This window comes from Argiope bruennichi, chromosome 1, assembly GCF_947563725.1.
Source record: "Argiope bruennichi chromosome 1, qqArgBrue1.1, whole genome shotgun sequence".
Lineage (NCBI taxonomy): Eukaryota > Metazoa > Arthropoda > Arachnida > Araneae > Araneidae > Argiope > Argiope bruennichi.
The window spans coordinates 98,350,967-98,423,055 of NC_079151.1; positions in this window are offsets into that span (position 1 = coordinate 98,350,967).

The window sequence follows — 72,089 nt, forward strand, 5'->3', positions numbered from 1 at the left end:
TTTACATCTAAAAACATTACCATTTTCATTATATAAAGACTGTTTGTAATTGTAATTCTAAATTAAGAGCTGTAAAGCTTGTAAAATATTCCTTATGGTATTTTTAAATTTATTGAACTAGAGAAAAAAAAGTTTACGGAAGTAAAATTATTATCAATGAAAAGTTTATTTATTTATTTATTTATATATATATATATTTTAATTTTAGAAAGGCGAAAAAAAATTTTTGAACAATAATATACTTCGGAGTTTTTGGAAAAGATAATTAAAATTTTGAAAAACTCTTTCTTTGGGAGCACCTTTTTTTTTTTTTTTTCTTTTCCAAAAAGTAATTATATCAAATTTTCACCTCATTGCCCTAAATTGCTCAATTGTTATTTTTGACGATCTACCCTAAAGATATATTTGCATGATTTTCACAGCTTAGGATTTAAAAATAGCGTCCATTTATTTTCATGTTGAAAAAATTGATCACAAACAATAAAATCTTTCTTACATATTTATTAAAAAAGCTTGTGAGACATGTGAGAAAAAGTTATTTGATTCACAAAATTAATTAAAAAAATACAAAATTTATATAAATACAACAATTATAAATACAAAATTTATATAAATACAATTACTTTATGAAATTTTTAAATTCTTTATAAAATTAGTCTTTGAAAGCAAGAAAGTGCCTGAATATTTGCCTAGTTATACATATTCAGATGTTTATATATCAATAAAAAAGCATAATGTAAAGAGCAAATCAAAGATCAAATTCAAAAGACATCAATGAAACTTATTGATTTATAACTAATCAGTAGATCGGTAAAATTATCGATTTTTTTTAAATCTCTAAATTGAAAAACATTGTTTTTTGAGCAATAACAAAAAATAATTTCATTGATAATGGGACTATATGTGCATATAATATAAATTGCAACTTTTTTAAATAAAAAAATATCTATTTTAATCCATATATTTTATACTTCACACGAATACTGAACCATTTTGGATGGGGGGAAAATGTTGACTATTTTCTATCGGAGCATATTTTTTATTTAGACGAAATATAAAATTATAAATGCATGATACATATATGTTTAAAAATTACTTCATGTTATTTTTTTATCAAAAATAATATAACAAATTATGTTAAAATAAATAGATCGTGTTAATAATTGATCTACATTGCGTAGATTTCATGCTTTCAGCACCATAATAGGAAATAAAGAAACCAATACATGTGGGAGACAATATGTTTGTACTATCTTAGATTAAATCTCCACAAACATAAAAATCTTACAACCTATTTCCCAATACATCTTTTCCAATCTAATGTAAATTCACGACTTCATAATCACATACTTTCAAAGAATTTAATTTAAACGAATAAAAAATGGTATTTCATGAGAAAAAAATTTTTTTTTCTTCCAAAAACACCAAACCGATCAAACTCCATCAACTTATATGGAAGATACCGCTCTAAAACCAATACGAAACAACATTGATAAATGACCGCCAATCAAATCGTGACCACATCAGCTCACAAAGGTAGACACTAACGTTCTCTCTTTTGGCCGAATAACAAGGTGCTTACCTGCTTTACATAACTCATAAGCAAATAATGGCTCTTGCCTTAGAATTTAGCAATAACTTTATTATTTTATGACCCGCTATGCTCTCGACAAGTGCATGCACACGAAAAAAAAAGGACGATTTATGCTAACTTCTGGAAGTACAGATTCTTTATGATTAAGGGATATTTACCGATGGCATTCAGAGGCAAATATAATCGCTCTTGTAAATGGGCCTCATATATATATATTTTTCCCTTACTCTTATCAAGCGAACAAAAGAGAAAAGAAAAATCTAATTCGGATCCCAACACGAAGTGTACATTTTAGATTCCCGAGCAAAGACCTACATCACCGAACGAAAGCCTTTTGCATCACGGTAGCACGTCTTACATGGCGAGTTCATCACGATTTCCATTGCAGTGTTGTACCGGCCATTTTTCATTCTGTCTCGCGCGTTTGCTCTCTGCTCCCGAAGAAACCCCTTTTGCGCCTTTTTGCTCTCGGTTTCAATTGAAAGAGCGGAGGATTGTTTTCATCCTTCAAAACAAAACTTTTGTAACTGTAAAATATCGGCAACACATGAGCCTGGAAACGAGTAGAGCTGCGAAAGATATTCAAAAACGTGACATTTAAAACAACTAAATGACCAGACCTACTGAATTAGCTAGGAGAGTGCCAACATTTGATTACCCATTCTGGATTAAAAAGATGCCTCTTATATGACTCAATTCTGGATTTAAAGTCCGAATTTTATCCCAATTATGTTTATGAGGGTATAATTTATATTCATGAAATATATAGAAAGAAAGTGTAGCGAGATATTATGCATATGTAAAACTTACTTTAAAGAAACAAGCATATTGTTCTTTAATAATTTTTATTCTCTCTAACTTAACGAAATAATCCCAACATTTATCTTTCTTCAAGATTTCCTTTTAGGAGTCTAGACAAGCACAGCGCAGAGCACCGACAAGAAAGGCAAAGCGCAGAAAAAAAATAGGGACTTTGAGAAAATATTTTGAATGCATATGCAGTAAATTCCCGTGTGTCCTATTAGCGATTATCCAACTTCTACACTTCCAGGCCTAGGATTTTTTTTTTTTTGTTAAAGTTAAATAGTTTGTCATAATTTTTGTCAAAGGAAGACAAGGCGTTGCATTGGCAACATTGCCAAGGTAATGGAAGCGGGCGTCTGCTGCGATCCTCTTACATGTCGTGTGCAAAATACAAGTTATGACAGGAAAAGAGAAGCGTTCTGCTCGTTGTTCATTATTTCGTCAGTGTGTAACGGGCCTCATTTGTTGAGACTGCTATTGATTATAACTGCACAGTACGTACAAATTCGTGAATTGTTCTTGGGATATATTTAATGGTTTTTTAAGTGAATCACAGAGAAGATTTTAAAATTGTTGATAGCAGAAAAAAAGTTGTAGTGACTATGGAGGAGAAATAACGCACTATACAGGTACTAGACATTGGTGTAACAGCAAAAACCGGCAACTACTTCTATGATTCACCAGACCGCATTCACATTCTACTAGGCTTGAGATAAATGGAGGGCTTAATACTCAATAAGAAGTAAAAAAAAAAAAAAAACGTATTATAGCAATGAGTTTTGGTATAAAAATTTTGTATTCTGGTATTGGTGGGCAAAGAAACAAGTTCACAGAACTCCAACCTATCCAGCTTTTTTATTATTCGGTCTACCCTTCCGCCACATTAGGCCGAATACTCAAGAGTGTATTGTAGTTTCAAGACAGGAATTTGCCAATACAGCGTTTTGATTTTTGTGGGGGGAAAATAGTCCACGCAACTCAGAATTTAAAGCCGCAATGAAGCCTGAGTTCGAGGGATAAGGAAATTATTTCTGGAACGAAGATTATTCATAAAAAATTACATATGTATGTAAACATAATTTTTGAAGTAGAGTCGTGGCGAAAACAGAAAATAAACTTTGAATTCTAAACTCCGTTTCATTTCCATCACGGGAGGCATGACTTTTTGTGCAAGCAGAAGCGACGAGCACAACACAGGAGGACACAATACGAAATGAAGAAAAGCTTATGAAAGTTTTATCCCTGTGAACATAGACTGCGAGATTTTGGTAGGGATTTTCTACGTGTCGACCACAAGCAAGGGAATCATAGGGATTTTTTTTTTTTTTTTTTGAAGAATTTGCTTAGGCCAGGAATTTTTTATTGTAATACAATGCCTATTTAAACTTCATAATATTTTACTTCCTTAATTTTTTTAAAAGATTATTTTTACTAATCTTTCTCAACAATTGATATTGTTCATAAGATAAATCAACTCTAAGACGACAAATACAAATGAATCAGCCAAAAGAAAGGCAGATCAAATAATTAAAAAAATGATAATTTATGCTTCACATAATATTTCCCTTTTTGTTGAATATCAGTTTTGTATTCTTAAATATTTTTTATTCACCTTTTTAATTATTTTTCAGAATTGAGCCCTATATATTCTACCTTTAAGACTGATTTGTATTTCTAGATTTCAGAGAAATCCCAATTCATGTTCAGAAAATATGATTATTCTATAATAACCCATAAGTTTTGAAATAACTGTTATTCTTGAAATTTTACTGCATTTTTACAATTTTAAAAGTTCTCAACTAATATAAAGGCTCATGTTTTAAAATGTGCCCCCAAAAATATTTTTCTTACTTTCTAATTAGAAGAGAAAGTATTGTAATCATTAACAGATTTGAACTCGAAATGTTGACGAATCTACACATTTTGGACCTCTCTGAGTATTGAAAACTCATTTTTAGCATTAGTTTGTCTATCTGTCTGTGAATACGCTAATTCAAAAACATTTTCATCTAGACGGATGAAATTCAGTGCGTAATCTCAACATCACATTTATAGATTTTTATCGATACTTGGACAAATCCATTTAGAAGAAGTGTATCTGTCTGCCTGAGCGATTATAAGCCAACACGACAACAATAAAATGAAAAGAGCTAGATGGATAAAATTTGGTTTACATATTTAACATCTAAACTTTAGATTCGAATAATCAAATTTGGAATCAAATCCATCTAGGAGATAGCCGTTTATCAGTCTGTACTTTCATAAGTATGTAAACGCAATAATTCAAAATCGCAATGATTTAAATATATGAAATTTGGTATGTGTTCTTGATACTACAATTTAGCTCTCTGTCATATTTTGATTTTAGTCGGTCGAAAAAAGGCGCCCAGAATACGCATTCGGTTTTCTGGTACTTTTATATTAATTTAATACCAGTGATTAATTTCCAAATGTTTTACCCTAATAAGCTCTTTCATAATGGTTGCTAGCCAATTGCATGCAATTAATAATACACAAGTGCATTTATTAATGAATATAGAGAAATTTTCATGGAGATCATTCCCGATCATTTTTCCAATCAACGGAAATTCAAATATGACACCAAACTACAGGTCGTAGACACAAGAACCTATAACAAATTTTATGGAGATCATTCCCACACCATTTTTCGGATCAACGAAAACTAAAATATGGCACCAAACTACAGTCGTAGACACAAGAACGTATAACATATTTCATGGAGATCATTTCGGCAACATTTTTCGGATCAACGGAAACTAAAATATGACACCAAACTACAGTCGTAGACACAAGAACGTATAACAACTTTCGTGGAGACCATTCCCGCACCATTTTTCGGAACAACGGAAACTAAAATATGACATCAAACTACAGTCGTAGTCACAGGAACGTATAACAAATTTCATATATTTAAATCATTGCGTTTTTGAGTTATCGCTTTTACATTCTGCATGAATAACAATTATATTTGCGTAAATCATTGATTTGTAGCAAAATAAATACAAAAATGATGGATCGTATCTCCATGTTATAAACTGAGATTAGTTTCGAGTACCAAGTTGGAATCTGACTACCGATTAAGGTAGTCAGATCCAACTTGGTACTTGGTAACAGATCCAGAGGGGTACCAAAACTGTAAGTAAGTGCCGTAGTTTCTAAAACTGCATATTATTTTCCTACTTTTCTTCCATAATTATTAACTTGCTCATATACAAAATTATTTTATCAAAGCATTATTTCAACGAAACTTGTAGGAAATTGTACATCCTGTCTGAAATTGCTTTCTTAATTCTTACAGCTTATAGCTTTAAAAACGAACACCACAAATAAAGAAAAATCTCATTACCTTGGATGTACAAACGAAAGAAATTATTATTGCTTGTAAAACAAAGAAAAAAATTGTTTGCATATTGATAATATAATTTGATTCATTAGTTGCATCGAGGGATTAAACCCTCGCACGTCATAATCAAGCCATACTAAACTAGTAATCTTTATTACATCCATATAAGAAAATAGACTCGTATACAAAATGCGAAAACGCGTAAACAGTTTTAATTACGTTAATAAACCACGAAAATAGGTTAAGAGGTAAAAAGGCAACAGAAAATTATCGTCAAAACAATTTCTGGAGCTTGGTCAGCATCGTAAAGCACGCTGGATTGTTATTCCCAAATCTTTTGTAGTAAAGTATTCGCTATAGAAACTCAAAATACTAATAAAAGGAGTTAATCGTGGTATTTTTTATCGAAAAACATAAATCGAGCCCTATAATATTAAAAAGTGTTAACACTTCCGCTGAAAGATAAAAAAGATCCATTCATAATCAATGATTAAAACGTAACGCGTTTTGACTCGTACCGAAAATCAAAGCTTCTATTAAAAATTATCTAAATCGATATTAAATGACTGTTTACACATTCCTCAAAGAATAGAATTGGTGGTTGATAAACAAGCGTTGATCTCTGTATTAAATAGAATGGATGTAAAGACTGAAATCTAGCGCTTGAAGCACTTTATCTGACCGTTTAATTCCATTAATGGAGATTTTGCTTTGAATTAAATAATAAGTAAACGCACCCATAAGTAATGGTTGGAAATCAGCAATAAATCTCAATGAGATCTTCTACACTCGACTGGTATGATAATTGTGCTTCGCACCCAGTAATAATATTGGGGTTCTGTTTTGAAATCATCTCGTCTGCGAGATAATAATCTGATTGCGAATACATCGACACCTTATTAAGGGACTATATAGTGATAAATTTTCCATCCGGTTGCGAAAGAGAAATATTTCAAATCAATAACCGTGTTGTTTTGAATGTAAAGAACATCAAATATATTAATAGAAAACATTGTTTAGGAATTATTTTGATAAATATTATGTTATGTGCTTTCTAATGCTGTTGTGATTTAATTCTACGGTAGTAGTATCAATATTTCATCCAACTCCCCAGTGGAATGTTAGATCTCGTAGAGTTGCTCTTTAGTGATTTAAATTTCTCCTCGACATAATTAGGGACCTTACATACTATGGCATAATTTGCGAGATTTGAAGGTGCAGTTCCATTAGATGCTGCAAAGAAGTATTTATCATTTATCATTCTAGAGATATGTTGAAGGTCATCCTTTCATGCTAGTTAGCTCGAAATTTATATTCAGAAATGATTTACAGAATTACTAAGAAGACTTTATATTGAGTTAGCATATATGCTTATTGAATATTTATCAACTGATTTATTTCTTCAAAGAGTTTATCTACTGACTTGTGCCTTTAAAAATATAAAGAGTACAACTGAAATTTTAATTTTTGAATATCCATCTGTTTATATAAATTTTAATATGTATTATAAGTTCACGTAAAACTCCTAGACGCAAGTCCAAATTTTTTCTACAAATGATAGTAAGTTCATATTATTAATTTGTACAGAACTTTTTTATTTAAAATGTTTTAGCGTATGGAAACAAAAGCGACGAAATATGTGATTATATTAAATATGAAGATCAAATATGTCAAAAAATTAATTAGAGTATTTTGAAGGAATTTGCTTTGATGCAATTCACTTTTAAATAAATATCATATCTGTTGTATTCTATCTCCATGATCTAATTTTCTTTATTTTAGATTATATTTCATCATTGATGGTTGATATTAAAATTTACATTTAAAGTTTCGTATAGTTTGCTTTAAAATTTAATTAGTGCAAACAGTTTTAGGAGTTTCTGAGAAATTTATTTACAATTTATTATTTTGAGAATTTTCAAACATAATAAAAAAATATAAGACTTGAAGCATTGTGTAAAATAAAAAAAGAGAAAATTAATCAGAATTTCCTATTTGGAAAACAAACATTATCATATAAATGATTTTTAGATTCTTAGCAATAACTGACTATCACTTTTGACAGAATTGTAAGCGTTTCATTTTTAAAAAAAATAATTTTAATAATTTTTTTTTACTATTTGCTATCCGAATTTGCTTTCTTCAAATTCCATAGCGTATATTTGCCATACAAGACCAGCATGGATATAACTGACAACCTCTGGAATTCCAAATATCTTCAGGGCATTTATCGATATTTTCTACCTCTATTTTTTTTTCTATAGCTTACTCTTTTGGATACAGAATGATTGTATTACGTAGCTCTTAAGACGTAAGGAGCTGTAGAATTATTTCTTAATAATAGTGCAAAATTAAATATTGTATCTTTACAGGATTTTATTGCACGCAATATTTAGATTAATATGCATCTTAGACGTTCCTGATTGAACCCTTGGAGGTTTTTATCACCTGCAATTTTCTCAATTTTAGTTATGTTCATTTTTCAAACCCTTCTTGAATATTCCTAAATCAATGATTTACTTGTTCAGAATATTGTAACAAATACTATTAAACTTCTTGCCTCATCTAGAAATTGTATGTATATATATATATATATGCCGACGTCCGGGCATAGAGGTAGAGCGTCTTCCCCTTAACCTGGGTTCGAGTCCCTGTTCGGGCATGGTTATTCTTCATCTGTTCTATCTGTGAGATGTGCGAATGAGCCCCCCTGTAAAAAGGGGCTGTGCAAGCGAATGTGATGCCTGAGTAGCTAAGACGTGCTCTTGGCAGTAGTTGGCGCTACTAAAAAAAACAAGAGACGCACCGTCGGCTTAAAATCACTGATTTCGTCAGCGAGCTTGTCCATGGCAAGTGCCATTAAAAACAACAACAATATATATATGTATATATCGGGTAAAAAAATAATTTACAAATTTGTCAATAGAGGGCGCAGCACACAAGCAAATCATGGAAATATGCAAATTAAAGTCTTATGAAAGGCAGAGTGAGCGATTGACACATCATTTCTAAAGGTTTGTATAAGGTTTGTATTAAGATGTTGACACTGGTGGATAAAGCACTATTGGTAAAGTTGTTTTATGTCAGCAACGAATCGGCGGCTGAAGCTTTACGAAAGTTTAGGACCCAGAAAAGATTGAAGAAAGGTTCAGGTCCGATCACTCCTGCTGCACTTGTTTCCCTAGTACGCCGTTTCGAAGAAACTGGAAGTTTGTGTCATCGGCCACGCAGTGGTGCACCTTGTTTAACAACAATCCGTACCCCCCCTGTCTCTTCGCAAATGGACACGCTAAGGGAACAGTCTACAAGTGCAGTCAGTAGCGCACGAGAAGTGGCACGAATAACTGGTATACCAAAGACTTCGGTGTACCGTATCCTTCATGGTGTATTGCAATTGTACCCATACAAATTGCAATCGTTACATCAGGTCTTACCAAATGATACAGCTAAGAGATTGGAATTCTCAAATTGAGCTTTGGCGAAAATTGAAGATGATCCGCGATGGGTGCTGAAAATATTGTGGACAGATGAGGCTCATTTTGCTTTGCATGGAGCAGTTAATACCCATAACTGTAGAATATGGGCACATGAGAATCTGCTTACACTGAGAACATGCTTACACTGAGAAGCCCCTGCATTCACCACGGGTTACTGTTTGGTGTGGTTTCACTGCATCCATTATTGTAGGCCCTTTTTCTTTGAAAAGCCCTGTAAAAAAGCAGGATGGAAGACATGTTCAGTTAATGGAACAAGTTACTTGGAAATGTTACAGAAGGAAGTGATACCGTCCTAATTGGAACACGATGTCCTTGACACAGTGACATTCATGCAAGACGGGGCACCTCCTCACATCGACACCGAAGTGAAGGCATTTTCGAGAACTTTTACTGAAGAACGGATAATCAGCCGTCACTTTACACATGAATGGCCCCCACGCTCACCAGATTTAACACCCCTTGATTTTTGGCTATGGGGTTACCTTAAGTCTCGGGTGTACCGCCATAGGCCAACTTCGTAAGTGCAGCTAAAGGAAGCTATTCGCCACGAAATCTCATACATTCATCCGGATATGCTGTATGATGCAGTTACCAGTGTTGTCTCCCGCTTCCAAAGTGTTATTTGTGGTGATGGCGGACACATAGAACAAGTACTGTAGTACTGGTGTGATACGCATGTAAACAATTGCTTGCATGCAAATAAAAGTATTTTTCCCGTAGAATTGTATGTTTTGCTTGTGTTTAGCGCCCTCTATCGACAAATTTTTGAATGTTTTTTTTTTTGTATGAAAAAAAATCTCTCTTTATGAGAATAACAGTTTCGCAAACCGCATTAAAATATACTCATTCCTTCAATTTTTATGAATTTTTAAAGTATTTACAAATTTATGGGACACCCGGTATATATATGTAATATCTCCGAGTTAATCAATGGCTAAGTGAAATTTAAGTAACGAAGAAAGTAAGCAATTATAATAATAATAAAAAAAAATGAAAAACGCACTCAGGGAAGGGGAATCAAAGATTATAGAAATATTTTAAAATGGCTTTTTTTGCAAATCACCGAACATAATTTTAATCACAAACATCTTTACCAATTTTACGGATAACTCCATGAAATTTTTTCCTGCTTTTTATCGTGGTGTAGCGTACATTTTTCTAATTACCGTTTTGGCCTGTCTCCTTTTTTTAGTTATTTTTTGTAATTTCTTTACTTCACCACAAGAGACGCTGTACCTTGTCTCAATCAATTCTGCATTGTTATTTTACTATAAGTAAACGTTAGTTTCTCGCTATACGAAACACCGTTTGGAATTGTTAGGACTTAAAAGTACCTTATAGTACCAATTTCAGTATAATTTATCTTATAGATTACCTTTGGATATATCTTGAGTTTTCGTCAATACTAAATAGTGTTCAGATATCTCTAAATAGACGGAATAGTCCAATTTTTGACTATTGTTTTAGGATTTACTTTTCTTTTGATATTTAGAGGGTTCCAGAAAGCCCCTTTTTCCTTTATGTAACGCAATTAGGCTATAACTAATCATGTACTTCCAAATATTTAGCAATTAGCTGGCTACATCAAAATTATGACACCTTTGAAAGTCCGTTTTAAATTCGAAATTGAAATTGAGATTAAAAAATAAATAATTCGCCAACAATCTGAGAAGACTAATTTTTGTAAAACGATAAAATAGTGTACTGAAAACGATGATAAAGAATTACAGTCTTTCATAAACTTTATGAAGCAGTCTTGTGTAATTTCCTATCGTCATACCGTAAAACGTCATTCCAGCAATAGTCATATAAGTAGATAGACATTCAGAACTAAATGTTATCATTTTCCTAGTTTATCTTATGTGATATTATTATTAATTTTTTTCTAATTTTCTTTATCTACAGTAAAAAATTATGTATTTGTGCTTTAATTTTAAATAATACCATTCAGTATCATTTATTTAATTGTGGACTGCAAAATAAAAAACCCAATTAACACACTGATGCATGTTGAAATTTCTACAAATGGCTTCACAGAGCATGAACATGTAAGTCCCATAAATTAGTATTCAATCTACTAAAATACTTGAGGTTATTTTGGCACCATATTAAGACTCTACTGTATAGCAAAAATTTCCTTAAAAATCTTCTACAAAGTTCATTAAAATGTATAAATTTTAAAAATAGTAAACTTCATTCGAAACCAAAATTAAAACAGCATCGAATGTTTATTCACATACCATATTGGAACATTATTTATCTTGTTAAGGATCTATTTATCTTGTCTTATTAGGCAAATAATGAGCAAATCATAATTGGTAAGGAGTGACAAACATTTCAAAAAGATCTTCTCCGAAATTCAATCACTTATATAATTTTTCAGAAGATCACAGAGTTCTTAAAAAATAAACATTGAACATCGTTACCGTTTTTTATTCAAATATTTATTTTCATTTTTTTTCAAATTCCTGATTATCTTTTAAATGTTCCATTAAACGCAATTGATCAAATATGAGAAACAGTTCTCTAAAATTCTCTTTTATGATTCATTAGCTTGTAAAATTTTATCATAAAAATATTGACTTCATAAAAACAAACATTGAAATAACCTTGAATGCTTGCTCTCATATTCTAATCAAACATATACTTTCCTTTTTACAAATTATGTAAACGATATTCTAATCATAATTGATCAAGTAAGATAAGAGTTTACTAAAATTCTTCAGAAATTTCATTAAATTGTACGATTTTCTGAGAAAAATACAAACTTCCTTGAAAACAAATATTAAAACAGCCTTGAATATTTGTTCTCGTGTTCTATTCAAACAGTTATTTTCATTTTTTTAAGCAAACAGTTATTTTCATTTTTTCATTTTTTGCAAATGCATGTTACAAATGTTTTAGAGAGAATAATGTGTGAAAATTCCAACAAATAGGTTACTCAGTTGTTTTTACATTTGACCCCAACAATCCCTCAACAGGATTCGCGAACAATGGAAGCACGAGCCATCTGAACCCGTTTCTCTCTTTTTATGTTCGCAATTCTTCCCATTTACTGCAGAAGAAGATAGCTGTTCGTGGTTATGCGTGGGCGATTCGAAGCGTGACTAAACGCGAGTGCTACCGTGCATGAGCTATTTTCTGTTTATCTTACAGAGTGGAACTTTTCTTGATACGAAAGTGAAAATAGAAATTGCCCGCATTTCGCCTAGCGATGTTTTTTGTAGTAGCACGCGCCGCAGTCTTATTATTAAGATGGTGACGTCGTCTATGTTTTGCCAAAACGAATAAACACTGAAGTCAGGGCTCCGAATTTTATTCTTTTTTACATACGGTAGACGAAAACAAATTCAATCTTCCAAAAATTTACCACTATAGTTTTGATTAATTTCCAAAGTTCTGACCTTCTGAAAAACTTTTTATTAGATTGGAGCTATCCATCCGACATATTACGGTAAAATAACCTCAATATATAGAAGTTAGGGGCACAAAATGGAAGAATGCATCTGTCTGACAATGAGTGTAATTCTCAATTCTATTTTATTTAGAACCCGGTTCAATAATAATTCTACCCGGTTAATAATAACCTCATAATTATTAACCTAACCCTGTTAATAATAATTAAGTGGGGCTACTCAGTCCAGCCTAATTAAGGCATTCCGTTTAAATTTGAAGGACCGGACTGCCGCGACAACATTGGCCGGAACTAAGGGCCATCACCGGCCGCGGTACATATATATTTATAAATTATTATACATACTAAAACGTGGCCAAATAAATAGTTTAGTCAATTCCGGGGCCGGTGTCCTTGCATAGGGGTAGCGCATTTTCCGGTGATCCGGGCGTCCCGGGTTCGAATCCCGGTTTGGGCATGGTTGTTCTTCATCTGTGTTCTATCTGTGAAGTGTATGAATGTGCCCCTCTGTAAAAAGGGGTTGTGCAAAAGAATGTCTGAGTTTCATCTTCATATGAGCTAGAAGTCAGACTTCTGCCCTCGAGTGATCAGGGGTCTGTGCACTCAAAAGCTACCGCACCCCGTTTCCGTGCTAATGCGGACACGACATCATCATCAATTCCGGGAGAACACTAAAAGGAAAGTACAAAAGCAGACGATTAAAAACTTCCGCCAGGAGCATGCTGCCCGATTTGGACACATGTTAATATAAGAAAAGAAAAAGGGATATCACCTTGTCGATAACTCTTTATAACAGTACTGTTCTGGTCTGTTATGCATTACTAGACCAGTTACTTCACTGCTATTCTGAGTTATCTATGAACACTAAAAGAAAAGTTTAAAAGTAGACAGAAATTACTATCAGAAGCAGTGAGTATTTAAACATAATAATTCATTAACTCAAACGCTCTAGACGGAATTTAAATAAACAAAATGCAGCAGGTAATCCTTTTTTACGTTATCATAGAATACCACTTACTTATTCTACTAAGAAGACACCAGTTTCTGTGAAAAAATCATGCATGTAACTCATTGTCCTATAGCAATGAAAGAAAAACTTGAGTACTCAGCAATGACTTACAAGCACTCCTCCCACCAAAATTGTATATCTATATAAATTTTGGACCAAATGCGAGTATAAGAATGTGTATTATTCCTATATATACCTGATTTTATTTTTTATACTTTGAAATTTATGGTACGGTATGGTATCCTTTAGTAATCCATATCTAAAAGGATTATTTTAACAAGAGGATTGCTATTCATGTTAAAGGGGAATAAATGCTCTTAAAATTGCTTGCATCCTTTTAGCTCATATAAAAAGAATAGATCAAATGCATTTGTATTTATGACTTTCCTTTCAGTTATAGTTTGGTACATCATCCATAAAAAATATCCATCATCGCAGTTTTTGAGGCTGATTGTAGTACCTTGTCTATAATATAAACTCTATCTTTACTGATAATAAAGACGATAATATGTGTCTGTATTTCTGTGCTGGCGGGTATTGATGCTCTACATATATGACTGTTTGATTTACAACTACCAAATTCGGCGTATATATGCCTTGGTGAGTGGGAATGTGCATCTTGGAACAATTTTTTATATTTAATTAATTAAACATTAAACTCAATTTTGGCGCTTTTCCGCAATAATTTCCGAAAATATTACCGCAAGAAAATAAACTTTATACTATTTCAAAATCTAAATTGATTGTTTTTTGAATTATATTATTTTAATAGTCACACAAATTTCCTGAATTTAAGAATTTTTTTAAAAAAATTGTTATAATGCCAAATTTTCAAAAATAGATTACTATGCTATCCAGAAATTCAAACTATTTTCATTGCTGAATTAAATATTTAATCGTGTAATTTTCTTCCATTATTGGAAGCTAAGGAAGAATGGTTCTGTTTAATATCTAAATAGACGAATAAAAAAATTAAATTAATTCCAGCAAAATTTAAAAAATAGATGACCCACACATTTTTAATAGCGCTACGATGTGGTGGGACTGATTTTCATTAGAAAAGTTCATCTACATAAGTAACATAGCATATAGCTTGCACGTCACGATAATTAAAATAACAGAGCTTTAATGCCTGACACCTTGGCGGAATCGTGGACGTGAAGTTACATCTAAGCGATTTTACTGAAATTAAATTTAACCAATATGAACCAATTGGTCGTAAAAAGTGACTAGTAAATGATTATTAACTGAATAAATTGAGTAGAATACGTTTTTGAATTTTAAGATGATGGAAAAAAAGTTTTTCCAACAGGATAGTTTTATCTGGCATCATAATTAAGCATTCTCAAAAAAGAATAACGAAAAAATCATGAACTAGAATGGAAATTGGAAAGATTTTACAGATTTTTCTTGTTAATAAAAAATGACAAAATTTGGTTCTATGATATATGTTACCGGTAAAGTATAAAATGCCGGCATTCTATAGAATGCCTAGACATTGTATGCAATGTCGGACGATTTTAGGCAAAGTATGAAATATGAGAATTATTACATACTTTCCCTATACAATTTATACAATTCTTATGCTTTCTAAAGAATGTCAAATGCTATTTAGGCAAAGTATGAAAAAAGCTCCTGATATGGCTATTATATAAATGACGTGCTTTCCTCAAAAATGAAAGTTGTAAAAATCAAAATTTATTCCTTTCTTATTAAGGGAAACAAAATTTTCATATAAAAATTTAAATGAATCTCTTTTTGCAACATCGTAGGCTTGAATGATATTTTAAATTATATTTTTCATGCAAAGACATGTTATATTTTGGCACTTTGTGTTACACATACATTTGACGAATCCTTAGGGATTGGTACACTGGACTGAACAATTATAACTAACTGAAGAGGAATTTTGTAGTCAAAAATGTCTTCAATTCTTAGCAAATTATAGGACATAAAGTAAATTGTAATTTCGCATCTACTTGTTTTAATATTTTGCTGTTTAAATTTAAGCCAATAAAAACCATCCTCTGTCACACTCATTACAATTGCCAATACATTGCACGAATCATCTCGCACCTTATCGTCGTCAAGAATAGGAACTCGCATATCGTTTCGAATTTCGCGTGCCTTGTCACGTGATATTTGAGAAGAATCGGAAATGTATTTCATACTTTGCCGATTTCTCATTTGGCATTCTGTAGAAGACCTAAGAAATGGTTGAAATATGAATCGTTTCATACATTGCTGATTTGTTTTAGACATTATATGTACAATGCCTAAGCATTTTGATTACATACTTTGCGTTACTACAAGTACTTGTTTGAGATAAGCAATGAAGTTTAAAATGTTTCAAATTGTTCGAGAATCCAAGTTTTGACACAAATTTGAACTAAAATGTTCAAATATAACGTAAATAGAGGTAAGAACGGGTACTTGGAGCAAAATAGATATCTGACTTTAAGCCTGCCATTCTGTAAGGGATTTGCATTTGGAGTGGGAAATCATGAATCTATGAAATGGTAGTAAAATTTTAAGTTCTGCAGAATCGAAACTGTTGCTGTTCCGTTAAAGAAAATTTTTTAAAAAATGCTTTGTTTTGCAGAAAACAAAGAATTAATGAAATTTATGAATCAAATATTAGATGAATTTCATTCAATGAAAGATTATATTGTGAAAATAAAATAGAATTGAAATTAAAAATATATGCAACAATTTACTTTGAAGCATTGCATTTGCCAAAAAGAAGTTTATTCCCAAAAGCATGCATATTTGGAGTATTAAGTAGTCTTTAAGTTGCTGTTTGGAAAGATTTTATATTTTTAATTTTTTCTAATATTTCAAATCATTGGTGGATTAAAAAAAGAATAGAATAGAGCCAAAATGTTTATCACCTCATTTCATCTAATTTATTAAATTTAATCTCTTGACATTATAAATGATTTGTACACCCTTTGATGCATGATTTAGAAAATAAATTTTCTAATTTTCTTGGAAAATTAATGGTAAAGAAGACATGCGATGAGTAATTATATGAATAGACACTATTAACAAAAGTTATCAGATTATATCTGTAATAGTGAAGAACGCACAGACTAACGCAATAAATTTCATGACAGTTTTCATATTTTATTTCATTTCTTCATTAACTACAAATTTAAATTAAATTGTTTTGAACTGCAGCAGAATAACAAATCTCTCCGAAGCAACTGTAAAACAAGGCAAAGTTAATTTAATATTAATAAAGCGTGAAACAATGAAAATACAATAAAGAAAATCCATTATCTTGGTAACTTAGAACAGTTAATGACCATTAATATCACACTCATTACCTTTACACACTTAAAGTAACTTGATTAAGCTAATCGCGTTAAAGAATATCATGTCTCAGAGACCAGGATCATTACAGAAGTAATTGCCTTCTAGACCTAAATCCAAGAGCGGACTTTGTGATTCAACTACAAGATAAAAGGAATTGTAAATTAAACTTTTAATCACTGGGGTTTCCGAACTTTGATGATAAATAGTGCTAGACTCCACCCAAAACGACGCACCCACATGCTTTTATGCTCTTTTTTCTTCTCCCATTTGGCTGACAATCGCTTTTTATAGATTTCAGCAGGATTTTTTTCTTTTACTCAAGATCTTGTTAAAATTCTTTCTTATCTTTAACAGAAAGTAACAGACAGATAAGTATTTTAGTTATAATGAATGTCAGTTTCAATACAACTGATATATAAATCTTCTGTAAAGGCTTTCTTCATTGACATTGAAAAAAAAAAGTTTCGTTGAGTAATTTCGGTAAAAATGTTTTAACTCCGAGCGCATTATTTGTGGGAAATGCGGCACCCAGCAGGTTTGGTGTCTTATAAAATAAGTGCAAAGTATCATTATCTGCTTTTCCTCCTCTTGCAATTCAACTAGGGAATCATAAAACGAGATATTTTCAGAGTCCATAAGATCGTACGTCTTCGTTTCAACATGAATCCCTTAGTAGTAAAAAAAAAGTCTATTTCTCTCTATATTTTTTTTCACTTGTGAAATATAATATAATAAACATTTTGTTTACCAAGACGCTAACAAGAAAAGCAACTCAAAACGTACAATTATTTTCAACGTCTTTTAATATTGAGCTTGCGCATTAATTTTAGTTTTTGATACATTTTTATCTAATTTCCTGATTGTGTGCTCTATTTTATGTTTGAAAAGATGGAATTTTGCAATTGGTTTTTTTTCTATTTTATTAGATGCAACAGCATTATAAAAGATTATATACTTGTATGTTCTGTTAATAATGTAGTATTTCAATATCTTTAGAACTTCATTAACAGCCAATCTTTTAATATAATTATGTCTCATTTCATATTAATGGTATTACTTGTTAATAAACACTGACTGATAATTATTTTTTTTTCTATTCTAAATAAATTTTTTAAAAAAATGTTTTAAAATTTTAAAGGTAGAAAGCTACTTTAAAAAATTAATTTTGACAAAAAAAAAAAATGAATATTTTTTTATCCAATGTTTACAATTTATTGAAGGTTTTCTTTATAAAATCATTTGAATATTTTTTCCGCATTCCTGCTTTAAAAGTTCCATTAGTTTTTATAATTACATAGTATATATTTTAATGCTATCTTACTTCTCTTAATGCTATTCTCTAAAATATCTAATTTTGGTAAAATCTTACAGAGACCCTTATAATCAGAGCAGTTGCCCCGAGCCCCCACATCAGAGAGGCCACACAAATCGAATAGAAAGCTAACTTCACTTTTCCTTTTTTAATGAACTTTTTTAAACAAAATTTCAGTACAGTGTAAAATTCGTCAGTTTAGACTAAGACGAAGGGTTTTTTAGTTTTAAGTTTAAATAGCATTTTGAATTAATTAACGAAAAATACTATAGACAAGTTCTATGCTCTTCTATGCACTGTTCTTCATTACTAAAGTAGTGAAGCAGAGGGGGGGGCAAAGAACTTTTTCCCCCGTAGCCAATTAAGCTATGTCGGGCCCTGCTCATAATTCAAAACCTTGCGAATACTTTTTGTACAAATTTGATATAACTTCACAGTATGTTCTTCTATTTAACTCCAAGATAAGAAGTATGTTCATCTAAAATAGATATGTGGGATTTTTAATACTCCCTAATACATATTTTTTTTCTTTAAATTTGGTATGATTTTTCAGTATGTTTTGCGATTTCTGAGCTGCAAACTAATAAATCTGCCTATTTAAAAAATACTTGCAGATGTTTAAATGCTTCGTAATACAACAAATCGAAAATTTCAAATTATTTAGCAGTCGAAACCCAGTATTTAAAAGGAGAAGAGAAACATAGCTTATTTCTTACTTCAAGAGTTAATAATATATAGATTTTTAAAATTATCTCTAAAATTTTAATCAAATAATTTGATATATTTCTAGGCTAGAGGGTTTTTGTGTTTTTCTTCATTTTAACCAGCAAAAAGTTTCTTTTTAACTTTCAGAAATTTTTGCCTTTTTATTTTTATGTTTTTCTGCAAAAGATATTTTTTCACTCAATTTTATGTAAAATGTTTTTATACAAACTATGTATTTTATTTATTCTTATGTTAATATATACTTGATAATTTTTTTAAATACTCATTACCCGAAATCATTTTAAAACAATAAATTAAAAGCTGCAATTTCTTAAATTTAACAATAGTTTTATCAAAAATAACTCCAGCTTATAGAACAATATTTTTCACTATTTTTGTTAATGAATTTAAGCACATGAACGATGTGCCGATACTAAATTCCTTTTTTTGCGTGTGTAGACATTGTATTTACTTAAAAATAGGCATAAACTTTATAAACAATATAATGATAAATATATCAATCTTCAAGCATTATCACGATAAGAGATTGAAAATTTTCATTTCTACTGAACATTGTGCTCGATAAAGGGTCTTGCAACACAAGTAAGAGTCATCAAAATTAGAATTTAAATTAATACTTGTTTTCTAATTTCGTGCTTAAAAAATCACCTCTTATGGCTTCATAAGCATGGAATGAGGGAAAATCCCAGTTTTTATGAACAAGATGACAATGCTTCTCATTTCATTCCTTATTCAGTATTCTAGGTAACAATTCTCTAGATTCATCATTTTTGTTCTGGGATGTTTTGAGATTTTTTCATCGTTCCCAAGTGATTAACTTGGCGATTTTCATATTTCTCAAAAATCGCCAAGATAATGGGTTTACATAGCGATTTTCAGTTTACTCCAAGATCCTCACATTCCATTATACATAAGAAAAAGAGATTTCGCCAAAATGGTTGGCGATTTCGGTTGACTAGGTTTGTAATTTTCAGCGATTTATCATGGTAGCCGTAAAAATTATCAAGTGCTAATATATCAATTTATCAAAATGAATACAGCATCCATTGCGTATAAAAAACAAGGTGAAATATTGCAAAAGAAAAACATTAGTGCTGACAAAACATTATACAAAGAATGAATGAAGATCCCAAAAATGTTCAAGATTTTAGCCACGCGCATACAAATATTAGTAAAATAGTGATTTCGAAAGATTAATCAGCATGGGAAGAAGCGCTGAAATCAACCTACGCAGATAATTAAACTACGAGGTCGTATTGTGGCAAATTTCAAAAGAAAGATGTGAAGGCTATTCTCTGAGCAATCTTTGACATAGAAAAAGGAAAGAAAAGTACTACTTAACCTTTAATCTTATACAGACCCATCCTTTAAATCACTCTAGAGAGAACAACACTCCTTTCTTTAGGAGAGACTTTCTATTTCTATTCTAAAAACGATTTTGGGAAATTTAGTAGAAAAACAATGTTATTGTTGAAACTAAATAGGCTTTTATTCCATCTTTTGATACAATTTAGAAATAAAGAATATATATAATGTTTTAGTTAGTGTTTACAAATTGTTTTCATGAAATGTTTTCTGAATTCATTAGCAACATATTGAATATACAAAAAAAGATATGAACTAAATCTAGTAAGAGTTTTTATTCAAAAAACGATATAAATTTAATTTTTGAAGAAAATAACTTTTTCCAAAATAAAATAATAGGATTGAGGTGACTCTAGTCTAATTGACCTAACATATCTAACCAATTCCGAGAAGCAGAAGTTCATAGTACCAGAGATGTACGGCCTTTTCTTCAACATTCCTTCTACTTCATTCAAAATAAAATGATAGGATTGAGGTGGTACTAGTTTACATATTAATATATCCAACAAATTCTATGAAACAGAAATTTGTGATAAAAGAGAAATACATTTTCTGGCACACATGGCACACTACATAAAAGCACATGGCGGAAGATGAAGTAGAAAGCTATTTCATTTCTTTTACATGATCTAGATTCCTTTCCGCTAACCATTTACCTCTTATTTAAATTCCTTAGCTAAGCTTTAAACAACCTGGCAATTCATTGGTAAAACGCTCATTAAAACTATAAGAATAAATAGCCATTACCATTTCATCATTATAAAATTTAATAACCTAAAGGTCGAAGATAAAATTGCAACTTAATCCTCTTTTCTTCTTTTTTCTGTTTTTTTTTAATAACTCGGGCTAAATTTAAAATTTTCAATACTAAATGGAACCATTGAAAGGACCATGGAAAAACAAAATAATAATTAAAAATAAACAGCCTTAGGTTTTAGAGTTTTCTTTCCAATTTTCTGTACATAATAACCTCTCAAGAATAATGTACGCGATATATTAGGAAAAACAAACAAACATCCGTTGTACCGCTGAATCAAACTCTGTATTGGATCTCTCTCTGTAAGGATCAAATATCGAAACAAGATTCACAGTTTATAAAAATTTTGTGTGAAGGCGTTTTCATGTTTATTTAAATAACTGAAATGCATTGACCTTTCCAAAATTACCAAAATCAACTAGGATTATGTTTGCAGCGATAGTGATCTGCAGTTTTGAGTAAGCACTACTGAGTGTATTAAGTAATATACTTTGTATTAATATTCTAGGATTTTTTTTTTCGTTCAAAGTTCAACAGAAAAGTGATATCCCCCTTATTGTGAAATATTTCATACATATGATGCCATAAAACATAATAGTATAATAATAATTTAAATTATTTTCATGATAATTAACTTGCTTCCATCGGCCTTTGAATTCTACAGTTTATAGATATAGTGTTATCTGTTTCTCAGTCCACATGTTTGTTTATCAACATTCATTTAACATTGTATAGTTATTAAAATTATGTTCTTTAAATCCTTTCATGATTTATTTTTATGTCATTCTTAAGAATTAAATTTGTGTTTATAAATCTTTGAATTTATAATGTTAGATGTAAAAAAAAATTAACATTGGTGTTTCATGTGACATGTAAAAATATATTAAAAAAAAAACATTTTCTTCACATCAAAACCGCTTACTAAGAAGAGGAAAGGTACAATGGGATTTTTTGCTATCTGTGCTATAAAACATGAAAAAACTGACTAAAGTAATAAAATCCTTAAAAATTAATTCCCAATTATTAGTTTATAATTTTCTTACTTATTACACAATACTTATTCCAGTAAAAGAATTTAATTATTATGATCGATAATTAGGAAAAAAACGTACAAGAACTGTTCTATTAAAAATTATAGTTTTGCATAAATATAACTCTATACCGCCGAGTGGAATATAATATAATCAATTACTTGAAAAATGAATATTCCAATACATTACAAATAAGTAATTTATTATATTTTAATACATTTAATGACTTGTCACTTCAGCCTACCAGTTGGTTTGCCTGGAATATTAGTTATATTCAATTTAAGATAAATAGTTTAAATATAACTTCATGTTCATGACTCCTATAGCAGATATTAAAGGCAAGTTACTTTAACTGTCTAACTTAAATTCTTTTTTATTGTGTACATAATATTTTTAATGGAGACAGTATAATGCTATAACGTTACTCAAAACGTGATTGCTGTGTCATTTTTCTACTAACTTTCGTGGTGTTATGATTTCATTTTTTTATTCGTCTTATAAATAGCAGATATATAGACAAAAATCTTCTTTAGCTCTTAGCAATAGAAAAAAATCATGTGATTCAATATTTGATGAAACAATAAAATCTTTTTGAATTAAAAAAAACAATGTTTTCTTCAGGAAAAATTTTCAAGACTGTTTAATTAATACCTTTGAAGCGACAATTTTTGTAATTTTAATATGAAGTAAATATCCTTTTTAGGATTTAATATTTTTGAAAGTTATCACAGAAAGATGCCAGAACTATCGATTATTTTTTAATTAATTAAAATTCTAAATTAATTCTAAAATTTTCTCCGAGGTGTACATTTACATCCTCCAAGGTATATTTGTGCCATTTTTGGTTTCTAAATCAAATGTTCTGACCTGTAGATCGCCAACACATACACTTTCATCTTTATTATAAGCACAGATGATTTCAAAAATTCAATAAAAGAACATATTTTAATCCTAATATATTATAATTCATAGAATTTTTATCTTTCAAAAATTTATTTATTTGGAAGCAAGTCAAATAACATTTTTTTAATCGACTTGCCTGCGGCCCTAGTCTGCCTAGTCGGAATTCCGCCACCGGATATAACCGGAAAATCAAAGAAGGCAACGGCTTACCGTCAATAATTTCTTGCCATTTTTTGTAAGAAAAAAAAATTAGAATCTCTAATATTGGGGTGTTGGAAATGAAAGGGAAGTTTAATTTCGAGTAATTTGAGGCCGACAAATTATTGCATGGTTTTTGAAAACAATTTGACGCTTAAAGTGTAGGCGAAAACACCCAAAAATAAAGATTATGGTTTGAAACTAATTTCCAACGTTTTTATCTAGATAATGGAATAAAATTCCACTCATTTGAGAATAAATTTATAATAATCACAGAAGTATAAGCAAGGCTTAGAAGCACTTTTAGCAATCATAAAATAATGGGAATTTCTGCTGTGTGTTTTTTTAAATTTGTTTTCTCAAATATCTATTTCCTGTAAAGAAAAAAGATATGAAAATACATATTTTATTCTGATGTGAGTAAATGCAGCATTTTGAAGGAAAACTATTTAATTTTTTTTGAAAATAAATTTTTTTCACCGATTTTATATTCTTTTCTTTCTAAATCATATATATATATATATATATATATATATATATATATATATATATATATATATATATATATATATATATATATATATATATATATTAAATTGTATTAAAGATCTCTCAGAAAAACTGTATTCAATGATTGGTTACATTAGAAAGTCTTTATATATAGCTTATAATAGTTATTAGTTTTAGAATGCATCATTTAAGCAGAATTTCTTAACATTAATGTATGTATTAATATCAAGGTACGATGTTTTTGCAAATAAAAACTTCTACCGACCTTCGCACAGCAGAATTAAAGATTAGACAGTTAATCAATCATTAATAAAATTATAAGTTTAATGTCAATCTAATGTTTAATGTCAAGCTATTGCTTATCGTATTCTGTTTTTAATAATCCTAATAATATTAAATCAGAAATCAAAATAAAGAAAAAATCTTCTACCTTGTTTGTTTAACTCCTTCATAATTAATGAAATATCCACATGAAAATGACATTGAAAATGCGGTCTTGGCATTTATGATTGACATTATGTTAGAAAAATAATAAATAATAACCAATTTGGCCCTTTGTTGAATCCTTCTTAAAATTCTACATTTGCTTCAACTTGCGAGTAATGAAAATTAATAAGCTGCTCAATGTTTTGAATATGCCGAGGATATTTAAACGTGTCAGTACAAAATGACACTTACAGAAACAAACATCTAGACAGCTGTTCATGTTCGAAAATTTTGTATTTCAAAATGTAAACAATTGTCACTCTTGAAAATCAGTCAAGCAGAAAACTGTCACTAGATTTATGCTAATAAAACATGCATTAAGTCCTTGCCTCTCTTAACAACTTTTGCTTTTGTATTGAAAATACACGAGCAAGATGAATTAATTTTATAGCTATAAGAAAAGCCTTGAAAAAATGCTTCTTTAATTATCTTGCAATGGAAATAATATAGAATCAATATGGCTTTGTGTTTAAGATTCGATTAGGTTCTTTTGAAAGTGTTGACACAACTTAAGAACACTCAAAATACATGAAAACAATTTTTATTTCTTAAATTACTTTTCATGTAACTTTTACATAAATTTTATTGTCTTTTTTGGGGGAAAAATATAATATAGAACCTGAGATATTTAGTTTAATTTTAACCAGACCTATAGAGACAATCGTTTATTCATATAATTGAATTCAAATATATCAATCGATTGTTGATAGAATTGAATAATTTAGGAAAAGTAAATTATTTTTAGGGAAGTATAAAATTGATTAGAGCGTATTAATTTCACGACGGGAAATGCAATACTAAATATACTAATAATATTAAATGATAATAATATCACTGCTTAAAAATATTAGGAAAACACAATTATTTTGCTGCCCTTTGGTTATTTTTGTTGGAAGTATTTTATTTGTGAATTTCTTACCTCTCTCTCTCTCTCTCTCTCTGTCAAAACGATTCGCATAACTGAATTTCGGATAGTTAGAATTCTGATATTCTAATAAAACTATTCATTATAATATGAACATACATCTTTAACATAATAAGTTTCAAATAAAGTTAAACCAATCGTAAAATGTGATACTCTTGTTAATATCTTTATTGAATCAACAAAGTTGCACAAAAACCGCAGGGAACATTCTTAGGGAACTGAGTTTTCTTTTCATAGTTCAGCCTGACTCATATATGGAGTCAGCATGACCGGTAAAGTTTGAAAAATTACTTTCTGAACTTGTGACTGAAAACCTTACACAGACGGTGCATCTTTCACAACTGGCACTAGACATAGCACAGCTGGGTGGCAGAGGTTTTCTTTCTTCTAACAGCTACAGAAATTCCGTTGCAACTAGATAGAATCATCATGACACAATGTTATCAGTCTAAGGTCACAGCTCTAGGCTCGAAACATTCCATGCAGATATACAGGGTGTTTATAAAGTCCCGTACCCATTTTGATGTTTAATAACTCATAAAATAATAAAGATATAAACACACATGACATTTATTGATGGAATAACTCATATATTTTCCTTTTCAGGTTTGAATGTTCTTACTTTTGTAAATATCGTCTACGCGTGTGGTTAATTTCAGATAATTTCATTTTCCAGTCTAAATATCTGTACTTTTCTAAATATTGTCTGCTTATTAATTGCATTCTTCTCTCTTTTGTTTTCGGCAACTATTGCAATGTTATGTTTACTTTTGATGTATTTGTTCTATGTAGTACTTTTGTATGTGATGTTTTATTCAAGCGGATATTAAGGAGAATGCATACACCACAAGAGAAAGCACAGATTTTATGGTGATTCATAGAAACGAAATCGATAGAGCAAGCACAGAGAAATTTCAGAAGAATTTACCAAAAAGATCCTCCATCCAAAAACAGCATCTTGCGGTGGAAAAAGAATTTTCTAGAAATTGGAAGTATCGCAGATAAGAAACGTTCCGGACGTCCTTGCACAAGTGATTTTGATGTTGAGCGTGTCAGAGAGACATTTTTACACAATCCTAGAATATCTGTGAGATCAGCGGCAACAGAATTGGATATGTCAATTTCGACGGTGTACAAGGTTATTAAGAAAAAATTAAGACTGCATGCATACAAAGTTCAAATTGTTCAAGTTTTGGAACCGAACGACAGGCCTAGGAGGATGGCCTTTGCAACAGATATGCTAAGGAGGATAGAAGATGCTGCTGATTTTCTGAAGAGCATAATGTTCTCCGATGAAGCATTCTTTCATGTTTCTGGCATTGTTAATCGCCATAATGTGCGCAAATGGTTCTGTGGATGCCGACATGCTTGCCGCTACCTAGAGTGAAATTGATTATCGACTTGATATTCTCCGTGCGACGAAGGGGGCACACGTGGAAGTTCATTGACAAGGGTCATGAAACTTTTTGAGTCTATTTAACCATTTATGTTATTAATTTTAATCTATCTTTATTATTTTATGAGTTATTAAACATCAAAATGGGTCCGGGACTTTATAAACACCCTGTATAATGCTTAAAATCTAATTGCTTTATACTTTTGTAGCACAATTAAAGACTATGTTCATGTAGATGATTGACAGAAGGTTATCATGCTTTATGCTTCCGTATTGTAATCTGAAACAATCAGTTTGATGAAAATAAAATAGCGTTTTCAGATTTAGGAAAGTAGTCAAATTTTCAATACCTGAAACTAAAAGGGAAAAAAATTTAATAAAAAAATGCTTTATTAGTATGGATAATAATAATAATAACGATTATTGTATTACTTTAATAGAACATGCATTTTTTTTAAATCCTTATTCTGAAATTTTGGATTTAATAGCTTGTATTCTTATTATACTATACTTTGCTTCACATGTACGCTGTAAAATATTCAAAAAAAAGTCTATGAAAACTGTAAAATCAGAAAAATACGTTTCTGCCAAATCTTAAAATTTTTGAACTAAATTTTATGCTCATGTCCAGTTTGTGAATATTTAATGCACAGATTATTAATTAAGAACATTTTTTTTTACTTACTTACATTATGGAATTGATTTTTTGTTTTGCCGCAGATTAAATTTGCGTTTTTAAAGCCAAAATAGAGAAGCATAAGTAAAAGTAAACAAACACTAAACTTAAAGTTCATATATTTTACGAAAATGGCAAAAATTTACAATATCAAACAAACAATATCAATCACCTTTGTTTTACTGAAGGACTAGACACTGATCATGCCATTTCTTTATCATTTGCATATTGTTTATTTTACAGGAAATGACCGCTAATGAAATCACGAAGCCTTAAGAATCTTCCTGAGCAAGAATAGCACATGCTTAAAAGCAACTTATTAAAATATTTGCATTTGATATTTCTTTTTAAAATTTCTTCAGAATGATACTTCTATAATACTTAAGCAGAAACACATGCATTTGCATATCTATTTTTGTACTGAATTTTAAAATATTTTAATGATAATATGTTAAAGAAATAGAAGCTTAAATATGGTAGTTTAATCCTTAGATGCCTGATTTTCCAAATTAAATTTTAAAAGATATCAATGTGTTAATTGCAGTAGCCAGAAAAAGAGAAAAATAATTTTTAAAAATTATAATACATATTCTATATATTTATTTCGAAAAAAAATAGCAAGTATTAATTCTTTAAAAAAAAAAGGGTCCGTGCTGAAAATAATTATATAATAGTAAAAATAAGATATTCAGCTACCTCAAAAGTAATTTTATTTTTCAGAAAAATAAAATACATCAAAGGTTTATCCTGACAAACTTTTTCTAAAAATATTTCACTAGTCAATACGGCGGGAAAATAAAATGTCACATTATTTGAACAATTTTGACAGGTGACATTTATTTTTTGAGTTTCTTTTCAAAAACACGTTATGCGATGGTAGCATATATACAGCCAAATATTAAAAACAAACCAATTGCAAGTGTACAATTCGATTTAAAAGACCGGAATCAAATTTGAAACTTAGGGCATTTAAAAGTTAAATTTGATCTTTTTTCGGATACAATATATTCTTTGAGTATTTTCTTGGGGTTTTTTTAATATATACTTAACCATTGTTTTGTAAATGTTATATTACCTTTATAAAAAATAGTAATCTTAAAGATAAAGAAAGAACGCGCAAATCTTTGACAATTTTTTTTTTTTTGCACTTCCTGATTTTTTTGTACATTATTTGCATGCCTTTTAAGCAATAAGTATATGGAATCCTAGATCTATATTTATCGATTGAAATTCTGTCACAATAAATTTCTATTGGCCAAAAATTAATTCAATTCAAATAAGTTAAGAAGTCTTGCTTAGTGCGTATTGCGCGTCTAACTAATAAAATAAGATAGATGGTGTGTCATCAGCGACCAACTTTAGGAATAAATCTAGTACTTTTTTCCATTGAAAACATATGACATATCCAATGATATACTGTTTAATTTTAGGATTGTTATCATATCGATCAAATTTGATTAGGAATACTATAATCAGGACCTGAAGTTAACTATTGCTACTACATCCCCTTAAGTAAAAGCCAATCATATAAATTACCAGTCCATGAAACATTTATATGCATTCCTTTCGAACACGATCCATTAACGATCTCATCGTTCGACAAGTCTTGTGTTTCTACCCCTTTGAGGCCTCAAGGAGGTGACAGGTACCAGCCTTAGCTACTCGGTACATGGTAATTGTTGTTGCCGTATCTCTTCAGGAAATCATGTCTCGTACACCTCCATTTTACATCGAATGACCCCTGATTGTTGAGAGAAGCTCTTCGTCTTTTCTACGTGCCTGAATTGTCAATGCGCGAAACCACTCTGAATCTTCGTCTTTACCTTGAGAATTGCTTTTCTTTACCTTGACAAGCCATGACTGATACAATAGTTAATTGTTGTAATAATCCTTCAACCACGCGTTTTAAATGGCGATAACGCTAGCGACAGAGAAAAAGCCGATATAATTCAAATATATTCACGGGGAAATTATTTAGTAATACGATTAGATTAGGCAGTTTCTTTTATTGCTGTTTGTCCGGGCCATTAGCGATATCGCATGAATTATTGGACCGCCAAAGCAAGAAAAGATAGGCGACATCAAGTAACTCATAATTATTCCCAAAGCCTGTTTATTTTAGGCTGATTTATTGTCTATACTGCATTCCTTTTCATACATTTGAACATGGTAAAAAAGCTATAAAATAAAACTAATCTAAAAGGACAAACTGCTCTTTTAGTGCATAAAAATACGATATTAGGAAAAGCATCTGAGGAATATTAATGATCTTCTTCTTAATGACTTTCTAACCGCAATAATTTATGTCTCCAGTGCATATTGTTAAAGAAGAATCATCAAATTCTTTCTATTCTTGAGGAAAAATCTTCAGTTCTTGAGTTTAAAAAATTGGTTTCTGTGATAAAGCATGATATCTGTATGCATATAGTATAATATCATGATATTTGTTGCATATAGAACCAAATCCGGAAATTATTTTAAGAATAATAATGATTCTCCTTTTAAAGCCTTTTTTAAAATAAAAATTTAAGTTTTTTTTTTTTTTTTTTTTTTTACGTTGTTATAAAGAATTATCACATTCTTTGTCCGAGGGGATTGCATTGACTTCAGGTGGCAGGAGGGTATTTCAGCAATTCTTCTTATTTTTTTTTAATCCTGCGAACCACATTTTTGTGTGCGTGATATAAAGCTTTAGTTACAGGAAATCATTAATAATATAAAAATTTTCTGTGAGTCGTCATAGAACTTACTTTAGTCTGAGAGATTGTATTCAGGTTAAAACTTCAAAATGTGTTCAAAAGTTTTGCAATAATCAATTTTCTATTCTAAAGAATAAAACAAAAATACCAATATTTGTAGAAAATAAATTTTGAAAATTTAAATGGAATTTAGGAGATCAAACTAATTTTTTTAATCAAAATCCTTCCAACAACGCCTATAATAAGAATTAATGGAATAATAATAATTTTTATTGAATTAATAAGCGAGTTTTAAAATCCTTAACTCCTTCATTAATGTAATAGTTGCCATTTATGAATTTTCCAAAAAAAAAAATTAATCATAAATTGAATTAATCATTTTTCACTTTTTTGATGATGATTACACCTACAATTGGCAACAGCCACACAAAGTTTTTTCTCCCTATCTATTTAAAGGCATTAGGATTAAATTTGATTTTCCGGGCTGCCTGTGTTGTCGGGACTTTAGTTCCCGATAATGCTGTTGGGACCTTAGTTCATGATAACATTGGCAGGAATTAAGATTGATTCCTACAGGCCATCCCCAGCAACGGTACAACCCTTCCCGTAGAAAGCACGTCCCGTCATCGGAAGGAGGTATCGGATCCCCATTATTTCTGTATGCACTCGGGTTTCGAGAACCAATCACCATGCCTAAGGCTACTCATCCTCTTATGAAGTGGACTTGTTGAGAGACAACAAAAATATAAAAAGAAAAAGCAATTAATGTCATAAATACCAGACATGAGGAAAAGACCCTAAATAGCAATGCACAACAGTCAGTAGTAATATTACGTTATATGTTGTTGATTGGGCAATATTACATGTTGTTGACTGAATAATATTACGTTATATGTTAAATTAAAATTCTAAAGGAAAAATTATTATATTAAATATGAAGTGCGAAAGAAGGATTAATAAATCCTAAAGATAGCATTTTTTTTCAAAAAAATAAATGAAAACCAACTTAGAAAGTTATTTTTTACACAACACACATACGCTCTCTCTCTCTCTCTCTTTCCTCTCCCGTACACACACTCACATACATTCGCTCACGCGCGTACGAGCACTCACACACACCCACAAACAAACAAAAAACAAACACAAGGAGATTATGTATGAAGCGTATATAATTCACACCATATTAGGCATAAATGTGAATTTCTGCCATTTGGCGCTGAAAAGAAATAGAAAAAAAATTTAAATAGAAAAATAATAATGAGAATTTCTGTGATTCTTTTTGATTTAATAAAGGCAAAAAGAAAGAAAATATCTCTCTGACTTCATAAATTATCTATGCTGTTGTAAACAACAATATGATGAATAATGGTATACAAATAGTTAATAATTAGAAATTGTAAATAACTTATTTTTTCAAGGAAAAAAAAAACCCATAGAAATCAATTCAAAAAAACTTTCAAATCTCTTAACATATACATGCTATATAAATATGTGTGTGTGTGGTTTTTCTACCATTCGGCACTGAAAATAAACAAAACAAAATTTAAATGCAAAATAAAAATGAAAATTTCTGTGAGTCTTCTTGATTTAACTAAGGGAAATAAAAGGACATATATATCTCACACTTCACAAGCAATCTATGAATTTGTAAACAACAATTAATAACTAATTTTATTCAAATAAAATAGTAAAGGGCTGGAAATTGAAAATAACATATTTTTTCAAAAAATCCATGAAAACCGGCACACACATGTTCTCTCTCTTTCTCTCTCCCACACACGCAAGCACGCACTCTATCTCTCTTTCACACTCACATATGCACATACATATACTAGGAGGTTGTATATGAAGCACATATATTCACATCATATTGGGAATTCATGCGGTTTCTGCCATTTGGCGCTGAAATAAAATAGAACAAAATTTGCATGAAAAATAATAATGAATTTCTGTGAGTCTTCTTAATTTTTGACGAAACTTCATTAACATTTCCATCTCAAACAGTTTTGTAAGTGCTCGGTGCAAGATTAAAAGTTTTTTTTTTTTCAGAAGTGGGAGGTGTATCGTATTCCGTCAATTCGTGATGTCATCCATCATCATTAAAGCATTGCTGTAACTGGATGTTGTCTGAAATAGTAAGTGAAGAGAATTAAAGGCATGGCGTTTTAAGTAACCTTTGTTGTTACAATGTTGCAAGAACCCTTCCTCTGCAGAAGACACACTGTTTACTTAACATAATTGGGAAACCTGCAGGTTGCCTGGAATTTGTTGATAATTTTCTTACTTCTGATATAAAATTATGGTAGGAGGTATGACAAAGATCGAATACCTTCCATATATTTAAGTTCTATTTATCTAGAAGCTATAATTATTCATCACGAACAAAGTAACTTGAATTATTATTACGTAAAAACTGTATATGACTGTTAAACAGATGAGAGTTTGTGGAGTTTGAAAAAAAAACATCAACTTCCATTGTGAGATTCTTGTCTAATTAATAAAAAGTTCCCATTAACCTCAAGTAATTTACTCGCAGCGATTAATTGACGACCTCGTATTTGAATCGCTGTTCATTAATCGTCTTTGTTATTGAAAGGTATTTTTTTACATTTTTAGCTGCGAGGGAATGTTAAGAAACATTATAAATCTAGTCACAGAGACGATGAATCAAACTCAAAGTTTTTTCTTTCACAGAATATATTTTATATTTATATTCTTTTGTATAAATAAAAGTAAAAGTTTCCTTTGTATGAAAAGAAATATATTCAAAGTCTGTGAAAGATCAACTCCTACATTTATTCAACTGAAAAGTCTAGATAAATAAATCATCAAACAAAATTAATAAAGAGAGATGATTAAATATAAAAATTGTTCTCGGTTTTGTACTACATTCGGTAGACAAATTTTTTACAAAGAATGTAATTATCATTGATATGTTAAACTTGGAATCAATATAAAAAGCCTAAACAAATTTTATAATTTTTTTAGGTTTTAAACTTTAATTACCCTTCGAAGTGTTTTACTGCTATTTGACCCTATACTGCATGATATTTGTTTTAAAATAAAGAGTTACCGATTCTACATAATAGGGGTAATAATATGTCCAAGTACTTATATAGAGAGAATCTCCTTCTATATTTAACTTTTCAGGGCAAAAATATACAATTTCTCATATAGAACTTTCATGCGGAAATATTTATTTGTAATGCATTTGAGAAACATTTAATCACTAAAAAATTAATAATTTAGAAAACAATTAAAATTATTTATTAAAGTATACTTTTATTAGTTATGAAGGAATTAAGTTTAAGTAGTTTATCCTTTATCGAATAATATATCTCAGAACTCTCTTTTTCTCAATAAAAAAAGGTTAAGGAAAATTCATAGATAAATATATACAGTATAAAATAAAATTTCATTTACTTTTTATAGATTGGACGGAAACTACTATTTTTAAAGGTTCCTTTAGAATAAATTCTGAACTTGTATGCTAAAAATTTGTTCCCAATAATATATATTAATAGTATTAAACACTAATGTCATATTTTTTTTTTCGTTCACATAGTCTGATTTCATTTTTTTTAGGGAGTTTTGTTTATGAATAAAGTATTTGAGTACTATCAGTTGCACAACATAATTTTTTAGGTGAAAGATTCTCGAGTCGATGCTATTCATGTAATGAAATTCATTTTATTTACTGTATAGAACGAACTTTTACAGAGGAAGTGAATGGTATTTGGTAATGGAGGAAGAAAATTTTCTTTTCTTTTCTTTCTTTCTTTCTTTTTATTTTCTTTTGAACTTTTATTTCCTCCCTTTTCAAACTTAAATCTTTCTTCTTGTAAGGATTAAATTGGACCCCACGATTTGTAAGATATTCAAATGTTGTTATTTTTCTTAGTTTCTTTATTATTGTTGCAATGTTATTGAGCAAATTGGTTGGCTCATTCAGGGATATATCTAGTTCTTCTGTAGAATTATTTTCATTTGAGTAAAATATTTATCTCAAAACTGAAATATCTTAAATTAATTAACAGACATCAATAGAATTTAATTAATTAATTAGTTAAATCAATTAGCATTAATTAAAACAGAATAAAACGTATGAAACACTTTCTTCTTATGTCATATAGATTCATAACCTTATATAAAATGTCTTGAAATTACGTGGCAACGAATTTTTAAAATTCACATTTACATTTGAATGAATATGAATTTGAGTGATCGTGAATTTTTAAAATTCACTAATTTTTAGGATATTCTGTATGTGTTCAGCATTGTGCATGGGATTGTAAATCTGTATAGAGTGGAGAGAAAATATTTTATATTTTGCAGTCTGTTTTAAAAACATTGTACTTTAATTTATTTTATTTAAATAACTATTTTCTGTTTTTTAGCTTTATATGTGGGGTATTTTACAATAGATTTTAAACTGATCAACTAACATCTTGGCTTGGCACCAGTCATCGGTAATGAAAAAAAAAAATCAATTATGAAATTTGTACCGAACAGACTAGTAAAATAGACAGACAAGAGAGTAAGTTAACATCGCATTGTCATTCAGGTCTGAAGTTTCTTGTCTCCAGTTCATCGAGAAGTTAGCTTAAAATCGTTTGTAATGCTTGTATAGCACAGATAAACAGAGAGTAAAAAAAAAATGCATGTCCTGAAGTAGGTCTCTTTTAACTTTTAATTGCAGTTTTTTCGTTGCAAAGATGAAACTCCTCAATCCTAAATATCCCTCAAAGCTTAATGACATAAAAAATAGATATGGTTCCTTTTTACACTTAGATATACACATTTTTTTTTAAATTATTATTTTGCAATTTTTGTTTAGTTTCTTTAGTTAAAACAGTGCATGATATATGTAAATACCATTGTATAGATGTGTATCAAGATATATAAATTTATCTTTTTTTACGTTTTGCTTTTCATTTAGAGATTTAAAACAATTTTCGTCTCAATTTTACCGCAGCTTATTCTTACATATTTTACAATAATAATTGTTTATATTATAAGTTCTATGTATGTAAATTCAAATTAAAGGAATTTGATTTATTTATTCATATATTTTTAGGAAATAATAAAAGTGTATTTTTTTTCTCTTACATTTTAGCAATTGTTAAGTCTTGAATGGCATCTCCGTTTCAATTTCAATATCAATAACAAAAAATGTAAATTACGCAAATTATTTCCATAAAATAGCCAGTCGAAATCGAATGTTCCTTTATTACTTTTTATTTCTTTCAAGTACAGAAATCACCCGATTATTAACGACCATTGCAAACAAATAATAAAGTAATCTCATGTAGCGCTTCTGAGATATTTAATTTATACCTGTCCGTTTTATTGACTAATCCTTCATATTTTCTAAACATCTTTGGATTACATGAATGCCCAGGAATCAAAAATTTAATTTTTTCCAGTTTTTAATGCGATATTATTTATAGACTGGCATATTATCGGTTTATTTCAAGATGCATGACAAAACAATCCTTCAAAACTCCTACAGAGAAAACCGTAAGATCTACTGCTATCAAATGTAGGAATTAATTATTTCTTGCGTAGTGGTATTCACTGTAAAATAATTTCAAAATTTTAATGAGTTTTCAATTGAAAATAAATCAATATTTTAATATTTCATCTCAAAGAAATTCAAAACATGAAATCGCATGAAAAACGCAATTCCAAATTCAAAAAATATGCTTTTTAATTATGTCTTTTTTTATTGCGACATTTTTTTTTTTCAAATTTTAACTATCTTGAAAAAACAGTTAAAAATACCTTTTCAAATGAATAAATTTTTTTATTCTATTAGTTTTATTTTTTTCTTTTTATATTTTATGTCATTATACTTTTTGTTACTGCATTTATATTCACTCTCGTAACGGAGATGTTTAAAATCTTCTCTGTTCTTTGTGAATATCGCAAGTATTGTATTTAAGGAAAAATTAGATAAAATAATATAAAAACTATAAATAATCTAAAAATATTATTTCATTTTAAACTAGAGGTTCGAATCGCTAACAGCAGTAGTAGCAACGAAAGAAAGTAACAATTTCATCATTTATTTCTTACGGAGATACACAGACATTCGAATATTCGAGATTCTTGATATTTGCAGCTTCACAACTGTCATCAATCAAAAGGAAAGTTCTTCATTCTTTTTAACTATCTTAAAATATGTTAAAATTTAGAAAAATATAATTTGATTTCATTTTTTTCCTAGGAAAAGTATTCTAATTTTTGCTAAATAATTAATTACGGAATGAAGACCAGAAATAAAAATGACAAATAACAAAATCTGAAAAATATTCTTTGAATATTTGGCTTCTCAAATGACAGTTTTCCTACTCATTATGATGACTGTATATAAATGACGGTTTTCCTAAATTCTTTGTGGATTAATTTAGTTGTACTATTTTTTAGCTTAATTCATTTGTAAGGAATCTATTGAAATGATTGTATTTTATATGTATTCCATGTTCCAGTGCAAAAGTTGAATGTTTCAGCATGTCTGATCATCTTCAGAAATTTGTCAGTGGAGTTCCGGACCATTCCGCATAAATAGAAATGGATAGCTTAAAATAATTAAGCTATTGATCGTTCTTTTTTCTATTTGTTTATTTACTGTATTATATGTTAGACTTAAATTTATCACTTAAAGACAAAATCTTTAAAAAAAAAAGACAACTTTAAGCCAAATATCCTGAGTCGCAATAATATATCCATCTTAAGAAATAAATAAAAAATATATACATATCTTATTTCCACCAGTTTTTGAATCAAAAAACAATTTTTTAGCATATAGCGCATAAAAGAATTTTATTAAATCTTTTTCCACATAATTGACCTTCTTTAAACCTTGGCTAATACTAATAAAGAGAATACTGCCAAGCAAATAATAGGGAATTTCTCATATCATTTAAAATCCATCAACCGCAAATTGTTGAAAACAGCATATAGAAATCGAACTTTCATTTATATCGATAGCATCTCCTATCTTCCATAACAATCCAAAGAACGATAAAAAGCATTGAAATAATCACCAATTTTTCCCTAATGACTTGTCAGAAAGACTGATAAAGTCAGAAATTGAACTGTACAGCTGGCCTCAAACTTAGCATCAACGTTATCAATAGATTTTATGCCATTAAAGTTTAGATATCGCTCAGTACGTTGATGAAGTATTGTATCAAAATAATAGTTTGTCTCTCATGATATCACTTGTTGCGCAAATTTTAGCCGAACTTCTGGTGGATTTATTTATCTTGGAATGTTTTGACAGCCTTGAAGATTTAATCGACCATAAAATTGCCATTAGTAAAGATCATTGTGTTCGTTTTCTAGCAATATGTTTCGCAGTTTTTGATTATTACAATTTATTTGTATTGTAGATGAATATTGAAAATGCGGTAACAGGTGCTTACAGACACATGGAACTTGTAATCAACATTCTTTTATGTGATAAAAAGCAAGATAAAGCAAAGTTTAATTACTTAAATAATATATTAAAATGCAATAAATATTTTTAACATTTTTACGACATTCAAAATTATAGAAAAATATATGTGTATATTAAAATGTTATGCGTAAGATTGACATATAAATATTATATTTCGAATTTTTTTAGCAGAAAAATAATTCTGTAAGTAGAATTTATTTTGTAGAGTGTTTGATTAATGAAAGGAGTATTGTTTTAAGGGCGTTTTATTATTATTAAACAACTGGACACTTTTAAAACTGCAATGAAAGTTGCTGCAAATGAAAAGACAGAATTTACCTTTCTAAATTATGCAAACAAATTGCAAAATGTAATTGTTCTTTTAAAATGTAGAGTTTCCTCTTTTGTAAATAACAATTTAATAATTTTTTAAGAAAATCGTGAAATTTTCAATTCGTAAATTGTTGCATAAATAAATTAAAATGGAAAAAAAAAACTGGAAAATGGAAAAATGGAAAATAATTGCATAAAAATTTATGTTTTGATGTAAAAATTATGGTAACATGTTAAAAATTAACATTTGGAATAAAACTTCAATTTTTATAAGATTTATAAATTAATCATTAATAAAAGCATTTAACAGCAGTGTTCAAATTATTTAGACTCTCAGTACTCTTGAATCTATATGATCGTCTGGTGGAGCTTCTAATATGCTCAATATTACTGGTTATTAAACAACATTCGCTATATTATATAACACTGTCGAATCTTGAATAATATAAAATAATATCGTACATTACCTATACAATATTGTGCAACAAATCTTACAATTTGGCATCTTATATGTTTCTTCAAAAGTATGACATATGTAAATTCGACCTTCTTTGCAACATCATACAGAAGCTGGTAATAATATAAACAAAGAGAAGTGATGCAAGGTGAACTTAAAATGTGCAGAGTTTTATTTTATTTATTTAGTTAATTACAACATAATTCATACAATTGGTATCGTCAATTCTTGCATTTTTTGCAACTAATGAGTGGAATATGCCCGCATTTTTTTTTCTTACGCAAAGAATATAGATGAAGTAGTCAAATCATCAAAAACATTCGAACTTGATATTTTGAGGTTCTCCACGTATCATATTTCCTAGTGAGCCTGAAAAATTGTTGGCAATATGTCTGTTTGTCTATGAACAAGATAAAAACTAGCTTGAACTAGAAGATTGATATTTGGTACATATCAATTCGTACACACAAATTCGTAGATTTCTATCAAATTTTAAAATCTAATCCCAGAGAATCTGTGTGTCCGGTTTTCTGAGTACAAGTGTAGAGTCGGGTAAATTAAATTTGATACAAGGCTTAGAATCTAAAGCACAGATATTAATCAAACTGATGAAACAGTTTTCCATCGGTCGATCTGTACTTTTGTATGCATATGAACGCCATAACTAATAAATGCAAAGACTTAAATCTATAAAATTAGTTATGTTAACTTTTAACCATAACTATAGTGCTTGTACCAAACATTGGTGTCATTTTGTCGGCAAAAAGATATAAAAAATGTATATATTTTCGTGATAGCTTCATTAAAAATGCTAGATTGAAACCAATTTATATTTTTTAACTGCCATGCAAGTTTTAATACGCGTGGTCAAATTTTATGCGGAAAAAGGGCTAATAAGACCTTGTTGGAGAGCATACAAGAAAATTTGGAGGAGACTATATCTAATGATTTACACAAACAAACGAAATCCAGCTTTATAGAAGCTATCTGCAAACGTATTTCGTATTTATAATAAGCTTCTTCTAAAATCAGTATTTCTGATATTGCTAAGATTTTTTTTTCCATTCTTGGTATTCCTAAGAGTATTTCACAGCACCCTAGGATTCTGTGGAACCCAGTTACAGACCACTGGTATATAGCATCAAAATAGATTTAAAATTTTCATAAATATTTATTAACAAAAGTAAATACATATGAGATTTCAGAACTAGTTCAATGGAACATTTTTGTTTTAATTTTATATTATTATTTATTTATTTATTTTGTTGTTAAAGAGAATGAAATGAAGTATGAAATGTTCAATGAAAATGTTCGAAAATTGATCATCAAAAAATGCAGTTTCCAAGCCAAATATTATGCAAAATGATATTGATTTATATTTTTAGATATAAGTTTACTTTAGTGGGCCTTTTCATATTGTCCCAAATCCCAACTCGCAATCACCAAAAATCAAAATTACTGCTAGAGCAAACACAAAGAACGAAGGGTTGGCCTTCTAGCAACGCCTCTAGCAACGAACGGTTGCTAGAGGCATACTTCGATTGTTTCTTACAATTGCCATATTGGCGAAAGATTTAAGGGGCACATTAAAATAGATTTTGTTCAATTTTTAAACAACGGTTACTTATTTAAAAAACAAACGGGTTTCTTATGAGTGAACTTCTATGTGCCACCATTGAAGGAGAAGGTATAATTGACGATAATGTCCTCGGTTTCGCTCGACATTTTTTTTTTTCAAATTTTTCGAAAAGAACTTTCAATTTCTCTTGTATGCAAGACACTCTTGTATCTTATTTCTCTATATTAATTTTAAAACTATAATAAATTGTAAATTGCTTCTTTCGCTTAAAAAAATCATGATCATTAGAAATATGATTTTCTTTATAAAGAAACCATCACCGAATAATAAGGCATTATGCAAAGTTCATTATTTATCCAACCATGGAAAAAGAACTAAAGAACAATTGCTATGCAGTGATTCTTAATTAATGGTTGAATAGAGTGTCCTTGGTAACCGTTGATTCTTCCCAAAACAAAATCCCTTAACCCTTTATCGATCATGGCATAACCAAAATATTTTATCGAATCTTGTCGAAATCTCATTTTTATCTCAATGTAGTAAAGGCACGAAAGAAGTGGAGCTGTCTGACAGTATCCATGTATTTACAAATATATAGAATTTAATTCCGAATTTTCATGTATTTGCAAATGTATAAATTTTAAAACTAAAAATATGAGGCAAGTAAACAAAACATCATTTTAACACTCAAAACTCAAAATTAGCTACAACTATTTGAAAAATGACTGATAAATCATGCAACACAAGAGAAAAATATAACGAGAAATTATCCAATGAACATATCAGTTGGCACCATAACCCTTAAATGTATAGGGTTACAGATCTACATGATATGTTTAAAACCTAATATATATTTTTATGCAGCAACCCTTGCATCAGAATTTTTTTATTTTAATTTTACCAAGACAATTTTATCGTTTTCGAACGTCACTAGAATCTTTGAAAGTTTATTTCTTTATTTGTGGCAATTTTCATTCTTGGCGAGGGCTATCATTTCGGCGGGCTTTACGAATTAACTTTACAATTAGTTATATAAAAAATAATGAAAACATACAGGAAAAATTGTTTTCTGGTAGAAATAAGGTAAGAGTAACGAGTAATATTTACAATTTTGCATACATTGATAAATTTATGCAAGAAAAATGTAGCTTTTTTCTGATGTAAAAATACATCAATATGTAACATCGGTTCTATATAAGTTCACTAAACGTTGAGGATCATATCCTTTGGAGTTTATTCATGTACTAACAGAGGACGTTGGTTACTGACCTTTATTTTCAAACAGATTGAGTTATCAAATTCCGCTATGAAAGTGTATTAAACAGTGGTTATGTAGCATATTCAATGTTCCTTTATGTTTAACTGCTAAAAATAATTGTTTTATGAATTTTAATGTTTTGTAATGTAATGAAAGATGTTAGTTATGTTTGACAACACCTCTCATTACAGTATATTAGTCGGTGTCCTGCATGGGGGTAGCATGTCTTTCCTGTCATCTGGACGTCCTGAGTTCAAGTCCCGGTTCGGGCAGGGTTGTTCTTACTCTATTCTATATGTGAGATGTGTGAATGTGCCCTCCTGTAAAAAAGGATTGTGCAAGCGAATGAGTGATGCGTGAGTGGTAAAGTCGTACTCTTGGCCCTAGTTGACACTACTAAAACAAGAGACGCACCCTATCGGCTTAAATCGCTGACTTCGTAACAGCGGGCTTGTCCAACGATGGCAAATACCATAAGAAATAACAATAGTGCATTATTTTGTGCAGCAGATTTGTAATACTCAAAAAGTGTTAATAATGATCTAGAAATGTTAATAATAGATATTTAAAAAAATTTTAATTAAAAAAATTCTTTTGTGTTTTTTTTATATTTTTCCGATTAACTACACTTATTTCCTGGTTGATTTCAACTTTTATTAATTAAAAATAAAAATTCAGGCATTTAAGGAAAAATTCATGCATTTGAAAACAATTCTTAACATGCTTAAACTGCATGTTAAGAATTCTTTCCAAATATTACCAATGATTATTTTTGTCTTTCAGAAAGTAACTAACGATCTACAATGATTTCAATCAAGGATAAAACAATTAATTCAATTATTTAAATAAGACAGTATATTTTTGCAGAGGAACTGAATAGTTCTGAGAAGTCATTTCTACATTTCTGAATGACTCGGATATACATGCATGGAATTATTCCTTATGCAATCTTAATTGTCTCAAATGCCCTAATCCAATGCTAATTTCAAATGAAATTAGCATGCTATTCAAAAAGAAGAAGAAAGAAATGAACATCTAGTAAAAGTTTCTGACCAATCAAGAGATTAACTGGCCACCTGTTTGTAAAATAATAATAAATAAATAAATAATAAGCAAGACAAATACACATTAATAAAATTATCATTCACCAATTACCAAATGATTTGTCACCCAATAGCCAAAGGGCAACTCTTCCCAGAAAGTAACCTGCCCGCCTTGTGTAAGCGAAACACCCCAGATTGATTTAACAAGTGTCTCGGACAGAACAACCTCGACCAGAAGGTGCGTCTGAGGTCCATTAAATGGGATGCATGAATGCTTTCAGTTTTAAAAAGTATTCGTCGACAGTTGCATCGTGCTTTCTAATTTGTTAAATGTCATTGAGATATGTCATAATTATTGGTTAAAATAAGGTGAGACCATTAATCATTGGCAATGAGGTGATTGACGAAATAAACGTCGGATGACCCCAAATGAACTTTGTTTGTTTTTAGTTATTTGATCGTGTTCGTTTTTACAGTATCCAAATGTCTGAAGTTTGTGACCGATAATTATATTTTTAATCTTTGCACTGTCGTTTCACCACGTGTTTTGTTTATCAGATGATTGAGGTTGCCATTAATTTTAAAGTAACATTTTGGTTGTGAAATAATTTGGTAACGTCTAATTTGAAATAATTAATGGCTAATAAATGCAAAATAATGATGCCACATTACCAAATTTTAAATTAAATAAATATACTATGTTGTTTCACTTTTTAATTTATGTTTTATTCAGGGAATAAAATTTAATGAAATATAATGATAGAAAACAATTGATTTGGTTAAAATGATTATTACAGGTAACTTAGGAAACAGCTGAATTGGAATAACTAATGGCTAACAAATGCAAAATAATGATGGCACATTACCAAACAAATGTTAAATTGAATAAATATACTATATCGTTCCACTTTTTAATTTCTTATTCTTTAATTTAATTTTATTCAGAGAATAAAATTTAATGAACTATATGAATAGAAAGCCATTTACATGTGTAAAAAGATTTTTTCATGCAATTTAGGTAACAGCTAATTTGAAATAACTAATGGCTAATAAATGCAAAATAATGATGAGGCATTACCAAGCACATTTTAACGAATAAATATTCTATGCTGTTTCACTTTTTAATTTTCTTATTTTTAATTTAAATTTTATTCATAAAATAAAGTTAAATGAAATATATGGGTAGAAATCAATTAATTTGTGTAAAAGGATTATTACAAAGACCACAAAGCAATTTACTTTTGTTGCGAATATCTTCACACAGAATTTATACTGCACTGAGCAAATTCTAATACAGTTAAGCTTCTTAAAGGATGAGATATTTAAAAATGTATCTGCAAAATAACTTCACATAATATTTTATATCATGAGAAGAGCTATCAATTATTTTATTACAAATATAGTAAAGTCAAAAATATCAGATTGAAGTTAAGAAAATGGGAAATACATGGGAGAAAACGGAAAAATAATTAAGAATTGAAAATAAATTCTTTTTGTATTTTTCTGAAATCAAATTCGCTAGTAACTCCATAAAATTGAAAATGGGCTATAATGAAAACAGTAGTAATTTTGATAAATTTTTGGTTTGAAGATTCGATCTTCGTGCTTTAATTACGATTGATTTTAATTATTCTGAACAAAATAATAAGATTGCTTTCGACAAAATCAATAGCAAATTTTTCTTTACTCCTCTAACTTATTTACTGAAACGGATCCTAAAAGTTAAAAAACATATATATAAATAAATCATACACGAATAAAATCAAGGTATTTTGATCCTAGTGTAATTGCGGACAAATATGATAGTAAAATTCTTATTAGAATTTAATTCAGAAAATTAAAAATTTGTTCATGTTTTTTATTGTTATTATAGGCCTAAATAGCAAATTTTCATCTTTATGCAATGAACATCCCTTCTAATTAGGGGTTCCAACCCGAGCGTTTCTTTTATTTTGTACCGAAAATTTTCGTCTGAACGACTTTTCGTTTCGACTTTACGTCTGAACAACTTTTTATATTTATTTTTGTAAAATTGGATGCAGAAACTTTTCTTTATTTTGTATGCAGAAAAGCAAATTTTTCGCATGTCATTACTTGGTGAAAAATCCGCTATTGTTAAGAGAAAAGAGTAGTCCATAAAATTTAAATTGCCTAAGGACCTCCTACAGTGTTTGATACGGCTCTGTATTTTAATATGATAGCAAAACTGTTAATATACCTCTTCGCTGAATTAATAAAATCCTTTTTAAAATCTACCTGGCCAGGAGCCCCAACACCCAAACAACCCTAGTCAGTTGCCTGGTTTGCTTAGTCGAAAATCCGGTATTGGAAAGAGAAATGAGTCATCCATAAAATTTAGATTGCTTAAGGGCCACTACAGTGCTTAATCTGACTCTGTATTTTAACTTGGTAACATAACCGTTAATAAACATTTCACTGAATTAATAACAACCCTTTTAAAATCTACCTGACCGCGAGTCCCATGACGCAAACAACCCTAGTCAGTTGCCTAGTCTACTTAGTTCAAAAATCCACTATTGGGAAGGGAAAAGATTCCTCAATAAAATTTAGATTGCTTACAGTGCTTAATCCAGATCTGCATTTTAACTTGGTAACATGACTGTTAATAAACCTTTTCACTGAAACCGGAAGGTAGAATTGTAAGTAAAACTTAAAGAATGGACAGGTTAATGAAAAATTCATGGCGGCGCTGAGAATTAGGAGAAAGTTTAATTAAAACTTCATTTTCCAACGGAAACCAAAGACGCAAGAAAGAAAATTAAACACTCTACATTAGTAAACACTTTCGAACTTTGACCTCGTCTCTGACCTCATTTCCGTTCCCTCGTCTGCTAATATTTATCGGGCTCTGAGAACAAACCAATTTTGGAAACAATAGACTGATTGCTTCACGGCGACAGAGAACCGTTAATGAGAAAGAAGGAATTCTACAATGTAGAATTCAGAAGGAAAAAAAAGAAGAAAAGAAGTAATTGCTAAGAAACGGATGAATGTGTTTTCTAGCCGAAAAAAAATTGAACCTGTATAGTCGTGTAATTCTTCCAGGCATTGTCTTCAATAACAGAGCAACATGCAAAACTACGAAATATTCACCAGCAGGTTGCAGTAATTATACTTCAGATAATTTGTCAAATTCATCGATGTTGCGAAGCCCGGAAAAAGAGGTCAGCGTTTTGAAAATAGGTTCCTGCCATAGGCTAATTTGAATTGTATCGAATCGGAAGAAATGAATGTTTGATCCTGAATCGCCAAGTTATTGTTTTAAATATGAAGAATTTTGGGGTAGTATGTTAAACGGTCTGTATCTGAATAGTACACAAATCTTTGTAAACGTTTTCAAAATTATTTCCGGCCTTCTACTAGTTTTAACACTAAAGGCGAGCGTAACAGAATTCAATAGTTCTAACATGAGATTTTATATATTTTTAAATTCATAAGTAAATATGATCATCATTCATTTTGCTAATATTCTAGCTTATCAACTGCCACATTAAAAAAACGCTCAATGAGTCAAATGTTCAAATACAAGACTACCAATTCTTAATGCAGCAATTTTATATTAATTATGTTAACAAAATCTCAAATCGGATTCTCATACATTAAATAATGAAAGCTGCAGTGGGAAATTCATGCATATTAAAATGCTACTAAAATATAAAAAAATATCATTTACAGCACTCCTTAGTCTCTCTCTCTCTTACTTCTAATAACATTAGAAGTATGTTAGCAATTAACATACTTATATTAAGAAGTTTTCTAATAACATTAGAAAATTTCTCTTACTTTTAATACTTCTAAACTTCTCTTACTTCTAATAACATTAGAAGTATGTTAGCAATTAACATACTTATATTAAGAATTTTTCTAATAACATTAGAAAACTTCTTTTACTTCTAATACTTCTAAATTTCGCTTACTTCTAATACTTCTAAACTTCTCTTACTTCTAATAACATTAGAAGTATGTTAGCAATTAACATACTTATATTAAGAAGTTTCATAGCAATAAAATCTTCTCTATCCATAATATTCACGAACACTCAAATCAAAACTAATCATTAAAATAGATTGAAATAAATAGTAATCCACTAACCAAAAAAGGCAGTGCGGAATATAAAATAAAAATAATACTAAAAGAAAATATTAGCCCTAACTTTCAGTTTATACCATGAGGGGAGAATATAAGGAATCAGCACAAATATTACTTATTTATGCTTATGTTTATTCTTCAAATCAATCATTCATGCATTAAAAAATTTCATTGAGTTACTTGGTGCCTAAATAATGGTTGATATTTGCGCATTCGATAAAGACGCAGACAAAAGAGACAAGGATATTTTAAATTTTGTTCAGCGTTACAGACAGCTTAGGATGCTTGTATATATTTGAGGCTCTATATAGATTCGCAAATAGTAGAAATAATGTCTTATGTTTCAAAAATATTAACAAATATTAACAAATCAAATTCCACTACCTCAAGAAGCATTATTGTAACTAGTTTAAACCATAAAGAAATGTAGGATATATATCTGATTTATACAGATGAATGATTGAAAAATTCTTTATAATCACAGCGTTGCCCAAAATACTTACATATCATATTATTTTGATTTGCTTTTCCCAATAAACTCTTAAAATTATTCAAGAGTGCGGTTCTAGATGTTAGTAGCATTTTTTAGCTTATTCGTAGAGTGGAAAACTTTTCGCAAACATAAAATTCTAAATTAAATAAATATAAAATGAATAATATTTTTTTAAAAATAAAAAATGAATATAAAATCATTAGACATTGAAACCGTACTCTTAAATACTATAATTATTTCTTTGTATGTATATTTATTTTACATTTCGAATTTCAAATTTTTTTATTGTTCAACGACAATTCAGTAAATCTTTATACACAAGAATACAGAATGTAGGAAAAGTAATGTAGAAGTTCTCTATGTTGAAGGTTTCTGTTGATAAAAAAGTAAATGCTAGTTAAAATTTCTTTTATTACCTACATCTATCGAAATAATTCATTTTTTTCGCGGGGTAATTATTATATTATTACGAATTAAACTAAAAATGGTAAATTTTATGTTATATACACAGGCAACACTTCTTATTATAATATTAAAGTAAATCCACATTAATAGCGCTCGAAAACACCCCAAATACCTATAAATTTATATTAAACGCCCCTATTAATTTTTAAAGCACCATCTTTAAAGCATTGTAAAATTTGCAGGTATCTGAAAAAAGAAAAAAAATGAAACGAATTTATTTCAGTTTTGCTTTTTCTGAAAGGGTAAATATGGCTATATAACACAATAAAATCAGTAATAATTATAAAAATTATTAAAAATTCATATTTATAAAATAAAGCACAAACTTTTGGTATTATATATTAACGCATACTTTTGTTCGAGAATCGCAGCTGTTAAGAGCTCATAGATAATATCTGATATATAATATATGTACTAAATATGGATATAATCTTTTATACGTATTTCTTAACAGAATTACAAAATATGTTAATTATCAGAAACTTTATTATGTATTCATTATTTTGCAAAATGATAAAAATTGCTTTTCCTCGTCAATAAAGAAAATTACATTTTATATATTTTAAAATATTAGAACCTCCCTTTAAAAACTAATTATAGTTACTCCAATTAAAAGTAAATTTTAATATTTGAAAAAACTTATAATTTGATCTTTTTTCTTTTACAACAATCAATTACTAAAATAATATATCCTCTTGAGTACATAATTACTGAAGTATGGATTAGAGATTAAAACGAAAGTTTTGTGGTATTTTCAATTCAGATTATATGTTCAACTGTATTATATTATAAATATATTATTTATTAACCAGATTCCACTAGTAGTCATCTGAATTATTTCTGATTTCTTCCAAGTTATAGATCAATAAATATACATACTTAAAGAAAAATAATAATTCAATTTTGTTCTACTATCTAATTTCAGTGGCAATATTCCTCATATAGTATTGACGGAGAAAATATTTTAATTTATTTTTCCTATTTATTTCTATTTTCTAGATCCATTCTTCCTTCCTAATACTTCTATCTACAATATTCCCTAAATTTATACTTATTTTTTAATAAAATTTTGTTGATTATATGCTAATATGTACTAACAAATTGAATTCATACACTTCTTTCCTTTAAACCATCTCTATAAGAAAAAAACACTTTTAATACAGCTCTAAACGTTATATTCAATCTTTTCTTCTTCCGCTTTTATATAATTTCTGCTCAACTGTATATATTATATCTGTATATATAATATTATTTATACTTTGTTATCTACACCAACAATGTGCGATAGATTCTATCGACTAATTATTTTTTCATTGATCGAATATTGATTCATATTCTTAAGAACAGTATTCTTGTATTTTTTTTATCTCCTCCTACACGAGCGGAAATATTTATCATACAGCTCTAAGAATCAAAAGTAAGCATTTTTCTTTCGCCGTTGTACAACATCCAAGTTACTTAATTCGAAAATAGAAAATCACTTTTATGTTCTTCAGTCAAGTTTCAACACATAATATTGAGTTAAAGACAACAAACTTAATAACTTCTGAAGATTGTCAGTTTACACTACGCTTCACAAAGAACAAGCACTAATCTATTTTCAATAATAGCTGAAGCACTTTCAGATTCAAGTACTCCCACTTCAGAGGAGAAGCTCGCTTTTTGAAACAACAAAACAGCTGACAGGTGAATTCAGTTTATGTAGTCAATGGCTTCCAATGAAATATTGAAGCCGCAGTTTCTTTTTCAACTTGTCCGCCGATGTCTTATTTATTGAACTGTCTTTGGCGGTCGTTGAATAGTTAGGTTCCAAGTAAATCATTCAGTAATGGTCGCGTGCTTTTCTTTTGCTTTGTGATCGTTAAGACAGCTACGAGAAATTACATTGCGCAACATAAAACCCATTTGAATGAAACAAATTCCAGTATGACATTGTGTCGTTGACCTAGTTTCTTTGCTTTTGAACTAACATTTTACGCTTTTCAATGATTTTGCCAAAAATTTTATTTCTGCATCTACTCATTTGGACAACAAAGACACAATCTAGAGGGACAAAGCAAGTTTTATAAAGAACAATATTTTTCCGAAACAATTCAAATCTGGAAACAGCAAATTTAACCCTTAAATGCATAGCGATTTAGATCTGCATCATATGTTTAAAACCTCATATCTCTTTATGTAGTAAACTTTGAATAGTGTGTTTTCTTTTTCTTTTAATTTTACCAAAACTATTTATCATTTCCCAATGCAACTAGAATCCTTGACAATTTATTGCTATCTGTGACTATTTTCACTGCTGGCGGGCTATCCGAGTACAATTTCATTTCTGTGGGTGTTATGAATTACGATTTTTTACATAAAAAGTAATAAAAAAATTCCTCTTCGTGAGCTTAGGCGAAGGTAGATTCCTTTACGTCTAAATTACTATCTATCAACATAAATTGATGATGTTAGAAACAGTCAATATTAGAAAAATCAGTTTTCAGTTACTAACTCCTAAGATATTGCAATTATTGAAAAAGTATAAAGACAAAAGTTGTTTGTGTTAATGAGGTGTTAATTTGGTTAATTGTATTTATTTTTTATCTTCAATATTAAGAAAGTTATAACGAAATGACAATTTCGATTCCCCACCACCACCACTACCCCTTTGAGCTAGATACTTCATTTAAGAAATTCGTCCCAAATTTTTATATTTCTAACAACATATTCCAAGCCAAACAAAATTACTCTAGTTATTCTGTTCAAAGATATATAGGTAGTCTTCTTATAGGAATTTACCTAACATAAGTCAACCAACTGACTCTCCGACCCGCCACGAAGGCACACGGGTTTAAACCATAAGGCTGAATGACCGGACCTCCGCAAGAGCAACACTGGCGGGAACTGTGGTTGAGTCCTAAGGACCATCACCGGCCACGGTACAACCCTCCCCGAAGGAAATACGTCCCGTCATCGATGGGAGGAGTTAGATCCCCGACCTATTTGTGTACCCTCCAGGGTGACGAGATCCAACCACCATGCCGGAAGCATATCATCCTCATTTCGAGGTGCAACCGGGAGGTTACTCTAAACCTAAATAACCTTTCCTAACATAAAGGAAAAACTGTTTTCATTTAGAAACAAGGTAAGAGTAATGAATAATATTTATATATTTGCATATACTGATAGCGCATATAAACGGCAATTAAAGAAATAATGTAGTGAGTGAGATGTATGTAATGTAGTGAGAGGTATTATTTATGTTTGAAATACAATAGATTGATACACAATAGATTTGTAGAGCTCAAGAAGTGATTGTTCATGATGATGTAGAAGTACATCAATATGTGTTTTTCCCCCTTCTTTTTTGAAAATTAAAGAAAAAATTTCTTATTTGCTTTTTTTGTATTTTTACCCTTAACCACACTATTTCTCGGTGGATTTTAAATTTTATTTGTTAAAAATAAATCCTTAAATTCATTTAAGTATAAAAACACATTCTGTTTTAAGTTAAAAAGCTACCATGCGTCTCTTTAAATAATGAACTGCTATACTGCGATTTTTGCTACATTACCGAATTTCAAACTGCAGAATGGCCCATAGTTTTGCATATAGTTAAAAAGGGAATATAGACTTTCTATTTATTAATGAAAAATAATTTATTTGCATCATTAAATCTACGATGTCAAGCTCTTCAACATATACTGTGGAATGACTTTAGAATTTTATAAGTTGGTGACATAATAGGAAAAGCTGGCGCCTAATGTTAATATATTTGATTCACTAATCATTAATTATCACATAAATCTTAATATATTTGTTACATTAGTATATATACTTTGTTAAAAAGGAGTAATTACATCTCTGCGAATCAGTGACGTCAAATTAAATTATATAGGTAATTATTCTCGCTATTTAAAAATATTAATAATGGACTCATTCTTCTGACATCGCATGCGGATTTTCCACTTATTTTAGTTTTTATTAAGACAACTTATTTCTACATCTTTCAGAAATATCGTGTTCGAGAGATTAAAACGTCTCTCAAAGAAAGCTTTAAAAATAACAAAAAGAAAACTAATTTAAATGAATGAAGAAATAAGCATGTACTTAGTACTGGAAAGTACGTAATGCACTTCTTTTCACCTTATTTGAAGAATAACACGATTTTTAAAAATAATAATAATAAAACTGTTTAAAGATAGATGAAAAATTAGTCTACTTTTTTTCTTTTCGTCTGTATTTAAATGTTAAACAATTAACAGTTACAGTCGTAGATTGTTTTCTAAATTTAAGAAAATTATTTTAACTTAGAAAATTGTTAAAAAAAATCTTTAATAATTGTACTCCTAACGTCAATTTATTTCTTAAACGTATTCCAATTTTTTTTCTGCCTTTTTGCAATATAGTATTTTTCTGGCTTTCTATTCTGATTTGTCATTAATAAGCATATAATTATTGTGAATTTCTTTCCTTGATGTAGTTTAACCTATTAATTATTTTTGTTTGATTATTTAAAAAATATATATTTATTCCATTTAGTTTTTAATTATTTACTTTTCATTAATTATTTCAGTCGATATTGACGCAACAGGACATTTTGAGAAATCAACTGATTCTTTTTTCTTACATTTACTTTATCTTTTTATTTCAAAGATTTTCTGTCTGGCATCTTATAATGGATGTGATATTTAAAGGCATAATTCCTATTTTTTTTATATTTCTTTTATATGAATTTTCTTTTTAAACATATATATAAGAAAAGTCACCATTATTTTGGGGAGAAGATGAAATGAATTTCGAATCTAAAAGGTAATTTGGTGTCTGTAAAGAAAATATCTAAACTTGGTGGAATCAGAAACATGCACCAAACGATTTAACCAAAATCAAATATAACCAATTTTCCCGCGAACCAGCTGGTGGTGTGAGACATTTAATAATAAAGTAGAATGCGTGTTAGCTCTCCACGAACTAGAACCGTCTGACTAGAAGCTGCCAAATTTGGCACTTTACTTTGGAGTATTAGGATGTTCACCTCTGAACGATATTTTAAAACGTTAATGGCAATTGTAATAAATTTAACATTATGAGAAATTTTGCTGTTTTGAGAGGATATATTCCAAAATTATTTTCGAACTATTTCAAAATATTTTAAAACGTATCTATTTATTGATATCAATTTAATAACCGAGCAAATTTTCTTGGATTTTGCCAATTTCTTTAAAATATTGTTTGACTTCCAGCAATAAATTATATTGTTGCCCTGATATTCAAAACGCTTTAAATCTGGAGAAAGAAGATAATATTTAATAGCTAGGTAGTTTTCTATACGAATAAAAAAAAGTAAAGTTACAACTATTTACTGCTATTTATTTACTGCAAAATTCAAAAAATAGATTAATAGAATATTTACATTTTTAATAATGTTCTAATGCTAAGAAACTGGTCACCATTAGAATGATTCATATAGGCTATACACATAACATATGGAAGACAGAATAGATATTTCAAATATATATTCATAGATATTTGACATTTTGGAGGAATCATGGTCATGAAATTATATCTAAGTAATTTGAATAAAATTAGATAAAATTAATAATCCCAGCGAATTCACTGATCGTCAAAACATCATTAGATAATGCTTTGGCGATGTGACTAGTGTTAAAATAAAAGGAACTACATCTTCAAACCCAAGTAAAGGAATTCAAACATTTTTCAATCTATTGGAGTCCAGGGAGTAAGTGCATGACTTATTCCTATCTTTTTGTCAAGAATATGTCACATTTATGTCATACTTAAGATATACACAATGTTAAAATCAAATGAATCGTATCTTCTAACTCATGTCAAGGAATTCATGCATTTCTCTTTCTATTGCTCTCTGAATAGCAAACACTTAATCCTATCTTTTTCAATGTTTCATGTGTGAAACAAAAGATAAGTGAAAAATAGTCTTAACGATCCATAAATCCCAACTGTAAGCTTAAACGGTCTTCCGATACATTTTAATGTCGACCTCAACACTTCTATGTCTCAGGTTGACAGTTAGAGTCGTTAAGAGCATTTATAGACATTGCCTATCTCTGCGCCATCAATGTTTTGCTTCATTTCAGATTCCGAAAGCATGCGGATTTATCCAACGTAATGGATGTTTTTCAACACTGAATGCGTGAATTAGAAATACGCGCTGTGGTGTCGAAAGGTTTCACATCCCAGAATGGCAACACGGCCAGCCATCATAACCTTTTCGCCACGCTGATTGAGATGCTATTCGAATTTCTCCGTAGGCCTTTAAGAAGGGAAAAAGAGGACGGCAGAAGATTAATGTTTTCTTGATATGAACTAAGTGTATAAAAGAAACCGGATGCCGTTCATCTGAGAATGGAAATGCAAGCCGTTAAAGTTAAAGAGATCTTAGTTCTTGCGCTTTATTGTTATTATATAGCTTTGAAAGTAGGTGATGAAGTGATAATGCGCATATTCTAAATAGTGGAATTACATCTTTTTTCCTCTTTTGTATGCGCATTTAATCTCATCAACCTAGTATTCTTTTTAATGATCATCACACCCTCAAATATTTCACTGAAATCGTTTGCTTAAAATAATTGCTGCAGTAGAACCTGTTTTTCTTTAATTTAGTAGAGAAAAAGAACTAAAATGAAGATAAAGCGATTTCAAAATAGGTAGGTTTTTAAACAGTATATATATATATATTTGATGTATTTTAAACAAAAAGAAGTTACAATGAAGGTTCCATATTTATTTTTTTTATTTAAATCAAGAATTAGAAATGTTTAAAAAAAATCTTTAAAATACATTATATATTCGATAGTGAATCACTTAAAACCACTGGAGAAAAAATTTCAAAAAAAAAGTTTGATTAATTAGAATTTAAAGTTAAATATTTCTGTAATCCTGATATTTTATTTGAATTTGGAATCAGTTTTAAAATTCAAAGTCTTCCTTGGTTTAGTTTAGTTATATTAACATCCCGTTTGAAGCAACACTAGGGCTATTTTGAGACGGACCTCGTAATTTTGAACCGCGGTCAGATGACGAGAACGACACCTGAGCTGGCACCCCCCTCTCCACACCACACCACACCAGCGGGAGGACGTTTGGTCAGGACGGATTTAACGTGCAACAGACCCCCTTACACGACGGTTCTTCGGTGGAATCGGGTCTCGAACCTGAAACCCTCCAGTTCCGAAGCCGAGATATTACCACCAGGCCACCGCGGCCGGAAGTCTTCCTTGGAATATCCATAAAAGGATAAGAAAAACTGGGAAAGTCTGCTGTAATAGAAATAATATTTAACAATTATCTATTATAATAAAATTGTCTAAAATGTAACACTATATCCAAAAAGTTAAATCATATATTTTTTATGTATTTAACAATAGAAATTCAATAAATAATAGATAACTGCACATTATTGCAAAAATATTCAGTAATTACTTTTAAAGGCTAACGTTATTTAAGTAATGATTTTTTTTTTAAATTTTAATATATTAATATATACATTATTATGTGAATTATACGCATAATAATTAATAAAACAATTATTAAGCGCCATTAGAAAATAATCCTATACTGTTCTAATGCACGGTTGTAATATGTCGTAATTTGAAGCAAGATTTAAAATAAGACCCTGTCGTTGATAAATTGTTTTAGAGCAAATGTTGAACAACCAAACATTAAAACATCTTAATGCATTTGAAAGAATTTTATTGTTAATTAGTCCATAAAATTTTAGATATTTTAAAATTATATTTATCTGGTTTATCTAACTCCTAACTTTCACGGTATTGTAATTTAACTTTTCTGAACTCATTTTATAAACTACACAGTTGCTAAGCAGAATCGTTAGTTTTTAAAAACAAAGAATCACGGGAGGGAAACCACGTGATTAAATATTTGATGAAATAATGAAACCGGTTGGATAATTCTTTTTTTAAAAAATTAAGCCAATAAATAACTTAAAAAATTCCCGAGCATTATGAAAAATTTATGTAATTCTAAAATTGGTATCATTAAAAAGATGTTGTTTTAAATTTTGAAACAACACAAAAATTTTTTGTGGAATTATATATAGGAAACTTATAGCTGAAAACCGCCAAAGTTTCGCTTAAATTTTAAGATACAAATATGAACTTCATACTATAAAATACATTTTACCTATTTGTTGTACAAAAAAAAAAAAAAAAAAAAAATAGCTAGTTAAAAAATTTTGCTTTGTACAGTTTGGAAATATTTTATAATCTTTTATTTTTAAAGATGAAATTTTCATAATTCGCTGAAAATATGTTCCCTATAATACTTGATAATATTACTTGTGAAATTTACTCTTTTATTTTCTGGGGTTTGTATTCTTTAATTGAATACCGATTACGGAAAGATGACTAATGACTAATAATTGCTCATTCCAAATAATATTAAAAATAATAAATGATAAATTCTCAAGCCATAAGCAATAAAAATACGAAATTGTAAATAAATTAAAATTAAATATTGTAATTAATGTAAAATATTATAATATTGTTGACAAATATAGATGTCCTTGTAATTGCCCATAACATTACTGGATAAATAAAAATCCAAATAAATGCTTCTTTTTAAAAATAAATTTCATTTCTTACAACAAAAAAAAAATCGTATAAACATGAATGCAGAAAAATTTTTTTCAAGAAAACTGAAAGGAGCATCATAATGCACAGTCAAAACAAAGGTCAGAAAAAGAGTCCATAAAAGAATTTAAAAATTGGCTTTTGAAAGTAAGGACTATAAATCATAAATATTAAAATTCGAAAAGTAAATTTATAAATCAAAGGCCATTGTTCGCTTTGACATCATCGATTACTATAAACAAATTTTAAACCCACGCTAAAAATGTCACATTTCAAAAAGAAACGAGAGAAAACTGAATTATGCCGGCCGCATCATTTTACTAAATCAATCTTAAAATTTTCGACAAATAATTTATATTCAGTTTTAAAATGAATAAAATATTATCCTTAGCTGTTCAAAGACATGAATTCGGATGCCTGTGAAAAATTACACTGTAATATATTACTTCCGTCTAAAATACCATAAGGGCGTGATCCTTATTAAATCTCTGCACCGTACTGAAGTCATCAAAAGGATACAAAAATATCTTCTTGCAATAAAAAGAAAGACAAAAGATTTATTTAGGAGGGCTTTACCCTTCGGGGACAGGTTGGATTAAAATGGGGGCGGAGAGAGGTTATTTATCGATATTCTTCCTGATTACTCCTCCGCCCCCATAGCGGCTCCTTTACTGAGCATGCGCTGCGGAAGTATTCCACGGTTAAGTTGTTAGGCGCAGGACAGAATTGCAAAATACTTTGGACGTGTAAATAACATTGTATGAAATGACTTATAGGGCGTATGATTTATTTTTACCGGTTGTATTTTTACAATTATAATAATTTAGTTAGAGGTGAGGGATATATATTTAGATACATTATTTATCCTGTGTGATTCATGCAAACTTCCGGTTTCTCAGAATATCTGTAAATTTGAAATTGTTTCTATCAATTTTTTGTGTTCTTACAATAATACTCAACGTTTGTTCCGACTGTAAATTTAAAAAAATCTTATATTTTCTTCCAGTTTTGAAAACGACAATATATGCCTTTGAATATTCGTAAATAAAATTCGTGAAAACATTTATTTTAATCTATTGATATATGTAGCTTAAATAATACTCGAATTTGAAATTTAACAAAAAAAACCCGGCCAGATACAAGAATTGAAATGTCATTTAAATAATGACAAAAAAATGATATTACATACAATCTCTATTGTTTTCAGTGGTACATCCGTTAAAAAGTAACCCAGCTACATTAGTGATTCTTAACCCTCCTCACCAAACTCCTACACCACACCAGAGGAAGGACGTTTGGCCCCGACGTGTTTAACGTGCATCAGACCAGCTTACATGACAGGTCTTTGGTGGAATCGGATCTCGAACCTGAAGCCTTCCGGTTCCAAAGTGGACCTTACCACCAGACCACCGCAGCCAGACAGTTCCGAAGATTCACTAGGCTAAAGAGAACCATAGGGAGGGAAGGGTTAGAAGCAGAGTCAAATCGATAGAAAAGATGTTATTTGTCAATATGTTAAATAAATGTATTTCTAAAGAATGAAGAATTGTAAGAAATATTAAAATAATATTTCGGCTTTATTTGTTGGCTTCTGAATACATCTACAAGACTATTAATAGCACGAAATAATAAATGATAAAAATGAAAAAAAAACTATTTGTTTGCTGATAGTGATTCTAATCTGGTTAAAAACTATTTTTGGATGACCAGAGGATATATATTAAAATTATATTATTTTCGGTATTGTAAAGTATCAGAGGAGCATCAATTATTCTACACTATTTTTTTCACTTCCTTGCCAAATTTTCCTCGCTACATTCAACTTTTATGCAGAATATAACTATTTAATGAACTGGCTTTGAAAAAAAAAAGAACAAAGAACTATTCGCCGTAAATCCAATTAATTATTGCTTACAACTAAAAATTAGATCAAAACATTATTTCGAGTATAATTCAGACACTGATAAGAAATAACATAAAGTACATTAAGTAGTATCTCATATCATCAATCAAAACTATATGTGTCTTATAGCACACTTTCTCTTGATAAAAATATCCTATTATGAACAACTCCATTTAGAACACTATTAGCGAGGTTCTTTTTCTAACAATTATCTCAACTCTCACCAGCGTCATCTATCAACCTTTTTCAGAAGCTATTCTGAACCTAAGTGTAAAAGTGAACTGATGAAACTGGTAATCCAATAAACCATTTTTATAAAGATAAGATTACCAAAACAGGCGCCGACTTCTTGAAGGTAATTTGAAGACAGAAAGAAAAAATTTCTTTGTTAAGTCAAAATCTCACTATCACGGGAACAGTAAGTGTGGAAAACCACTCCCAACCAATTTTCAAGCACTATATAAGAAGTAATTAATGGGATATGACGCAAGATATACATCCATCTTAAACCTTTTGTGCAGCCTCTAAATACACTCCCAAGGGATTATCTCATTCTGAGACGATACCAATATATTGCTGATGATTCCTTTTTCCATAAAATGTGTATTGTTGAGCTGAAAAAACTCCAACGCCCTGCATCATTTTATATTAGCTAAAAATAAAAGTTTATTTTAATTCTAATAATAGCAATAATAAACTAATTATGTCTTTTCGTTTTAGTTTTGGAAATACTAAATAAATGTTTGACCTACATAAGTAATCCAAAGGTTCAACAAAACTTTGTTAACTAACAAATTGTTCTGAAATTTATTATTGAACAAGCAAAAATGTAGCTCATTTTTTTTGAAAAATTGGAAACAATCTAAAACCTTTCAACAATACTTCTTCAACACTTTTAATTTAAAATTTAATATTTATCATTGGAAGATCATGAGTTTGACCTTTTTCAACATCCAATAATAATAATATATTCTTTCCATTCGAAATTGAGAGGTGATTGTTTGGCCTACATAGATAAAGCTGATGTTCAGCTAGAAATTATTCACTTTCAAATTAAAAATTGTAGCTGGATTATAAGTTTGGTCGTTTTCTACATCAAATAATAAAGTTACTTCTTTTTTTAGGGCTTAATTATAAAATAATTGGTTAGCTTCAATTTCTAAAAATTAGCCACCAACAACTTAAAAATTTATACTTCAGTTACTTAAAAGTTAATTCGAAATTATCAATACTAAATTTAAGTTATGAATGCATGAAATCTTCTAATCCTTAATTGTATTGTTATTATTATCTTAAAAGCCAAAACATATCATATAAACGAAATTGCGTAGTTTCAAGATTTCGAGTTTGATTATGCTAAGATTGTGGACTGAGAATTATCATTATATATGTTAAATTATTATAGCTATGGTACTACTGTTATCTAGACAATAACATTACTTATAGTTCACTTCTTAGCATTTTATATTATCGGTCTTGCCACATGTGGAAATTCAGCTTAACAGGGTTTTATGAAAGGTTATTTATCCTGAAAATCAAATAGCATCAGAAAATTCCGATAAATTATAATTCAAAAAATATAATATAAAAATCAAGTAAAATCTTGTATACAAATCAAGTTATATTCAAGTGGTAGAACCATTTTGTGAGGAAAAAATTTTTTAATTACGCTTCTTGCATCTATGAATGTTTCTAAAGAATATTTTGTCCAAATTGAAGAAAATTCTAATTTCGATCAAAAAATTTCTACAATGCCTTTAATTCATCAAAAAAATCTAGGTTTGTAAAAAAATGTTATTTTTTCTCATTGTAACTTGGTTTGTTTCATTGACTTCCCTATAAAAGCTGCAAGGAATAGCGGCCGATGCAAGCACATCGTCCTTGATATTGTTATTTTATTCACGAATGACGCATTATTAGGAAGAATGACGAAGTCGCAAAATCCATGATTCAACCATCAGTTCCTACTGCAAACTGATAAAAATTATTTTCTTTCAATATTGTTAATTTAATTTTTTAAATTTATAATTTCATAAAAGAAGGATAAGAGATGAGTTTTCATTTCCTTTCAGCACAAAATGCTCTACAATAGTGTTATTTTTATCTGTATGATATTTTGCGTGCTCATAATGTAGAACAACATTGTAGAGATACAATACACTATCTTGATGATAGATGGCCACTAGTATAAGTGCTTTCGAATACAGCTCGAACTAAAGGTTGGCATCCGAAATAAATTTAGCACATTTATGTATTACACGAAAGTTTTTCCTTAAATCATAAGTATATAAATGATTTGCTCTGAATAGGGATGTGAAGTAACTTAAAGTACTAAATATAACAAACGAATATAATTACTATAAATTTCAACTACTTAATCTATAAAAATATAACTTCAACAGTTAAATCACTTTTTTACTAACATTATATTTTACTTTTTATTAAATTTTCTCAGAATTTTGAAATACAAAAAGTAATTATAGAGAACCACTTGTTATAAATCAATGAAAAAATCTTGTCAAAAAATTTCTGATTTTAATGTTCCGTACATTTAAAAATGGTTTTATTTTAAATACTTTTTACTAAATTTTTTACTTAATATCAAATGTTAATTTTAAGAGATAAAATATTTTGAAAAAGAATTCTTTATTCATCTTTTATTTATTGCATTACTAATGTTTTTAGTAATTTAATATCAATAAAATATATATTAAATAATCTGAGATGCATCTGATTTATACTACATTGCAAAAACAGATTATAACGCTATAAAATAAGTAGTAAAATTAGATTATGCCAATTAATCAAATAAACTGGGCGTATTAATATTGAGACTAATATTAACATAAACTAGTACTTGATGAAAATTAATATTCCCTATGTCCAAAAATGTAATTACATTTTCAAATAAGTTTTGTTCAATTTGATGCCATACATTTAAAAATAACTAAAAAAATTAGTTCAATTAAATAAATTTATTGGCATCATAAGCCATGAAGTAATTTCATTTGAAGAGAAATCTGGCCTTATTTAAGGCATCTTGAGAATAAAGTAAATTTACTCTCATCATGAAGAAATTTTGCAGTGTTATCAAGGAATTTTATAAGGATTTGTGTTAATTACATCGATGATTCGCTCTATTATTGTAATACAATCATCTTTCAGAAAAAAATGCCTGTTTAATAAATATGGAAGTGTTATTTTATTTTATAAGAGGAGGACTTTATTTTTTATTTGAAATATTTTATCTTCGAATCCAAATTCTTGTTTGCTGTGACTTTACTTTATTAAAAGTTACTTAACTTTTATTAGCAGATGCAAAGAAGGATACTTAGTTATTGAATTAATAACTTAATACGTTAATATTCAATGCTTTTATAATATGTGCCCTCTTTTCGAATAAAGGGAGTAATGCTTAAAAGAATTACCATACTGAATTGTGATTGCTCACTAAAATATATTGGCTAAATACAAAGAATAATACGCCTTGAGGAATAAATTTCTTTAAATGCCAACAAGACATTATTAATCTTCTTTAAGTTTTTGATATGAATTAACTTTATATATATGTATATAACAGGAATTTAAATTCTTTTTCTTCTTATGTACACCGCGATGGTGGCCGACCACCGCACCAACATTGAATGAAGCACTATTGACAGGATTTATGGTGGCAAATTGCTGTTTTTAGGATAATCCGTCCTTAACACTGTCCGATTCACCGAATTGTAATCTTCTTCGAAGCAGTTGGCCCGCAGCCACAAAGTGGACAATCTCTAACTTTATCCTTACACCTATCATCCTGTTAGGCGAGGAGTTGGCCAACATTTAAAGAAAATATCCTCAAAATTCTCAATATTCCCTATAAATTCTCGTTCCAGAACTAAAAGAATCCAAACACTTGAAAACTTTCAAATAATTGGTATATATAATACACTATCAGAACATTTTGTTCCAACTGGGGACTATTTCTTAGTATCTATCAGCGCAAGTAAGGAATAAAAACCAAGAAATTGACATTGCAGCAATTAATTTAGGTCTTATGGTGTTTTTTTTTTAATCTAAACTTCAAAATAAATTATCTCGTAGAAATAGAAATGTACTTTTATAAGAATGAATACAAGGATAGAAACTTTAGTTCCATGTTTAGCCCCAAATGTGTACAAACACCTCTTGACCCAAAATTCCAACTAAATCAATGCAAAGAGGCATTCATTGTTCTGTAAATTGAATTTCTTTTTACGGAATAGCAGAAGATGTTTATAAAGATTCCTCAGTTGAGCTAGAAACAAGGAAAGATAATGCAGAAGAGTTAAAGAATACTTGTCACAAAATTTCAAATCTCTACCCACGTTTTACTAAGATTGAAGAATACGGAACACTTCATTTGATTAAAAAAAAAAAAAAGATCCGCCTTCCGAAAGAAAAATCCTTTACCAAACCTCTCCCGACGCCTCCGAGTTTGTTTGCTCAAACAAGCAGAGAAAGTTGGTAATGACGGGTTCCATATGTCTGATAAAAAAAATCAAATTATTAAGTGCAACACAATAAAACTAAGTCAGCGCGATCCCAGGCTTGTTTAACCATAGGTTTAACAGGAGAGAAAGTGGTGTTTGAGTGACAGCTATCCAACATGTACGAAATGATGTTGACGTTGGATTATTTTTTAATCGCATAATATCTAATAAACTGTTTCCTACCGCTTCTTCTACGTAAGGAATATTATCAATTGGACTGCTGAATTTGTAATTAAATATTTCACTTTTGATGCAGAACTCGCAAACAAACCTGACCCCGATACGTTTGACCTCTATTACGATATGGCAATGAATGCCATCTGATTCCCACAACTTTGCTGCTTTCTGAATTCGTGTGGGGGTTTTGTTAGGAATATTAAAGCACCATATCTAGGACAAAGATGAATAGTGATTTCTTTTGCTTTCGGTGTAATTATACATTGTCGTTTCTGACTTGTCTCATTATTATTCCAGTGCTCTTTTTAAAAAATAATTTTTCTTTCCTCTACATGGATTTCTTTTTTCTGAAATCTAATATTTTGTTGGATAAATGATGAATAATTTGAAATGGATAAAAAATTTGTTGTATTAATTTTATTTTCTAGCATATGAAGGATGAAAAGTGAAAATATTATAATTGTGAAATTGTTGAATATCCGTTTTATAAATCTCTCTGAGTATATACAGAACAGAATGCCTCATGTTCTCGTATCCATAACCTTTCTGGTCACTGAACGGTTTGATGGGCATGTTTCAGGAATTTTATTAAATACCAAAAAATTTACAGTAGAAAAAAACAAATATAACTACGTACAGAATTTACAAAAATATATGAAATATAATAAAATGAAAGTGTTTACAAAGATTTTCAACTTTGAAAAATTAAAGAAAAATTATTTGGAATAATAAATAGGAAAAAAAATGTATGAAAAAAAAGACATGAATTCTGTGTTCACTTGTTATGATATAGTAGATGATGTTGCAGGGAAAAAAATCAATTGGAAAATAATTTGATTAATGGTAGTAAAGAAAAACTCTGCTTGATATTTATGAATGCAAATGTATATGAAGAAACTGTGGGGCTTTTCCCTCTTTTGTCTTTGTGAGTATGACACTTGATGCTGAGAGCTAGGGAGGCATGAATATATCTCTATTTTTGCTGATAAATTTAATTATCTTATGGATTTTTTTTTGCCTGGAGAGGAAGTTGCTGGCGACTCTTCATTCAGCCATCCTTGTTCATGGCATGGTGATGGTTCTTTCAAATGCCAAGAGATTGTGAGGATGCATTCCTTAGCAAAATGAAGTGCCTTGCCAATTCCACCACAACTGCTCAGATCACTCACCGACTGATTGAAACTTTTTTATATTTAATGTTTTTGTATATGAAATATTCAAAGAAATTGTCAAAGAATTAGAACTCGAGATTTTGTCGAATTTGCACGTTTCGACTTTCCTAAATCCGAAGGAGAAACATTTATTGAATAATATCGGTTTCTGTATCGCTCTATTTGTCTGTGAAAACAATAATTCACACTTGTAAACAGACGATATGATATGTGGTTTTCCCACAAAATTTAATTTATTTCTCTCAAACTTTGAATAAAATCCATGCACAAGAAGTCAGTTCGAATACAAGTAAAGAAGATAATGACAAAACGTGAATAATAAGAAACTTACATAAATTTGGTACTCAAATTTAGCAACTAAAATGCAGAAATATATGAAATCTTGAATCGAATTCATCCAATGGATGTCCGTCTGTCTGTCTGATTTTTCTCGAGGGTGGAAACGCGGTTACTGAAAGACGAGGTAATTTAAATAAAAGAAATTTGGTATAAAATCTTGTTACTAAATTTGTAGTTCTGTGTCAAAATTTGAATACAATCGGTTGTCAAAAAGATTCAACATTAATACTTGGGTTTGTTATCGTATTACGAATGACGAATTCATTATGTGCAGACTCTGAAAATGAAAATCTGGGCACTCATAGCATTCGTGACTTTGCCCATGGTCCGCAGATTTCTAAGGAAGGTGAATAACACTTTTATTACAGAATATGTGAGAAAATTCCGAAAAGATTACTCTGACAATTGGAATCTAGTTGATCTCTCTCTATATTTACTAGACAATGATTCAGTTAGTTAAAATGTCATTTCGATTTTAGCGAATATCGTATATAATGTATTTCTATACAAGGGATTGTTGTCATTTTCGGATCTACACGTAGAATAGATTAGTATCGTAACTTCAATTCTACTAAATATAAGTCGTCTGAGGTGACCAGTTGTTTTTCCGGAAAATAGGCTATCTTTGATTTCAGTTAAATCATTTAGATATAACTTCATGTCTAAGATTAAGTCAAAATGTCAGGTTTTAAGGTCCTGTTATTTCAAATATCTTGCATATGTTTTGTTTATTGTGTAGAACTGTATTGTATATTTTTATTGTACTTCGTCAAAACAATTTAGTAAGTCAGTCGTTCTATCTAGACATCCAGTTTCTTTAATTTAGCCGATGACTAAAAATATTTAAATATTTTTCTTCCCTACTTCTATTGTATTTCACAAATAAATTAATTTCATTGTTTTAAAACAAATAAACTACATACAAATTTACTACCGTTTTGTAATACTTTTGTCATTTAGTGTGCATTAAAAATGTGCAGATGCTATACATTCATCAACATGCCATTACAGCATTAAATGTTGACGATATCTTAAAGCACTGTTTATGTACTGAATATTTTTTTTACTGTAAAACATACGATTGAATGATGTCAAATCAATATGCATTGAATTTTTTTTTCTAACAGATAAACACCATGTTTTACATCTAAAGGAATAAAAAATAACCAAGTAGTTTAATTAGAAGTGTAGGCACAGAATGTTTTTTAAATAATAAAATTGTTTCAAACTCCGCATTTTTTCCAACCTCCTCGAAGGTCGAATTCTTTACTTTTCTTTCTTTCATATTAGCATGGATACGCACATCAATAGATTATCAATCCGATTAAAAAACTTGTTGACGTGCATTGATTTTTATAAATTCAATGGTCAGCCTTTTTTGAACACTCAAGGTAACACCATGAAATCTCGATGTACTCAACGTGTTAATTATAGTTCAAAAGCCGGAAACTGAATTTTCATTTAAGCTTTCTCACGCTGTATAATTATTTCGAACCCCACTCTAATAAACAAAACACTTAAACAATCGAGATAAACAATATATATTTTTTTCTTACTGAATCTATTATTCCCAATTTCAAATGAGTTTTTTTTCCCTCTTTATGGAACGCTATTTCTAAAACGCAATGAACTTGCTGCAGAATGGAATATAAAGCTCTTTCTTTCTTTTTTTTATTTAATTTAAGGCATGTTGTTATTTTACACTTAAATAACACGTAAACATTTCAACAGTAGTCGTCAAAATGCTTTCAAAAATTAAATAAATGCTCATTATTGAAAATAGGATGAAACTGAAAATATCTGCGTAATTAGACTGCAAAGTCTTTTTAATTTACCATGGAGACTTTTATCATTTTTTTATTTTGTTACCATATATAAGAAAAAAACTATGGTGTGCCGTAAAGTCTTATAGAAGAAAAGCAGTAATTATGAAAAACACTAATAATTTATTTTGAAATTGCTGCATTTTTTTTTTTTTACAAAATTAAATCTAAATTGAATTTATCAGCTGAGATGGTAGAATTCTTGTTTCGAAATTGAACTAAACTAAAGAATTTATTGTTCAACAGTTTAAGGTAGATAAGGCTGCACCTCTTAGGCCCTGAGAGGTTCGGGGAAAACCAGAAGACCACGTATTTCAGATTTTCTAATAAAAGTATATTTTAAATTGTAACATAGTTAGAAAGTTAATTAATTTTTTTAAATCATTAATATTTTAAACCATTACTTACATTTTTAGACGTTGTGTATGTTTAAGTTTTATTTTTGGTGCGAAAATCTAAATTTCAAAAGAAAATATTTTGAAATAAATGGTAAAACACTACTGAACTCTAATCTGTTCACGTTCACATTAATGTTATATATATATATATATATATATATATATATATATATATATATATATATATATATATATATATATATGTGTGTGTGTGTGTGTGTGTGTGTGTGTGTGTGTGTGTGTGTGTGTGTGTGTGTGTGTGTGTGTTCTACTTACGCGCTGCCGTTACCCTCCTCTCTTTTTTTTACTTGAAATTATAATAAATACATTTAAACACCTTTTTTTATGCTGTATTTAGTTCTTAGATTATTTTTCGTTAATCTTCTCACAAGAATAACGTTGCTTATTTCAGAAATTCACTTTATCCTTTTCATTTTTGTAGTTTCATGATGGCTCTTTTATAATCATCAGTGTCCATTTTCGCCTTATTAGAAAAAGAAATCAAAATATTGCTCTACATTTTCTCAACAAGAAATAATTTTCATTCTTTTTTATTATATTATAACAAACTCTTCTCTTTTTATTACCTCTTCATAAAAAAAAGAAAAAATAATTTCAAAAGTACTTCAGATCACTGGTGACTATTCTTCACTGATACTCTTTTTTAATTTACAAAACTTTATTCATATATCAGTAAATCAGATTCAAGTGCACACAACGCTATATTTTAATCGTAATCGATCACATAATCGATTCACTATTAAAACACTTATTTTAGAATAGTTATTTTTTTAAATTTGACAATGTCACACCGCGATCCACTTTTAACAGAAAGAGAAAACTGAATTCTGAGTGTTAGATTTATCTCATTCCCTCACTGTCTGTTCAGTATTCTAAATAGCATAACCATCGTTATTAACAATTGTCCAGTAAGCACCTGTGATCAGAAGATAGTAAATGCAAGATTTGATTCCACAAAAGATACCATTTATAAAGTAGGCCAGGAGAATGTAAAATTTGTCATCGAAAATCAAACACTTTCATGTAGCAGGAATTCGGAGAGTGATGCTGATTCTGATATCGCACTTATTATTTAAAACTCATCGCCAGAGTGCATTTTATTATGGAAAAGTCACAAGCAGACTAACAGTTGGATAGTTTCAAAAATGAAACTAAAATCCACTTTCAATGCATAAAAATAAGATTTTATGCTTTTATTTCCAAATATGAAAAGAGATTTTGAACCAGCCGAGGAAAAGAAAACAACAACAATTTTATTTTTTAAAATGCACTTCATTCTTTTAATAACAATCTCGTTCCCCTGAGCTCTATAATGACGGCTTGGGAGGTCTCGGGTTTACTTACTATCTGAAAGCTAGGAAAGACATACCATTCAGACATGCATTCTAAGGTTTTAATTAATAGAAGGATAGATTAAAAATGATAGGCATCAACAGAAGAAATTAATTGTCCGTATATCCTGTGAATCTGTAAATCCAACAAATCTGAAAAATAGAGGTGATCATTGGTAAGTATACATTAGAGCTCATTGCTGATAAAACAAAAGACTGAATTATGACTTATTAAGAATAGTGAAATTAAGAATATCCTGACATAGTGAAATTTTACATGAAACCCTCAAACGCTTATTGCTCCATAATCCAATAATTACTTCCTGGGTAATAAATAATTAATAGCTTAATAAATAACCAAAGTTAACATTTTAAATCGAATGAATTAATATTTTTTAATTGATATTTATTAAAGAAATGATACTTTGAAGAAAAGCAAGGTTTTTGCACTTAATTCCTTTGATAATAAACTTTTTCTTGTATGCTCTTTAATGACGGCTTGGGCGACCTCGGGTTTGATTTTTCTGTATTTGAAAAAAAGTAGAACCCTCAAGAAACTACACAAAAATATTTATAAGCGAAACAGTGAATAAACTAAGCGATGAAATACAGAAATTTCCAAATGACTGATAGAATTTAATATTCAAATTAAAAAAAAACCCACAATTATCTTTTTAATTCTTTTTTTCGGATCATAACAAAAGTAAAGAAAATTTCTTTGCGTTCAGTAATTTAATGTCAATTTTTTTTTTTTTTTTTTTTTGCTAATGCTTTTTATACATGAATAGGATTAAAAAAAAGCATATTTTTCTTTTCAATGAAAACTTGATTAATTTTTCCTTTAATATTTTTTGATCACTTTTTTTGTTTCATAAACTCTAATAAATTTGACAAAATTCATTCGCATTATTATTTCAAAATGCTTTGTCGCACTTATTTCCCACGGCAACTCAGCAAAATTGTCACCAGAGATGCAAATGTGTTTTTTTTTTTCATTAATTCACCATCATGTTTATGAAAAGAAAAGGAAACAGATATTTATCAAAAAGAAAGGAATATTGCCGACACAAAGTCAAATGCAAATACCTTAATAATATGAATAAACAATTAGTGTGGTGGAGATTGTAATAGCGTATACAAATCTCCAATAATAAGAAATCAAGTACTTATAACGTCCTTTCTTTACCAGAGAGAAATTTGTTTTAGCCTTGAACTGTAACCAAACATGCATTGTTTTCTCAACTTGATGGAAACTATTACTTAAAAAAAAAATAAGCTTATAGCTTATTACCAAAAGTTTAAAGAATGGATAAGAAAAAAAAGTAGCAAAGAACCCGACGGTTTGTTTCTTTATGAATTGAGTAATTTTCGAAACATTCAAGGCAAAATATTATTACAATCAGGCTTTCTAGTAGACTTTATTTTTTGATGCGTCGCAGAGGAATGAAAAACAAGGATTAAATTAACCTACATTTTTGTTTTCACTCTCGATAATATCTGTTTCTCGTTATAAATTGCATATGAGAGAAATGATTGTAAAATAAAATGAAAATTTTCATATACTTTAGAACTTGAAGAATATTGAAGACCAAAAAATTCAGATTTGAAATTGCAGTCCACTTAAAAAATTTTACTAATGTTGCTGTTTTTTTAGATATATATAATTGCATCTCTAATTATAATTTTCTAAAAAAATATTCTCATTTTAAGAAAATTAAAATTTTCTGCTTTCTTAATTCTAAAAAAACATTTTGACCAACCATTTATTTAACTAATGATATAGGCTACAGGCATGTTTTTCTGTTTTTACTTTTCAATTTAAATTATCTTGAATTAAATTTTGCTCTAATTCCATTCTAAACTCAAAAGCATATAGGTGAAATATTTCTCATAACGTTTCGTACATACATGATGTTTAAATAATGTTGTATGATATTTTGAAGAAGTACACAGGTTCCAATTAATATCACATCTAGGCATCCTTGACTTAATGCTTTTTATCGATTCAAAGCTCTTAAATTAAAACTTTTAAAACATTTCATGTGATTCTTATTTATTGCCATTTTGTTACGCTTAGTGAGATGTTGCGTGTATTAATGGCGGCCGCCAAATGAGAAGAAAAAAAGCGAATTTCATTTACATGTGGCATTTTTTTATAACTTCAAATTTAAAAAAAATAAATTAGAATGACTTTTTAAAAAATATGGTTTTGAATGCAATAGTTAGAAAACGTTCAGCATTTTTAAGAGATCTTCAAATTTCATAAATATATATATATATATATATATATATATATATATATATATATATATATATATATATATATATATATATATATATATATATATATATATATATATATATATATATATATATATATATATATATATATATATATATATATATATATATATATATATATATATATAAAATTGAAGAACAGATAGAGAAACAAATTTATTTTAATAAATAACACATACATTTTAAAGGCAAATAGAGGGCGGTAAACGAATTAAAATTCCAAGCAATGTGGCACGAATAACTGATTTTAAAAATTTAGAATAATCGTCACATTTGAAAATTTCTACAATTTTATTAATTCATCGAATATTTGATATCTATTCAAAGCTATAAAATGGAAATAAACTATTTTTCAAGATGGTATGAATGATAACATTCATCATAAGTGCACATTTCCCACTTAAGCTTCATGATTAATCCTGAAGTTCGAGCTCATAAGAATTTGCCCTGACATATGTTTAAGTATTCTTTAGAATATATATTTACTTGAATAATGGATTAAAAAAAATATGGCAAAATAAAATAATTTGTAACAAGTTGAGAGAGTTTCCTTCGAGATATAGTTAAGGTAAATTTAAAAATATATAAAAATATGAATTAAAAGGAAACATTTTATGAAACAATATTTTTAAGTGTTTTGAGTATGTGCAAATAAAGTAAAATTTCTTCTATATTCTTTCTATTTTTCAATAATGAATATATAATTCATTGTTAAAATTGTTATAGACTATGAACAGAATTATTTTTTCTGAAATGCACCACCAGGAGGCGCCACTTTAATGAAATCAACTTTAATTAAATTTATCTATTTATTGATGATCAAATTTTGAAAATATTCAATTAGTGTATTTTCATTGAGAATAAATTCTTGGGTTACAAATATGATGGATGGATGTTGGATTTTTATGGCGCAAGAGCCAAAACTGGCTAGGGTTACAAATATGAAAAACATGCATCAAGTTAATAAAAGTGGATAAAAGTAAAGACAAAAATATTTTCCTTTGATTATGTAAGTAATTCTAAGTTTGTATTACTTTTATGAGGCAACATACCCATACCTAGAACATAAAAACCACCTACCCATACATAAAAACTGTGAAACTCACTCTCAAACTGCATCTGAAAAACCTGTGGAGTCTAGAAAAACGCAAAAAAAGAAACGTTACTTATATATGAGAATTTCACCCCTTTCAGAACTTATTTATTCCCCATATGAAATAGTGAAGATAATCATTTATGCCTTCAATTTCAGTTTCTTTATTATTGAAATAAATTTTCCCAAACTTTAGAAACCAACAGTGATTTGCAAATGATTTCTTCTGCATTTACATCAAACTAATTGTTTCTATGATGAAATAAAGATGGTGCCGGCGTCCTGGCCTAGGGGTAGCGCATCTTCCCCTTGATATATTTGTCCCCGTTTCGGGTTCTGGTTTGGGCTTGGTTGTACTCTACTCTGTGTTCTATCGGTGAGGTGTGTGAAAGATCCCCTTGTAAAAAGGGGTTGTGCAAGTAAATGTGTGTGTCATCTTCATATGAACTAGAAGTCAGACTTCTGCCTTCTAGTACTCAGATGCTTTGCCCTCAGAAGCTACTGCACACTTGGGTAAATCGCTGACAGCCCGTCAGCGCACTCGTGAAGTGCCATAAGAAACAACAACAGCATTAAAGATGATTGTAAAGCACTAGTCTATAGGTGTTGCATATATACAGCGCGAATGGCACTATTCTTTTTTTTTCCCTGAATCTAATGCACTCACAGTAAGTGCCGTCATTTTTTATTGTAACAAATAATTTAAACCATGCTGAAATTTTACATCAGAAACTACTTTTTAAATCTTATCTTTGTCTATCACATTTTTCTATTAAACTTTGAAATAACTATTAATTTTTAATGAATGAAAAATAACTATATTCCCATGCTATTCAAATCTTTGAAATAAAACTTCTTAATATTGTGACACTTCAAATGGTTATTAACTATATTTTGATGAACAGGTGTGATTCTTTTATATCTCGTTTCCTTAAACAGTTTTCAAAGTATCTTGCATTTTTCTGAACAATTTAGTTTTAGATTTTTTTTTTTTTTTCAAATTTGTTCCAAATTCAGGCTTTATGTTTGTAATATTTTCAGTTTATATCAAGCTATGGTAAGAGATTACGTGTTTATACTTCCAGAAACTTTTCAAAATTTATTTTAAATTTGAGAGAAAAATCTCACAGAATACTGATCTATTATTGCGTTATATCCCCTACTTATTAAACCAATCAAAATTCAAAACAATTTTTTTTCTTTTTGCCGAATATTTTTTTAATGTTTCTGAATTT